Consider the following 70,185-nt stretch of genomic DNA (forward strand, 5'->3'; position numbering starts at 1 on the left):
AGGGTGGATTCAACGCACCAAACCTCAAATAAAAGCTAATACTTAGTCCACTGTTAATGTTAAAAACATGTCTTCAATGAATTCATGCACTCATATTCTGGACATTCTTCTCCAGAAGCAGGCAAATAAGTATTGGGTGTATTTGTTTTTATTTTTTAATTCAGAGAATCAAGGTCAGCGTCTAAAAATATATGTCTCTGATAAAAGGACATAAATCAACAGCACATTAGTCTAAATTGTTCTTCCCTTCTGATTTTTACCTCCCTTGTTTCTCCTTCCCTCCCCTCTCTCAGCCTCTCTCTTATCCTCCAGTCTCTTTCTCTCACCCTCTGATTCTCAAGTCTATTTCAGCACCACGTAGGTGTGCTGTTCTAAATTAGAAGAGGCTTCTTACCACTTTCTCTCGCTGGAGGAATGACTCACTGACTGCAACACTTCACACACAGCAACCCAGTCCCACTGACTGCCTTACTCTGTGTCCGAATAATGCACAGCTGGGACAGAGGGACCTGCTTGTGTTCACCGAATATGTGACTCATGGAAAACTGTTGGAATATAATGACAAATATTTAAGAAATAGTTTTTTGTTTTGATGCAGTTTGATAAACGGCATGTTTACTGTTGGTCTGATAAGACAAGTGAATGCAAGTTCCCGTCTCCAAACACTTAAACTGCTGGTCTGCAGCTGAAATAAGCTCATGTTATCGTTTCTGGAGCTTTCAGAGTCTACAAATTCATTTTTACACAAGCCGATGTTCAAGTTCATGTAAATAAAACCTTTATTAATATTGCTCCAAATGCTCCATCAATACTGGAGCATTTGAGGTGGACAGCTTGTATAAGCTCTCCTCTCTAAATGACTGCCAGCACATCCAGATATGATGTGATTAATTGTTGAATTTGAGTATTTAAGTGACCAAAGAAGACCTTTAAGGAAGCTTCACTAATGACCTAGGTGCCACCAAGTAACACGGTTAGCTCTTCTTTCTCTCGCTTCCTCCTCTTCCTCCTCCTTCATGTGTTTTCTTTTCGCTCCTCAGTCGTCTGCATTCACACTGTTAATCCTGTGGCTTGCAGGAAAACACCCACCTAGTTTGTTATGCAAGAAGCACGAGGATGAGGATCAGCAACAATAGGCACAGCAGATTAGTGGCAGAGCTGCTGGCCGAGAAGACGGTGACGATTGCGGTGTTGTGGAAGTGACTCAATCCCTGTGGAGTTTTCATGGTTGGTATTACAAGAAGCACAGTTTGGGGTAAACAACACAAGAGGCATCCATACCTTTTCAACCCCTCCTTGTGTGTGTGTGTGTGTGTGTGTGTGTGTGTGTGTGTGTGTGTGCCATGACTCTTTTGTTGGTAAGGGACCAAGGCATGAGAGAAATTCAGTTGTCAATAGCGACTCCATGTCTTTCCAATTGATATGCAGGACACACACACACACACACACACACACACAAACAGTGCTCTGAATGAGCGAACCATTCTCTATTTCCTCTCCCCCTCTCTCTCTCACTCACACACACACACACTTCCTTTCTTTCTGAATCATTGATCAGTCTGACTGACTGATAAAAGACATTATCTGCTAAGAATGTTATTTTAATTATTTATATATAATCAGTATATGATTGTTCTACTGGTCGTGCTCACCCAGGCAAACTCAAACCTCTGCAGTCTCGCACTTTCATAAAATGAGGTTTAGGGTTAATCTGTTATTTGCAAATGCTCCATGTTCTATATTAGACCAGCTCTGTTATCACCTGGTTACATAAACTGGATCCTGACGTTGGAAGAGTTGTGCTGCCCCCACATGGCTGAAAAGATTTACTGCCCTTATTTTTCTTCACTTATTCTAAGTCACTTTCATGATGAGCAGCAGCTGACACTTAAAACAACATAGACACATTTAATGGACTTTTCAGTTGTATGTTTAGGAATGCTTCAGTTTGATATTACTGTAGCTATTTGTACTCCCACAGCTGAAAGAACAATAAATATGTTCTTCTTCTTAAAAAAGCCACACATGCATCTCACCTGTAATAATAAATGTGACAAATAAAGCTTGTTTGTTTGTTGTTTGTAATTCAGTGATACAGATGGCTGGTTGTTTGTGGGTCTATTTGGACCAACAGAGTGAGTCACTGCAGCTACAGGAACACATTATGAGTTTTTGTCAGTTACAGCATCATAGACACCGTGCTGACAAACCAGTACTATAAAGTGTGGGCTGATGCCAGAGCTCGTGCTGATGTAATGTGTAATACTGCAAACTCAAAAAAGTTGATTCTGTTCATCTGGACATTTTCAGTGGGAGAAACGTTTCGTCACTCATCCAGGTGACTTCTTCAGTCTCAGCTGACTGCAGGTTTCAAACCTTATAAACAGTACATTTGCATAATGACTGAAACTAGCACCACTGAATGAACAATGGGCTGTGAGGTCACTTCCTTTATCATTAACATGCACATTGTCATGACCAATGATCAATGGCCATGAGTACCATTCACAGAGAGTTGGGGAATGGCTGCAATCACAGCATAGTAAGATGGTGACAGATGTACCCTTAGGCCCCCTCCTCGATTCAGAGATGGTCTTTCCCTTTTCACGTAAATGGCCTCCTTGACTCCGCGCTCAAACCAGCGTTCCTCCCTGTCCAGGATGTGTACATCCTCATCACTGAACGTGTCCACTGGCCTGTAGGTGTAAATAGGCTGCAGAGTCCTGGCTGACGAGGTAGCTCTTCTGTGTTGTGCTAGAATGGCATTGATCAATGGTCTTAGATCAGTGGTTGTTGATCAACAGTCATGACAATTTGCATAATTAAGATTAAGGAACTGACCTCACAGCCCATTGTTCATTCAGTGGGCTGGTTTCAGTCATTATGCAAATGTCCTGTTTATAAGGTTGGAAACCTGCAGTCAGCTGAGACTGAAGAAGTCACCTGGATGAGTGACGAAACGTTTCTCCCACTGAAAACTTCCAGATGAACAGAATCAACCTTTGGGATTTAGTTGGATGATTGAGCATGCATCAAGACAAATACTGCAAACTGTTCTCTGATTACCGAGGCTGCTTCAAGCGGTCAGTCCACAAATCCAAATAAAAGTTTGCATTTTGAGAAACAGCACTGACGGTCTGGAGCATGGAGGACATTTACAGGCTGACCCATGTTTGGGTCAATATCACCCAAACATCAAGCTTTCAAATAAATAAATCACACACATGTTGACAACATTTTTATTCAGAAGAGTTTATTTATGTATTTTTATTGGTACAGTTGTTTTAGTCACAGTGTGAATGAATTCACTTTAAAATCACTGAAGAGCTTCTATAGTCTGAGCCGGTCTCTACTCTACAGTATTTACAGAGCAGTTTGGGAATTCACAGTTTCAGTTTCTACTCAGCCTATTTCACACAAAGTTCCGCCCTGTGTCTGTGCGCTGCTTTCATTTTTATTGCGTCAGGTTTGTTTTTCCTACAAAGAGTTTCATTACGTCTGATCTGATTTATAAGCAAACGGTGATCGACGTGACAGCATGATTCATAGTGCGGTCAGTCTCATTCCAGTCCAACAAGCCTGTTTTCATTCATAACCACAAGATGGCGCCATTAGTCCGATGGTAGTTCGGCAGCTCGCGCCCACGTCGGTGCAAATCCACCTGAAGGTGTAAAAACAAACACTCAACTCAGGGAAAGGGCCGGGAGAGAGCGAGGGAGCCGAGGTCTGATAGGAAATGGATCTGATAGATGATTTATTATTTATACAACGTTTTTAAATATATGTACACTATTTTTTTGTTGTTTCAAAAACAACCCTCGTGTAAACTTTTATTTGGTTTCCGATTCCATCTCACTGATAGTGTCTTAAATAAGGACATTTCATATTTGGAATATTTATGGATCAAATTAAGCGCTCAGGTTCAAAGGACTGTGCGTAATCTGATCGTAATCGCTTTTCCACAAGAATTAAATTAAATTAAATTAAATTAAATTAAATTAAATTAAATTAAATATTTCTTGGTTTTCGTGTCTTACTTACATGCAAGAAGACTTCCGATGTCATTGGTCATAATTTTGAGTTTAAACACAACTTTGCGCCGCTTAAAAAATCCTCACATGACATTTTTAAAACACCTAATTTTGAACCACTTTGAGCCTAAATCATACTTTCCCCGCCAAACACCAAAGTCGGCGTGTTGGTGCTATTTGTCTGTCCTCCCTCACTGCAGTGTGTCGGTTTCCCGGTGTGTCTAAAACACGCATCGAGAGTCAGTTGTAGTGGTTGTTGATGTTGCTCAGACTGCTGATGTTGTTGACGCAGCCGATGTGGGACGGGGACACGGTGCCAAACGGGCCCGGAGGCTGGAGGTTGTGACTGTGGTACAGAGCCGCTGGTGTGGAGCCAGGCCAGTAGGAGAACCCCGAAGGCCCCACGCCAGGAGCCACGAGATTCAGTTTGGAAATCCCGGAGAAGGGGATCGGGGAGAAGTTGCCCTGAAATTTGTAGATGGCCTGCTCGGTGGTGGACGGCTGGCACACCTGCGCCAAGCCGTGGAAATCAAACTTGTAGGCGTATCTTTTGCCGTGAACTTTGGTCATGATGTTTTTGTCGTAGTAGTAGCGCAGCGCCCGGCTCAGCTTGTCATAGTTCATGTTGGGTTTGCTTTTGCGCTCCCCCCAGCGCCGGGCCACCTCGTCGGGGTCGATGAGCTTGAACTCTCCGTTGGTGCCCTCCCAGGCGATGCACGACATGTTGGTGCTGTCAGAGAGGAGCTCCAGCAGGAACTGCCAGAGCTGAATCTGCCCACTCCCTGAGTGTAGAAAGAAAAGAAAATCACAACTGGTCCGGAAATAATCTGAAATAAACCCCGAAAACAGCGAGGCAACAAACCAAAAACAGCAAATTTCTCTCCAATAAGTAAAAAATAAAATTTTAAAAAAAGAATATATATATATATAACTGGTCCCAAAATAACGGTTTACATAATTCAGCATTATCAGTTCATGAAAGATAATATTGTGAATATCAATCATATTGGAAAATTCAGGTATTGAATAATGTAAGACACGCAAAAGATACGCAGTTATTTTATTACATATAATTAAAGATAACTCCATCATGACATCATTTTAAAAATCTGTATTTACTCCTCTAAAGCAGCTTAAATGGGTCTGGTTATATTTAGCTTCTCCAATGTTATTTTCTATAACATATATTTAAAAAACACGCTGCTCATAATCATCAGAAATTTTAAAAAAAATTAAAATATCTTTGTAGGAAGTCCTGAGAGCAGTAAGACTGAATATTAGCATCCAACACAAGAAGTGACAAATTAATATATGCAGTTGTTTGTGTTTTTGTTTTTTTATCATAAAATGAACATGATTTTATTTTATTTCGAAATGATCCCGGAGATACTTTGATAATTATCTGTTTTTGAGGAGAAAAAACAATAATGTGATGGTATTAAAAAAATAAATAACTGAATACATTTCAGAACAGGCTGAATGATCTATTAAACCTAAAGACGCGACCAGGAAATACATGAAACGCAGAGTAAACGCATTTTAATCCTGATATTATTGTGATATATTTTGATTTATTAACATTTATTATGATATTGTGATCATTATTTTTTTATTTCATAAACTATTTTATGCATCCCACCCGTTTGCGATATAATTTGAGAGGTTTATGTGGCACTATTTGCTAACATTATTATTATTATTATTATTATATCATGTTTTATGTTTTCATATATGTTTGCGTTTGAAGACGCCCTCCATTAAAAATAAGTTAATTGCTAATTAGGAGCTGGACACTCCGCAGTGACGGTGTTTAGCGTCTCTGCGGACGAGGCTCTGAGTTTGTCCTCTTACCTTTTTGAACTCCTGTATTTATCGGAGCCCAGGATGTTCCTTTGCTTTCTTTCAACAGATTTTCTGTTGGATCTGTAATGAAAACAGACACATTTTCAGCATCTTCATTCAGAAATTATGACAAGAGGATTTCTTGAACAGAGGATTTTTATCACTTGTACTTCCAAATATTATGATTTAATATTTATTTAGAAGAACAAAAATCTCTTCATGGTCAGATTTTTATAGGCATGATCTAGCAAGAAGCGCAATATGTCAAGAAAGTAGAAAAATGCATTGAAATCAAACGGAGGACTGAGATTACAGCTGCTCAAAAATGCTCTGATTTTTCTAAAATGTTGCAAAACTAGAAAGCGCAAGGAAAAATACAAATAAAACAAAATAAGCTTTAAAAATTCCACAATCGAGCTTTAAAATCCTAATTGTATCCTGGTCCATTTGCAGTCTAATGCCTGGAGCATGTCGCCTTTGCGGTCTCCTCTGCTAGAAGCCAGGAAACGCGTCCAGGAAAAAGGATTTCCGATTTCCGACAAAAGAGCAGACGGGCTTTCAGATTGAAACGGCTGAACAATGCTCTGGCCTGGAAACGGAGCATCATCGCCGGCAGGACACCGACACCCGGAGAAAAATGTAAAAAATCTCGATAGATACATATATAACGGGCTGCTTCTCTCATTCTTAATGGGACCAAATGACGAACCTGAGAGATACATGTTGAACATGAGGTTTCCTCCGCAGTCCTGTCTCATTGTGTTCACTTGTTCAGAAAGGGTTGGATTTCATTTCGTTGGTGGCGGAGGAAAAGATTTTTATTAAACTTTATCTCATAACTGTGATCTGGAATAAATGCGGGTAGACAGATTGAAGTTTCCAGGCAACTGTCACTGGCCCCCATCTCTGAGACAATATTCAGACAGCAATTTCCCCTGGTGCATTGCTTTAATTAAAAGAGCAATTTACCTCTGTCAGCCCGCCTGGCGCCCACAATAAAAAGAGGCCAATAGAAATTCGGCCCTTATCAATCCACCATCACAGTTTAATAAAGTTTCCGCGTTAAGATCTGAGTTTCTATGGTGAATTGAAGTGTTTGACATGGAAACCAGTTCAGATCCTCCTCACTTTTCCGCCTCTTTACCTCTCGGCAAACAACAAAGACCTATTTCATGTTGGAAAGAGAATATTTACCTTGAAAAAATACGCTTCAGTGGCCACGAGAAAACAAGAACATTTCATCCCTCCTAACCTCCTCTGTGTGGGTTTAAGGTTATATGGCTTCAATCTGGGGGTAATGAGGTCGTAACTTTAAAACCATGGCTCCTGATGCTCGTTGACGTTATCGTGTCCACTCATAATTTTATACTTCTTCTGTTTTTTAGAAGCAGTGGAGTGAAAAGCCCATGGGCTTTATGGCCCTGTGCTAGAGTCTGCGCATTCTTTCAGGCGTAAATAAGGCATTATACGGGCAACACTGGCTGATGATAGAGCTTTATGCAACTAATAACACACATTACCTTTATTATGAAAATCCTCAGCTGGGGAACCTATTGTTTGAAAATTCAGCAGTCTTTAAATAGTGTGTCAAAAATGCATTAAAAATGTACCAAAATATATAAAATGCGGGGGGAGACTTAATGTCTTTAGATATGTTCAGTGTCCCTGGTTTGGTTCCAGCACATCTTGTAAAATATGGTTTATGTCATATTAAAGCCAATATAACCAAAGCAAAAAAGACCAACAAACCCATTTTATTAAAAACACCAAATGCAAAGACCCTGACACTTTTTTCTTCTTCTTTTTCCTTCCCCAACAACAGCATCAATGCATCATAACCTCACAGTACAGCATATGCCTGCTGTCTGTTAATAACATGGTCCTAAACACAAAAGCACTTTCACTTCTGTCACTTGGCACATTTGAGCCGTCTTCTTTGCCAGGCCTACCTCGAACAAAGATTTTAAAAGATACATTGCTTTAAAAAAGGCTGGGCTTAGCACTGCTGCCTCACAGCAACAAAGTCCTGGCTTCAAATTCACTCTTTGGCTTCCTCTCACATGCCTGTTAGAATAACTGGTGATTGAACATCGCAGGTTGCCAGTTTATGGCCGGTATGGCAAATTTACAAAGCCCCGCCCACCATGACCCTGAACTGGATATGGATAGATAAACTAGTTCCTTTAATTTACTGAAAATACACCTGGCCTTTGTAAAGATGACAAATTAGTTCATAACATATAATCAGTCCTCTGTGCTGACTGAACTGAAAGTGAATATCTGCTTATCATTAATCATCTTTATAATGAGTCACATGACTGAGGTCAGACACGCACAAATGCACACGTGTTTATTCTTTATTTTTTCAAAAGCACCAGAGCATCAAGTGTACAGCTGTTTATTTTTATATGGTGAGTTATCACAGTCAAAGCAGACAGCTTGAAATAAAGTATCAACAAAATTGAATAGTAACATGATTTCAACCAACACCAAACACACACACACACACACACACACATACACAGGAAAAGCTTTGTAACTGGCTGGTTCAGAGCTCATAATCATATATTTTACAGCATATTTTGTCCCCCTTCAGTTTGGAGATGTGCTGGTAGGTGTGTCTTTGGTGTTCAAGGCTTGCTTTAGCTGCCTGTGTAACAGATAAAATTCGCAGGCAACTTAAAACAAGCCTCGAAAGCCAGACTGAATCCGCTGGAGCAGTGAAAGGAAGAGAAATGGATACATAAACGTCCACCTGTGCTCAGTCTGAGGACAGAAATCCACTGGAGGAACATTCAAATTTAAAAGTAAAAATAAAAAAGAATTAAAAAAGTCATTGATCTGGGCTAGAGTCCGTAATTTATAATATAAAAAGCAAAGTTAGCGTCAGATGGTAGCCAGGTGGTGTAATTTCTCACTTTGTAAACCTAAAGAGTTAAAAGTGTCACTGTTAACAAACCCCACAATAACCACAGGACTCACTTTGTTACTTTACAAGTTTAAATGTTCAACTCAAATGAAGTAACTTCATATTTTAAGCTGTAATTCTAAACAACAGACTAATCAACCCTGCAAACATTAAGAAAAGCTGTAACAATGAAGTGTTCTCTGTAAAGTCTCTGGCTTACCTTGCTGCTCTGAGCTGTGTAGCTGTAACTTTCTTGTCTACTCAAGTGTCACTCCTCTGTAATCCGCGCTGCAGCGGCTTTAATCACTCTGCAGAGGAATGTATATTTGAGAAAGGTGTGTGCCGTGTGGTTACACATTTATATAAAGATCCTGTTTTTTGGGTGTGGGACTGTGTAAGCTTTTGGGGGGGGTGTAACACGGAATCCTATGTCCTGGACCAACAGGAGTAGTATAGGTGGAGGTAAACACACTCCAGGAACCCGGAGTGCGACTGTAAGATCAACATCACAGTGACACATCAGAGTGAGCAAACAAATGCTAAGCTACTAGACTTTCAAATGAAGTACTCACAGTATGCAAGGTTGAGGTGTGGACTTAAAGTGTAATGCTGTATATGCTGTTCACATTATTAAGAGCTTTTGGATATCTCTTGCTTTTATGCTGCAGGGGTTTCAGTTTTCATTTGGATCAAACTGATCGATTAAGTTGTGAAACCTAAAATGTATCTAAACTTTTATCTGAAACTAAAACATCACATTTATGATGTTTTGTCTCTCGGAGAACTTCTGCTGGATTTTTTATTAAGTTTGTTAGGTTTAATAGCACTTTAACACCATCATAGCAAAGGAAGTCAGTTAAAATTAAATAAAAAACCACTCATGTCCATATTTTTCTCTTATTTACATGTGTCTGTTAAGGAGTGTCAAGTGTCTAAAGGTGCTGGCTTTGAGTGGCCAACTGCCACATGCTGCTTTCACGGAGCGTTGCCTTATTGGTCAGTTTGCCAAACTGTGCCTCAAACAGTTGAAAAACAAATAATAGAAACAAAAGTGATCTTGTGCTCTTGTTTATTGGAAATAAGAATACAGTCTGACAAGAACAACATTATACATCCTAAAGCCTAACAGAATCAAATCTTTCCATGGATGTTCACTGAAAGGCCAAATATGCACTTTAAATAAACACAAAGCAAAACCTGCCTCTGCGAACAGCTTCTTCATAGAGCTACAAAGGTTTTGCAATGCTTGGACACCTGCAGTCTAACTGCAGGTCAGATTAATAGCTCAGTGGAAGTCTATTATTACAGCCAGTTTCTCTGAGCTCTTCATTTCCATTTATTCTAATTGGGTTGATAAACTTTCATGTAAAAAGAAAAAAAAAAAAGAATACCGACAAACAGTGTCTAGTTTTGAAGAAAAGCCTTTATTTCCTATTTCAAGAACATGCTTCAGCATGATAGTAGAAGTAGGTACTTAGATATCCATACATGCAGAGCCACAGAGTGATAGAAAGAGTTTGTCCATCTACTGTTCTGTGACAACGATCTGTCCAGGGTTCAAGTCGAGAGAGCGATTATGGGGAGGGGTTTTTTCTTTCTTTTTCAGGTGGGGTCAGGCCGGCAGTGTGGAGGCTTAGTGCTGGATCCTACGAATGGACTGCACCTGGTTGGTGTGAGCCTGGGTGCTGTACTCATTGTAGTTTCTGTATTCGCCTTGGTGTCTGTCTCTCTCCAGGATGTACTGGTAGCCACGGTAACCAGGGAACTGGTAGGCAACCCAGCTGTAAAGACGGAGGGAGGGTTAGAGTCGAGGTCACATCAAAGGATTCAGTGAAGCATCTTAGAGTTCAGCTAGTCTTTAAAGTTTAATGCACTTTGGTAAATTCAGTGCAAGGTTGAGCCTTTATATATTTTATCACACTGCGTGCAGCTTGTCAAGCTATATTTTGCAGCAGCGTGTTAAATTAAAAACTAACTTGAGTACAAAGCACAATATGTAAGTAAAAGCACGTGCACATGTTTTGGGGGTTTTTTTTTAAGAAAGACGATGAACGCAGAGAAAATTGTGTAACTTACGCTCCTGAGTTGACTTTGATAGAGGGCACCTCCTTGCTGCACCAGCCCATGGCCTGTAGGGATGGGTAGTCATCGCACAGCTCAAACTTACGGCCCTGGAAGTCCTCACACTCATACATGGTCACCTTGCTGTCACTGTGGTTCTGCAGAGAAACAAACAACTCATTTAGAAGCTGTTGTATTATTTTGTAATTGGTAAGTAATTAGAGAAATAAAGAGGATATTAATGCTAAGATTTATGAGGGTTTTATTCAGGGTTGATTAGAAAACTTATAGAACTTATGGCTTCATATTTATTTTAAAGGAACAACAGACAAGGAAAGAGATCTTTAAAAAGTAAATTTCTAAAGCTAACAGAGGATAGGAAGCGTCACAGGATGAGCAGCCTGGAAGTGATGCATTAAAATAAATATATGCAAACACATCTGCAGGATTCACAAGAAGGAGGGAGGTTAATGTCTCAGGAGGCGTGGAGAAGAGAGACCGCTGACAAAGGCTGATTGATAAAAAGAGAAAACAGATAAATAAAAAGGAGGAGGGACTCACAGCACACTTGATGGGTCTGAAGGAAAGCAGGTGCTCGGTTCTGTAGCTGCTATTTCCGCTCCAGGCCTCATAGCGAGGATAGTCTCCCTTCTCCAGGATGAACTGCTGTCCCTGGAACTCTGGGTACTCATAACCCACCCAGCTGAGAAAAGAGACAGAAACACTGAGGTTAAATGTGCTGGAAACGAGAGAATAATCCCCAAATAAAAAAAAGAACACTAAACAATATAAACTTTTAATGAACGACTAAATACACAGCACAATGATACTGACACTGTCATCCTTCTTAAACAATAGAGTCCAGCGCCCACAAAAAGCAGCATGCAGCTCCTTTTGTGAGTGCAGAGCACAAAGCAAACATTAGATACTGCTCCTGCCTCCACCGCCGCTGCTGGGCTGTACCCACCCCGGCCTTTTTATCTGATCACGAGTCACAGCCGGCAGCTGCACGCAGCCAACTCATATCACAACAGGGACACACTTGGATGCATGCACACACACAGACACACACACACATGCAAGCGATACATGCCAAGCAGCAAACTAATAACAGCGCAGGTTATAATTTAGAGTTTTTGTTGTTCTGTCTGCTCGACTTCTCGATTTTAGTCGCTTTTTGAGTCGTGTCTGCTTTAGTCCAACCTTTTCAGGTCAGTAAGATTCAAGTTTCAAGAGAAGAAATGTGAATGTACAAGATGCTGCTACTAAAAGAAAAAAAGAAAAAGTGCTGATCCATAATGAGTTTACAGTTATAAACAGCTTTAATGTATCTTTTACGGTCACTTACGGTCCATTCTCCACCTTGATGGAGCGGATCTTGTTGAAGCCCCTCTCCATGATGTTCTGGCACTCCAGCATGAACTCACAGCGCTTTCCCTGGAAGTTCTCTTCCTCCCAGACTGTGATCTTAAACTGGCCCATCTGCTCCATCTGTTGAGTGTTCATGGCTGCTGCTTCTCCCTCGGGGGTTACTCTCTGAACAACGTAGAGAGTTTAATAAAGACCCTCAGCATAAAACAGATTAGGAATAACACCAACATACAATCACAACTAAAGCCCCGGATAGCATGAGCAATCAGTGGGGTAGAGCTCTATAGAGAGCCAGCCACATCTCTAAATTATCCTAAAATTGCCATTTTTATCTGGAAGCTTGGAGAAAAATAAAACATTTGTTGTATCTATTTTTAGCTCACTCGCCAAAGGTGTCACAAGCGAAAAATTCCATTCATTCTTTACTTTTCCATTTCCTCAAAGCACAGATTCAATCAGCAACCACGTTTCCAGCTCATAAACTGCACCGTGAGACTCCAGCGTGGCAGATAGAACCACTTCCAGCCAGAATCAGAGTGAAAGCTTATGAGACTTCATCTCTTTCTAGTCTGGCTCATTTGATTTTGTTGTGGTGGAAAAGTACACGACACTGCATTCAAGAAAACGCCTGTATTGTATTTACAAGCCACACACAAGCACACCAGAAAGGCGTCATCTTGCCAGCTTATTATAGGAATACACAGCTGTCCCCAAAAGCAGAATAATAAAGTTTTTTAATGTTAACAAAGTGCGTCTGTAATAGACTAACTACCTAAGCCACAGTGTGGGGAGCGTCTCGCTGCCTGTCGCTTCCACCTAGTACACAAAGCTGTCACCGTCACTGTTTCTTACAGCTAAATCTGAGGCAGTGCTGAGATACTTACAGACGGTACTGAGGTGGGACAGATCCAGTATAATCAATGTCGGGGGAGAGACCCTCGCCTGTGTTTTTATAGGGCTGGGCCCCCTGGACCCGAGCCACTCCATTTGCCCAGCAGCCTTGCACACTCAGCAGCTGAGCGGGCCGGCTGAAAGGGGAGCATTAGCCTCGTGCTTTGTGGAGGCTCCAGAGCACCATTGTCCTCAGAGCCCCAAACTGACTTAGTCATCAATATGGCAGCCACGGTCAGTGGCAACCTGACCCAGGACTATACAATGGCAACACACTGACACAACAGTTTGATTGGTGTAATGGGATAATAGACACATTCTGGGAGCTGATCCCCTCCCCCTCACTCCCTCACTCTTTGCTGTAGGTAAACTGGATCCTAAACTAGAGGTGGCAAAGGGTCCAAGGAATGCCGCACACTGAGCCCAGGACATGTGTCACTTTCATCTAGGACACGTTTTTCTTTCTTTTCCTCTGGATCTGGAAAGAACTGGAGGATGAAGTGCTGCAGTAAAAACTGCAGTGCTTTTTTTCAGATTAGGATCAAACCAAATCACAGTTTTCATTATACAAATGAGTACACACATAGAGGTTGTATCATACACAGTTTTATTTTATTAAAGAAATTCTCTTTATGCTGATGAGTCCACCTACATGAAAAAGAAAATGTTTCCAATATGATCTAGATGGTTATGTTGTACGTTTTGTTGGAAAGAGCCAAGCTTATTCAGGTTTATTCTACTTTTAAATGTCATCTGTCTTTTAAACAATACTAATCAAAGCTGTATTACAGATGTAGTAATTATATTTGCATGTTTTGTCGTATTTTCCTATTTTTATTTTAATTCTCTTAAGCTCCAAAAATCTGTATGAATGGCCTTTGACATTTAATGTTATAAATAAAAACAAGTTCAACGTACTTTGTATACTTTTTTCACCCTTTATTAACAGAATAGGCTTTCTTGTTTTAGAGCACAATGTCTGTTTTTATTTGTCCAATGTGAGGAGAAAACATCTCCACTGCTGCCTGAAAACCGTTGAGCAGTTCATCACATCCGGACCACATTAAATCAGACATCACCTGTCCATGTGCATCTCTTACATTCACATTTTTGCAGGTTTTGAACACATGATCATAACAACAATGCGACATGATTAAAGAGGCAGTTGAGTTTTCCTTCATCATTGGTGACATCTAGTGGCTAAAATGGTTATTACACAGAAGCTGACAAACATGATAAAGTGAACATCATGAATCGAATTAAGGTTGACAGTTAGTTGAGTCCGTTTCTCCGGTTAATTCAGTCAAAACTTTCCAGTTTGTGTGGGAAGATAGGAGTAAATATTCCTCTTTTCTCACTAAACATACAGTAAAAAACTCATTTTGCTCTGACTGTGTATACGCTGTGTGTCTGTGCTGCTTACTTGTACAAACAGCTCTCTCATTGTCTGCTGATAGCCCATTCATTGTCCCTCACTCCACATGTGTGTGTGCATTAGCCTGTGTCACCCAGCCTGCCCTCAGAGCAGGTGATGGCAGGTGAAAGGAAAGGCTTATAAAGACACAGATGCTCTGTGTGTAGGTGCATATATTACATCATGAACTGTTTACACAGACATGTTGTGGGGACCTGCCTCCCTTTTGGGCACAAAATCTATATGAATTGTTCAGTTTTGAAGAGTAATGACACTGTGTACCCGAACACGCAAAAACCTAAGTAAAATAAATGATATATCCGTACCTTTGAACACAAACCTGACACTGACACACACCTTATTTCCCTGTTAAATGCAGCTGGTGGGGATTTGCATACATGAGGGGCAGTGTAGTCCAGCACAGAGCCAGTACAGTACAGTTCTACTTTGAATCCTTATCTGTCTGTATAACAAATCCATTCATTTCTTCCTGCTGGTCATACGATAGCTCTGCTCTGCTGACCGGCGGTAGGTCAAGTTTAATAATAGTTTGTCAAGTCGTAGCGCAAAAGCAAATTCACTCTCCTCTGTAGCTTCAGCGCTGCCTCTGCTAACTGAGAAATGGTTTGTCTAAGCAGCTACGAGTTGCACCAGCTACACAGCACACAGTGATGTTGTTTAACCGCTTTAACTCATCATTGCTGATATGATATTTTCACATGGGCAACACAGAAAGAAAGTTTAACATTAAGTTTAGGTTAGAGTGAAAGACAAACAAAATTATCATAAAATAACTGTCATGAAATTGGTTAACACGATGAGTCACGTTGTGCACAGTACTGTTGTACACATAGGATATATTTACTGTATTTTCTCCTCCTCTTTTATCAAAGGAAAGACTTTCTTCTCCATTTGTCTTTTACGTTTTCCTGATCCCACAATGACCCGTGTTTGGCAAAGGTCACAAGTTCACCCCTTCATTCATTCACCCAGTCAAATGCAAAATATTGGTGGCAAATACACTGAGAGCTATTATCTGATGACCGCTCTGCATTGCCAGCTAAAGGTCATGGAACATTTGATTATTTCACAGGACTCTGTGCTGGCTACCACCCCCACGTACGCTTTCCTGAGGCTTAAATTTGGTATTACACAATACACAATATTAACACACATCCATGTGTGTTTTTTATTTAACAATATATAATTAAAGTAGATTCTCATGGTAATTTTCATATTTTTATGCACCAACAAACTGCTTGGTATAACGGTCCTTATGGACTATTAAACAGAGGTACCGAGGGGTCTGATGGAGCAACGAGTAGTATTTACTGGGAAAGTGTAAATAAATGTTTCAGTGTTGTTTACCAGCCCTGACCCTGCAATGTACAACAACTACGAGATTCTGCATTGGGATAAAAGTGAAGGTTGTGAAACTAATGGAAACAGAGATAGAACTGAGATAGATAGAACTCATCTACCATGAGCTGTAATGCAAGTGTTATAAGCTATAATGGCTTCTTCCTTCCTAGGAACCATTAAAAGGGTCAACATTTTCTATTTAGCAACAATCCATTCCTTTCAAAAACATTTAATATTTAATATTTAACATTTAATATTTAAATGCAGCTTCTCAAACATATATACATTGAAATATATCAGTATCTATATTTTGGAGTATAATGTTATATTCCAGGTGTCTGTCCCTGAGTGTATTAACACTGCTTGTCTTCTGGGTCAATTTGAGTATGGACTATTTGAATAGTGAGTGAACGCACCTGCGCACACACGCACACACACACACTGCCCTGAATAAATGCCCTCCTTCAGGTGGAACGTTACCCTGGAGACTAATCCAGGTGAGGATGATGTGAGCAGGACATCTGCTGTACCGCCTCCTCTTGCCCCCGCTGCTCTGACAGGAGGGACATCCAAGTATTTGATTTACACGGTGAAAAAATAAAAAGAAACATGATAAAATATATAGATTGTAATTGTTTTCTGTAGACAATTACGATGAAATTGTGACGACAGGCTCACGCGCGCACGCTGCTGTTAGCATTCAGGTGTCTGAGCAGACAGATCAAACACAAAAGAAGCAAGTTTGCCTGAGGGAGTTAGACAAAGTGCTGAGATAAAACTCATTTGAGTTCATTTGAGTTCAAAATAGAAGCCCAGCAGCTTGTTCAGCCAACTCTTCAGAGACTGAGGACTTTAAAACATTAACACTCACCCCGCCACGAGAGAGCCGAGGCAAGGACTAGCCAAGGGAGCGAGAGAACAGGCCTTGGGCATTTGCATGAGTTTTCATTATCAGTAACTGTCAGAGGAAACAGCACACGGCCTACAGGCAGCACATACACACAGCCCCTCACTCCGCTCACCCATTTACAGATAGTACTGAGCAGTTTGGCAGACAGCACAAATGTAATCATGTTCCTGCTGAACAGACACAAACGCTTGTCTTAACAGCACTAATACAGTATAACCCTGCAGAGTCTGTAGGGTCACAGCAGAGGCTGCTAGAAAAAAGACAAGCCCAGTGAAGTTTAGACTATTTTATTCATAAAGTCGATATAATATGTTGTAGCTGCCCCTTTTTTCTATATGCAGAACTTACTGCCCTGTGGATCAGGACAAAACATCAGGAAGAGCAAAACAGGATGTAACTGTAAAAACAGGACGACACCATAACAGCCCATAAATAAACAATATGTTAATGCTACATGTGCCTATTCACACATTTCACTTGGGCATTTGCATGATCAATACTGGAAAAAATAACAGTGAACAAGTTAGTTACATTTACAGTGAATAACGCATGCACGTGTTTAAACACACTGCAAAGTAAATTGCAAGGGTATAAACAGCAGCTCCAGCAGACCTGTATCACTTGACTGACATGCTGAGTACCATTCAAATACTATGTTTGCTGTGCGCTAATGTTTGCCTTCCTCTCACACAGACTCTGCAGATGAGGTGGCCTGAAAATGGTGTATTTTAAAGGAAATTTTATGTTCAGATAAGAAAATATGACACACGTCTGGTACGCAGGGCTTTTTCTAGCAGGAAGGCCTGAAAGTTTCCACCATTAGCTGCGATTACAAGCAGCTTGGTCAGAGTTTCAGATTGCTTTGACTTTTGTTTGCTTGCATTAGTGTAAGCCACTTGAATTAAGTATGAAATATAGGAATGATGTCATACAGTGGAGGTGTTAGGTGTAGAGATCTACAGGTCGAGAAATAAGCTTGTTGCCAACATGGACGCAGACTTTCTCAGCAGGTAAAATACATTTCATTTATTAATTTCTAACAGTTTAAGTGAGATGTAGAGTGGCATAATGTAGATATTAATGTTAGCATATTAGCATGTTATCGGTGTTACTCTGAATGGGCAGACAACTTTGGGAAAAACTTACCCAGGTGGACGGTAACCAGTCAGTTTAACCAGCAATGATACAGCAAGCAGGTACAAGCAGAGGCCCAGAGTGAATCAAGGAAGTAATTTAGCAAGGTGTGCCAGGTTGGCACATGCACCAACTCTCCAAGATGCCCTGACATTCAGACCCAGCAGGCTGTATGCTGAGAAGATGATATGAAAGAAGGAGTGACTTTCAAAGATGACTTACAAAGATGCCACAGTGGGCTCGAGGTGAAAAAAACACCCAAACACACATTGCTTACACTTGCAGTTTGTGGGACAATGTGAGACACAGTTAGTAATGCTGACAGGTAGCCTAGCTCCACAGGTGTTTTAAACAATGACATTGTTTTTGTAACTTTGCTTCTGCACAGCACACCACATTTTATATCAGATAATCAAGCTGTGATTGAAGTGCAGCCTTTCAGGTTTAGCAAAAATCATTTCATCAAGTGTTCGAAAATAAAGCCTGTTTATGTGTAGAGGCTCAAAAGTAATTGGACAAACTTAATCCTTTGCATGAATTCATGAACGTTACTATATGCCTCGGTTGCTGCTTATGTGCGTGTGTCTCTGTCTTCGGATTTGTCTTCAGTTACTGTAAAGCACTGATGAACTCTTGGGTTTGTTGGATCATTGTCCAGCTGCACTATGAAGTGCTGTCCTATCATCAGGTTTCACAGCTTATGTGTTGTAATTCTGTTGATGAGCTATTTTTCTCCTCCTCCATCCTTTTCCAGTTATTCTGGTACCAGCAAATCTTCAATTTATTTAGGTTTTTCGATCAAATGAAAGCTTCCATTTGGATCAGCCTCTGTTGGAAACTCAGTGAACAGCTACCAAATTCCCTTTCTCTCCTACAGTAACTGCTAACTGTTCAGCAGGACAGCGTGTCAGTCCATGTCTGTTTGAGCCAGATGTTTCATTAGAGACTGGTGCTGACTTTTGGATCATTGCTCTGCTGCATAACCCAAGTGCTCTTGAGCTTCAGGGCACAAACTGATGGCCGGCTTTTCTGGTAGAGAGCAGAATCTTCCTACTCTCACCCCAACCAGATGGCCCCGCCCCTCCCTGAGCCTGGTTCTGCCGGAGGTTTCTTCCTGCTAAAAGGGAGTTTTTCATTCCCACTGTCGCCAAAGTACTTGCTCATAGGGGGTCTGTGGCGTGGGTGTGGTCTCTGGTCGGCTGCAGAGGAGGGATGGCGCAGCGAGCTCCCGGGGCAGTGCAGAGGCGGGGTGAACAGGTGTGCTGGGATGTGAATGTGATTGTGACTCTTTTTATGTTCACAGTGACAGTCGGAGAAAGAGGAGAGCGGACGTGACAGCGGAGCGGGAGTGTCTGTGTCCCATTGCAAACCACAGTAAAAAGAATGTTCAAATAAAGAAGTGCTGTCACCACGTCCGTGTCTTGTACGTGTGTAAAGGGTCCAACTTCACAGGGTCATTTGATTGTTGGGTTTTTCTCTGTATGTATTATTGTAGGGTCTACCTTACAATATAAAGCACCTTGAGGCCACTGTTGTTGTGATTTGCTGCTGTATAAATAAAATTGAATTGAATAGAATTCATGTCGTCCCAGTCCTGAAGCAGTAAAGCAGCCACAGACCGTCTCACGACCACCACCATGTTCTTGTTATGAAAGGCTGTTAATTTGATCCAGATGTAACTGGACTCGAACCTCCTAGAAAGTTCGGCCTTTCTCGTCAGTCCACAGAATATTTTCCCAGCAGTCTCTGGGATCATCCACATGTTTTTTGGGAGAAAAAACAGCAGTGCTTTTCTCCTTGGACTCTCCCACAGAGGCCATTTTTTCCCAGTCCCTTTCTGAGCCAAGTGAGGCCTGCAGTTCTTTAGATGTTGTTCTGGGCTCTTCTCTGACCTCCTGGGAAGCTTCAGCACTGGACACACAAAACCTTAGATTGGCTTTGTGACTCTTCCCAGACTGACAGGTGTCAGTGACTTTGTTTCTCAGCTGTTTCTTTAGATGGTGGCATAAAGGCTGCTTTTTGAATTCTTATGGCCTACTTCGCTTTGTTAGACAGCTTCTATTTAAGTGATTTCCAGATTTAATGGGGATTCATTAAGCTAATAACTAATATTTATATTACAAATTGTTTGATCCGAAACTCGTAAATGTAACAAATATCCAAAATTAAATGAACAGTGAGGGAAAGAGCAAATATTCTCTCACAGTACTGTTTCTAACTGCTAGCAACATGAGTGAGATGCTACATGATATTACATGATATTATTGCTTCTCACAATTCATTGTGAGAAGCAATAACAGGACTGAGCTACTGACTTACGTCGTCTTACACATTATGGATTTGTGATACAAATAACATTCTCCTTCGTCTTCTGTGGAGGAAATGTGTTAGTGAGTGAGCCGCTGGTGATGAAACCAACAGGTCCAAACTCATGACTGTGGCATTATGTTTATTTCAGCTAGTTCCAGCCAGGTGGCTCGGCCTCCACGGTGACTCCTAAACAAATTACCTGCAACTAACGCAGCTGCTGGAGCTGCTTGGAAGGGTGTAGCAGCAGCAGGACCAGTCGGGACAAGGTAACCAGGATACTGAGGAGTGTGAGCTTACCCTCCTCTGGTTTTAAACAAATATTGACTGGCGATTCGAGCAGAGGCAAATAGGCTCTCAGGTAAAGAATGACATGCAGGACAGGCTTTCTCATGATATTGCTCACAAGCACAAAAGATCTGAATTACAAAATTATACAGTCTCTAACATTTGAGCCACAAATGTTCTAGGATTTCCTAGAAATCCTAGAAAGAAAATACAAAGACTTATAATTGTATGTGTATGATTAAGGTTAAATGCATTTTTCTCTGATGTTAAACAAAAGCGTGCACATTCAAACATCAAGCGTTTGGTATATTTTGGGGGTTTTGGGTGGGGGTTAATATAATTTTACTAGATGTGTAAACATTTTTTCAATATCTAATAAAAACTTGTGTTATTAGCTCTTTATTTGTCACCCAGGGCTCAGCTTATAGCTCTGCCTTCAGGCTGGTGGATAAAAACAGCACTTTATGCTTAACTACAAAGGTGCAAACAATGTTCAGTGTAAGACAAAATAAAGAAAACATGAATATCAGGATTGGGGTGGCTTAATAATGCATCACAGTTTCTAAATAACAGATGGCTTCTATCAGATGTCTGCCACGTGTGGTTAATGTTTAGTCAATGGCTAACATAACGTCCCATTAAGCCCATCTCTCTGCTCTCTGGTGCTTGCCTGCGGTCTCTTTATGACGTAAGAGATGGATGGTGATATACAGGCCCCCAGTGGAAAACACGTTCTGTCATCATGAATGTGCCAATAGGAAAATGATTATCAAAGAAAGCACTAAAGGGAATTACGGATCCCTGACGCTGTAAATGTCAGCCTCCTCAATGCGTACTCGTGTCATTCTGGGGCAGCTTAGTCAAACACACAAAGACAGGTTCAACCACTGACTGCCCCCCCCCCACCCCCCCCCCACCCCCCCTCCAGCCCAAAAAAAAAAAAACAGTGAGTGATTAATACTTGGACCCAGTCCCAGTGTCAGTGACCCACGTTCGCAGTAGTGAGAGCGTGTGTCACTGACGCTGTTACTGCTGCTGTGAGCAGGTGGGTGCGTCTGTTTAAGGCGGCTGCTTTTGACAGGACATGTGGATTGAGTTGAGTCTGGGATACATAGTCTTACTTAGATATCTTTACTTTTTCAGTAAAAAAAGGAAGAAAAGACATATACAGTACATGTCAGATTTAAACTGCAACATCTATTATAGCATCAGAGCACCTTTGTTCCTTTCTAAACGGACACAGGGGCAACAAAAGAGTCTTTAGCCGTCAGACTTTGAATGATTGTTACTTGTTCAGTCAGGTAGTGAGCTGCTTCTATGTTGCCACTGCTTTCTTTAGAGCATTGCCTGCTGCCAGCTGTATGCAAATGAGACAATCTACCTGTTCAGTGAAATGTACAACACACCTGGAGTTACTAAAACAATGTTATCTCAGAGGGAGCAGACTTCCTGTCTTCATCACCGATGTTTTTTGCTCTTTTAGAAATGCTTGACACATTAATAAAGGCCACACTTTGACTCAGCTACCTGTCCTTACCCCTTTGGGACATTCAATGAAAACACCTTGAACTGGTTGCAGGAAACAACACTATCATTCGTCTCATTTAAAGGCTTCCCAGTGATCTTCTTCCCTAACTAAAAGTCATCCTTGTGCCTTTTCCAGTTGCCAACCCGTACCTGCGTAACGCGAGCCGAACGAACAAAACTTCATCTTCAGGTATTGTACGTGAGGCTCAACGTGAAGCAAATACGGATAAAAGGGGAAAGGTCACAGTGTAACTCGGTCCAGAGAGGGATGTGGCGGGCACAAAACAGCTGGCTTCTTCGTGTTCAACCTTTAGGAGAAGATTTTAAAAAGTTACAGCACCAAGCAAAAGTTGTCAGAATGGATTCTCTGAAACGGAACGAGTGAGGAGCTTCAAAGCTTACCTTTAGAAGAAGCAAAGCAATAATAGCAGGCGCAGCCTCAGACCTCACCTTTTATACCTCTACACGCTCTCTCTCTTCACTCGCTCGCTCTTTTCCTTTCTCCACCCCTCGAAGTGGATCCTCGGGGCAGGCACAGACACCTGTCGCATGGTGCGTTACTCTGATCCAATATTGACATAAAGGGGGGAGGGTTGTCTGTGTGTGTGTGTGTGTGTGTTGATGGGAGGTCACACCAAACACCCACACAAAATGAATTATTCTCACTAACGCCTATTCTCCATCCAAAGCCCCCCCCCCTTCTCCGTGCCGGGCAACGACCTTTGTGCCTGCACTGAACTGTAAAAGGGCTCATTGTAACGTAGCTACCTGCCAACCTGCTTGTTTTGTCTCATTCAGTGTCCGTGTGGGAATCATTTTCATATTATCTGCCTTGCAAATAACTCTCTGCTGCTGAGCGACACACCTTGCTCTGTAACTCTGAGGGGAAAAACGTTCACTGTGTAATCGTCTCAGAGTTAGTGGAGGAAAAGTTTGGTGTTTAAATTTGGTGGGAAATCCACCAGGAAACATATCTTCATACACATTTACCCAAAGAGTAAATTGGAATTGGATATTAGTGTTTAGATGTATTCATTCATTCATTCAGATATTTCAGTACGTCCAGTATATGTAAATCTGAAAACTCTGACGTCAGGAAAAAAATAGATACAAATGATTTTGGATTATTATACTAAAGCTGCAGCTCATGTATGTCGCTGAACTGTACCTACCAACCCACCAACCTGCCCACTGTTTATTCTCATGTTGTTCTCTCTCAGTGCTCTTCTATTCACACGGCTTTCTTCTCACTCCACTGGAAAGGCAGATGGCTACTCGTCAGAGGCTTCTTGTTCAAAGGGACCTTTTTCTACCCTCTGTAGCCAAGTTCTTCCTCATAGGTAATCATTCAGGTTCTCTAAATAATATTATAGGCTCTCACCTGTACAATACAAAGTGCCCTGATATAAATTTATGATATAAAAAGTGAGGAAGTGTGTAGTGAAGTGTGTGTTTGGGTGATTATTTCTTTGCTGTAACTATGCTTCTTGGCAGTAAATCTTATACTGTTGGAAGGTCTGTTTGTTTCCCCTTTAATGGTGCCACATTTGTGGGAAAATGCATTTGTGGGTTGAGCAGCAGAGCTGAGTATGTAGGTTGTGCCCATGAAAACCTCGTTAAATCTTCTCTGCCAATGCCAAACAGCTTATTCTGCTGTGGACTTTAGTTTTAACACCTCGTTATGATCTTGTGATAAAACTTTTTTCCTATTTTCATGTTTCTGGGCTAAAAGGAGAGATCCTTGGAAAGACTTTTGTCATTTGTGGCTGTTATAGAGAAAATTTGACACCACGGAGCTTTTCTTTTATAAGGCTGCTTCACACAAATAAGCAATTTGCTTTAGAAAGTTGGGTATTTAAAAGGTATAATTACCAAAACACATTAAGTTGCATTATGGGATTGTAAGATTCAGTGGTTGATGAGGACTGCTTATATACTTGCCACTAGAGGTCCAAGAAAAGACAACCGGTGAACCGGTGCCAGGTCATGGACACCCAAAGCTCATGAGTGTGCATGAACAGTACAATCCCACAGAATCAGCACCACACAGTGAAACCCTCAGTGCTGGTGTCACAGTGCATATAGTGCATATTAGCACACACTAAGTTTTTGATTACATGACAAAATGACCTACACTGGGCATGTGACTGTTTGACTGTTTCCATCAAGAGATTCTTTGACATCATGTGGGTGACCAGGTGACTGTGCATCACAGCAGGTTGCATTATGGGAAGAAGGAAAGCCAGTGAAGTGTAATGTTAGATGACACAACGTACACTTCCACATGGGAAAAAAAAAAACATTGTAGTTTCCAAAAACAGAAAAATTCAAAAAGACTTCAAGCTGTTAATGTCCCCACATTGTAATCTAAACGAACATCTGCAGGGTTTTTCCTGCCTCAAAATGGGCTTTTGCATACTGACGGTGAACGTAACCACAACCGGGTCACATACGATTAAGACAAGAGACGCTTTATTTAAATGCAAGTCTCTGCATTTGCCTGTTTTTCATAACCATGTTTCCATGCTTTTATTTGATGCTTCAGTAAAATAAACCTTTTTCTAACTTATTATTGTTGGTGAATTTACACTGGGGGAAGTTTAAAACCAGTGGGCACCATCTCTTTTGTATGCAGGAACTGTCACCTGTGAGAGGAGCTGGAAAAACCAGTCTGAGCCAAAGCAGCACCACTTTTGAGGACAACAGACGGGGTCTGCACATGAGTGTGGCTTTCATTGATGTGCCTTAAAGTAACCAAAGCTCTCTGATGGAGCTTGGAGTGTTTAATTCAGCTCAGATGCATTCCTCAGCTTTTCTTTATGCTTCAGCTCAGGTTCTAATGAAATGACCCTCGACCTTGTTTGTTGACTTTTGGAAGACATTTCTACAAACCTGAACTCTGTTTTGGACAACAACAAAAAAAAATAAAAATTGTGTCACGTGTTCAGATGCAAGTAGGGGTCACTCCTGCAGATGGATCTACAATTATCTGCTCCCATTTTATGATCCTGGGTTTGAACTAGGACTCATCTCTGTGCTCTAAACCAGCAGCATATTCATGAATAATTCCTCTTCCTGAAATGCATTTCTTTATCCTTCTTATTTACACAGTGACTCAGTTCTTACAGTTCATTGAAAAAGAATTTGCCTGTGGTGTGAAAACCAGCTGCACAGGTGAAATGCATCAAAAGAATAAAACCACTGACTCAAATATGAAGCTCCTTTATTGCATGTAGTGCCTGCCCTGCAACCGTCGTGGCTCCAGGGCACAACCTACCTAATGTCTTTTGAAAGAAGTGTCATAAATTTGTATAAACATCATTTATGTGCGTGAAACGATAAGGACGGCAGACAATAGATCTAATAGAGACAGGTATGAGCTCCATTCAGCTTTCCCTCATCCAAGTCACAGTAATCTGAGGTTACTAATCAACTAATAACCAAACAAGTGCAGGGATTAAAACACTTGAGCAGGTCCATAGTACCTGAAATTAAGTATTTCCCAAAATCAGGAGTTAAATCATCATTCAGTTTGTTCAGTACTGCGCTGACTAGCTGCAAAAATCCACCAACAGTTACACGCAGGTGCAGTTTAAAGGCTCCTTCATGGGATTTACGCTGTTTGTGAACATGTAAAGAGTAATGAATAACCTCTGTGTATTAAAAAGGCCGTGTACTTCAAGCTTGAAATATTACACAGTGTCCATCCTCTTCAATTCATCTTCTTCTTACACTCATCCAATTCAGGGTCACGCAGGGGTTGGAAGGGATCCCGAGTTTTTGGCGTGCAGGAGGAAGTCGGAGAGAACCCCTGGAAGCCCAGGGAGAACAGACAAACCCCAAACAGAGCCCCCTGCTGGCTGGTCAAACGCAGGAGACACCGCTAACAGTCACACCACCCCCCCAAAGAATATTCTATCATTTTTATCTACATGATGTAGTCTTATTCCTGCTGTAACAGACATCCTGCACTATTTTAAGTGAATCTCCATTTTGAAATCTTCGCTGCAGTACTCAGACATGAGGAATTACCTCAATTCATTATTTAAAACAAACTACTGAACCCTGATCAGAAAAACCACTGAGATTAGAAATCAGTTCAAGTTGTGCAACAAATTTAAAGGAATGAATCAAAAACATTTAAAGCAGCAGATCAACGGTAAAATGCACACATGGTATCACTGTTTACAGGTGTGGCAGTGATACCTGACGTGCACTTTCAAACTCGAGTCAGAGTTATTTAGATGCTGCTCTGGCTCACTCTCTTTCTGTAAGCATCCCAGCCCGACTTCCTGTACAAATCTGCAGCTTCCACCCTATCAGAAGCTCCCAAAATGCCTCGTCCCACAATGATGACATCAGAGCCTTTGCTGTAGATAACTTCCTCTGGAGTGGTGTACTGCTGACCCAGCAAATCTCCTGTAAGGGGGGAGGGAGACCAAGAAAAGGGAAAACAGATTTAAAGGAGGAGACTGCTACAGACTTTGGGAGATTAGCAACAGCAGGGGCGGCACTAGTTTCATGTACTACAGCCCCACCCTGTGTTAGAAATTAGTCATGGCACCGTGAAGAGGCAAAAAGCAGAGTGCAAGGCTGCCTGAGGTGCAGTTTGACCTGAACTTTATAAACAGGGGTGCACATAAGTGGTCCGCAGGTGCGCATTCGCTGTCAAAATAAAAGACGCACACCAGCTAAGAAGTTGCAACGTGCGTTTGCGTACATAAGATTTTCTGGAGGAGGACAGATATTTGTTTAGAACTCTTATGTCTGAAGGTTCTCAGTCATCCAGGTCATCGTAGACTAAGGAGCTTGGAAAGAAAAGCGTCTGGACTTCTATGAGTTGCTTGAAGACGTTTCACCTCTCATCCGAGAAGCTTCTTCAGTTCTAAGGGTCAATGGTGGAGAGGCCCAGATTTGAACCTAGTGGGAGTTTCCCCCCAAAGGGGGACAAAGGACCCCCTGATGATTCTCTACCTAATCCGGATGTCCACTGTGAGCGACCATGTTTGAACAGAGGCGGTGGTTTACGACACCAACTGTCTGCCATCTATAATCCAGTTTTGAGATCCCTTCCCAGACGCCTTAATGCCCACTCACATCCTGGGCCATCTGACCTCAGGAAATCACATGATAGGGTGGGGCCAGGTTTCACAATGAGCTCACCCGAAACCCTGGCTGATTAGGTCCCACACCCACTTTCACACCTTGGCGCATGTGATTAGAGGATCAACAGGGGGTCCTTTGTCCCCCTTTGGGGGGAAACTCCCACTAGGTTTAAATCTGGGACTCTCCACCACTGACCCTTAGAACTGAAGAAGCTTCTCGGATGAGAGGTGAAACGTCTTCAAGCAACTCAAAGAAGTCCAGACGCTTTTCTTTCCAAGCTCCTTAGACTTTAGAACTCTTAAAGATGTCGAAGAAGCAAGCTCCTTTAAGCAATTACTTTGGTGTTCCTAAACCTCCAAAGAAAGGTCAGAAGGAGTCCGAACCGCAAAAGAAGCGTGTATTCTCAGAAGTGGTTGCAGGAGGTGAGCTGGCTTCAAACAAATGATGAACGCACAGAGATGTGGTGCAGAATATGCTGTTAAAATCCCACTCTAGCGGACAAAAACAGCACCTTTTATATGTACGCAAACGCGCGTTGCAACTTATCTGGTACGCGTCTTTTATTTTGACAGCGAAAGCGCACCTGGGACCACTTATGTGCACCCCTGTTTGTAAAAACCTCGAACGAGTTAACACAACTCCATGAATCTCCTGATGGGACGTGTGATTCCTCGGGTTACAACAAATATGTAACATTGAGTGCAGCACTGTGTATCCATGTATCTTCAGTGGAGTGGATTTAATATAGACCCTGCATTCACACCTCACTTCGTAGTTCTTTTAGTATGATGAATATAAGTGGAAAAAAAATGATGATAAACAAAGAAAAGTCAGCTCGGAGTTCAGTAAAAGCTGACAGATTTACCTCCAGCCTGCATCTGCACCCCGGGGGTCATGTGGATGAACTCTGGCCTCTCTGTGAGCTTAGAGCCACAGATAAACCCAATCACAAAGTCCGAGTGCTCCTCTGCCATTTGCACCTATTAAAACACAAAACAGCTGTAAACTGAACACAAAGCATGTAAACAAATTTAGAAGAAGTCGCACACAGAAATGTGCTCACCACAGCCTTTGTGTATTCACCAGCAGCCAGTGATCCCTGCGAGCTCATCTGAGCTATGAGCAAACAGCCTCGGGCCAGAGGCTTCCCTACAGCGCTCAGACCTTTCACCACCCCCGGCCCCGGCACTGCATGGGCATTCACTATGTGGGACCATGATGAAATCTGGTACAAACCACCTGGAGAAAAGACATAAGGTCACAGCGTTCGACTACTTTGGAAACTATTTTTAAGTCACTTTGAGTTTACACGACCAAAAGAACGTGAAATCGTCTCACCCTCATACTGATGCTTGACTGTGTTCCCAATGTCAGCGAACTTGCGGTCTTCAAAGATAAGGAAGTTGTGCTTTTCTGCCAAGGCCTGCATTTTCTGAATAAAGGCTAATGTGTAGTCCTGTTAACACATATGGAAAAAACCCATCAGCTTTTTTGTTACATGTACAGATTTGAGGTTTTAGTTGATCCCGCTGTACCTCGAGGATGTCTACATGGGTCTTCAGCATGCAGATCTTTGGACCGAGCGACTCGGCCAGCTGGAGCAGCTCCTCGCTGCTGGTTACATCAGCAGAAACACAAAGATTGGACTGTTTCTCCTCCATAATCTTCAGCAGCTTTGATGCTAGAGGGTGAATGCCTGCAGACAAAAGGAGGAACAAATGAAGGAGGAAAAGAAAATGAGAAAAGAAAGAAAAGACCAAGAGCAGTCCACAGCATGTGTGTGGAGCTCAATGAAAACACCACCAGTCTCTGTTGTGACGTGAAATAACTGTAAATAATTTAACTTTTAAGACTACATACTTGGTAACTCGGCTCTTTCTGAATAACTGAGCTTCAGCTTCTGTTCCACACACAGCTTCTTGCTGGCAGGAGAGGTCGTGCCATTCTTGGGCCTGAGAGAGAGTCAAGGTCAAAGAGTTTTATGAATGTTTTGTTCCTGGATTGTAACGCGACACAAGCAAACACACCAGCTACAAAAACTCTGGAAAGTTGTACCTGAAAGTGTTGTTGTCCCGGATGAACTCATGGACACTCTGGGCGGTTTGTGCGTCGATGCGTTCGGCTGCCTGCAGCACACGGAGCAGATGAGATATGGAGATGATGGGATGGAGCTTGATTCCCTTTGATGCCAACATCTCCACGCCACCTTGCTCTCTGTCCATTAGTACAATTGCATCCGTCACCTTGAATAAAAACATGTCAGAGGTCATTCTTGTGTACTGCTGCTCTTGCTGACATCAGTACAGCGTAACTGTCACATTATTATCTTTACTGTAACGTTAGATTCTGGACCTTCAGTCCCTCTTTGTAGAGCACTTCAGCAGTCTCCAGGATGCTGGTGCCGCTGGTCACCGTGTCCTCAATGATCAGGCACGTATCCCCCTGACGGAACAACCCCTCCACCAGCCGTTTGGTTCCTGAAGCAGAGTAACAGAAGGCAAATTACGAGTCCATACTGAAGGACAAACTTCCACTTATTCTCAAACTGAAATATTAACCAACAATATAGCACGCAAGATGAAGGACGCACTTTCTTGCTTTGCATTTTGTTTTTTAGGTTTGATTTACATTAATTCTGTACCAGAGAACTGGGATTTCAGACACATTTTAATGTCTGCCTACACTGGATACCTGTGTATTCATCTGCACCTCAGTGGGGGTACTGGCTGAAGCTTCTGGTTTTGCAAATATCTGGACAGCAAGTTTAATCAGAGCCTGTAGTATTTATTTATTTATTTTTGGAAAATCCGATCAGTTGAGGGCGGCTCACCATAGTCCTTGGCCTCCTTCCGCCTGATGAGCATGGGCAGTTCATGTTGTGAGCAGATAATTGTGGCCAAAGGCAAGGCTGTGTAAGGAACCCCACACACAGAGTCGAACTGCAGACCCTCTTCTTGCACTCGCTCGTAGATGAGACTTGCCACCTGGAAGAAAAAAGGAAGTTTGGGTCAGAAAGAAAAAAGACCACAGTTAAGAGTGATGTGTTGCAGATGATGAACTTCTAATAAAATGTTAATTAAAAAGCTGATAAAATTAAATGACCGGCTGTTTAAGGCTGAATGGTTTGAAACCCTCATCCTTATCTTATCCTGAGTGACCTGAAGAAGAGCAGTATTGCTTCAGAAAGCTGCTGATTCCTGTAATGATTATTGAGGCTGGAGTGAGTGATTAGCTGATGAGAGGTCCAGGCTTATCTGTTTTAACTGCTATTTTCTGTGAAAGGAGGGGATCCCTGAAACTCAGTCATTGTATCTGCTACACTACTGTGAAACAAACCACGTGAGTATTAATATGACACAGGAACTGACGAGTGCCTACACAAACACATTTGCCTTTAGAAAGTGCATGCAGCAGACGTTTCATGTGTCCGGTATCGTTTTAAGCTGTTCTGTTGTGCAGCCATGAAGGCAACACGTGTCACCTGGTTCATGAGCGCGGGGTGGGACACGAGCACTCTCAGGTCGATATAAATGGGTGTCAGCAGGCCGCTCTTCAGCTTGTATTCCCCGAACTTCACTCCGTTCACGTCGTGGAGCTTCAGGATTAAACTGTCAATGGAAGGACCGTCCATTCTCTCCGTATTTACGAGCTTCGGCTGGACTTTAATTCGTCCTCAAAACTTGTTCGTCCCGTTCGCGCTACCTCAGTTCTAGTAACACAAACACTTCCGCTAAACCTTTCAGAATAAAAGCGTCAATGTACGTTTTAAGCGCATTTAATGTTTACAGATTAAATGTCGCGTAGCTCAGTGAGGAAACGCGAAGAAGCCTGGTGGAAAGACTCGTTGTTTGTGAAAGTTCAAATATGAAGACTCCAATAAATAACGTTGCGACAAGCCGATGTCCCGCCTCTCAGTTGTGATAGGTTCCAGCACATCCAGAAGAAGATGGCTGGACGAGAAATTACGCCCTAACCGGAAGTAAATTCCCGCGTCAGCGTTTTACCCTTCAACATAAAAGCACCGACCTCAGCCATTCTCATAAGCTATGTATTCAAAAAAATAACGTCAGATCGATTTTTCACACATGGTGAAAACATATTGTATGTTATATTTTTAGCTTTAAGAGTTTCGGTCATAAAAGGGCTTCCTGCAACCCCATGGTTCCAGGGGCGGATCGAGAAGGGTGGCATGGGGTGGCATGTGCCACCCTAAGCCAATTTTTCTTTCTGGATTTTATACTTATTCGGCTACATATTTATTTATTATACAGGCTATACAGTACATAAGATTAAAATGTAAATGTTTTATGTAACTAGTGTTACATGTAAAAGTTATGTAAAAGTGTTTAATTATGTGGGCTACAGAAAATAATTAAGTTATAGACTATATTTATATGAAACATGTGTATACTTACTGCATTTGAATCATTTTAACAATATGTAACCACCTACATATGTGTTTGGGAAAAAAAGGCTTTGATTTTGCCACCCCATTTGATTTCCTTGCCACCCTCATGCCGCCCTAAGAAAATTTCTCTAGATCCGCCCCTGCATGGTTCGCTGATTTAGGCTTTTTAAACGAGTCTTTGCCAAGGTTTTAATAGGTAACTTCACTGAAGTAAAAGTGACTTCAGGCACTGTATAAAACTGTCATAATTCTGTTTTGTAGAGCATGTCCCATTCTTTCCCAAGAGATAACTCGGAATGAATTCAGTCTCACCAACAGGCATGTGTTTTTATCAGTTTATTAAAAAGATTCAGTCCACAGTAGTTCAGAGTCTGGCACCAACAACATAAAAAACAAATGAATCAAAAATAAAGTGTACACCCTAAAGTAGCACTGAACAAAATGCCTGAATAACAAGGGATAAATAAAAGAATTGAAATAAAAAATAAAAACACTAAAATGTAATCCACTAGGAAATTATGGTGAATTCTCCGACTTATTTTTGCAACAACATTACATTTTTAGGTGAGCCAGTTCTGGGTTTACTTTTTAATTTTTTATAGATTCTATAATTTGTACTCATATTGCTGACGACCGTCTGCATGGTGAATTAAAGATTAATAGCAGACACAATAGCACATCAAAAGTAACAGTGCTCATCTTTTAAAAGAAAGGCTGTTTCAAATCTTTTTGTCATTTAAAAAGATCAGCTGCTCTTCAAACTAGCAGGACACTGACCACAGATATACACAGGATACTTACAGGAGTGCTTTCCTCGTAACAAAGGGAATTACACTTCACTACAAAGAATGTAGATTCACGCTAATAAAAACTGTCATAGCAGTTTCATTTTAATCTGATTGTGATGGTCATTTCTGTATATGTCACTAAAACTGACCCACAGGAGCAAAAAGTTATTTTGCACGGCTTTGAAACTGCCTTTGCAAAACAGCTCTTCATCTTTCTCCTGATATGGAAGGACCCACAAAATGCATTCCACCATTATCTAAATGCATTTGAAAAAACTGATATGGCAACAAAAGATGGCTACAGACATCAGGGAACATTTGGAGATTTGCATAAATGCATTCTGTGTTTGAAAGAGGAATGTTCTGAAAACAAAAGCACCAATACAACAGTCAAAACACACATAACAATACTGCTTGTGTGCGCGTGCGCGCGTGTGTGTGTGTGTGTGTGTGTGTGTGTGTGTGTGTGTGTGTGTGAGAGAGAGAACAGGACATTTGGGGAATGAACGTTGAAGGGGTGAAGCAGCAGGATTCGTGCTCTGACAGATTTTTGTGTCTAAAATTAATCTGATGGAAGAAATCCCTGCTTCTGTTAAAGAAAAGTGGCTCCAAACCCACAAAGAAAGCTGCTACAGGTCTTTGAAAGGCACAAGGATTGGAGTAGAAAAGTGTTGTTAAGGCACTACAATTTGGTGGGAAAAAAATTAAGGCACAAATCTGACGGAAATATTTCCTTTTCACAAAGGCGAGGGAGGGCTTCCTTCTTGAAGCGATGCTGATGCTGTTAGGGATCTCGTCACTTTATCCTCCTTTACTCGTACTCCTTTCGTCTCTAATCTTGTGGGCTGATAGCGTCTGCAAGCAGTTCCGGCCTCAAACATTCAATCGGACACTGGATGTTCTGGAGAACAGAGAAGGGCACATCAGAGGTAGAAGGGAAAGAGAAGAAAAATACATGCATGTTTTATGGCCTACAGCTACATTTAACTAATGAAAATCTTAATTGGAAAGATTACTATTAGAAAAAGACACTGACCAGTTTGCGAAGAGCATTTTCTCTGTACCGATCAAAGACGTCTGAGCGAACAGGCTGGAGGAGGTCAGCCTCCAGCTCAGTCTGTCCTCCTGGCCTCCTGCAGTTCTCACATCGCCAGCCCTGAAGAGAGGAGACCCAAATGTTACACACACAAAAAACCAGCCTGGCCTTGAGTGCACACAAACACCTTTTAAGAGCTTTAAAGCAACAGTACAGGTGGCGTTCTTACCTGTAGTCCTCCATAGCAAGTACAGGTACAGATGGCTCCCTGGTACTCCTTCTGCCACTGATTCCCAACCTGGTACAGTTTTCCATCGTCATAGCATGTCGACTCATCTGGAGAAGGATAGAAATGAAAGAAGCATGAGAGTAAACTCAACAAATGTAAACATTCTGACATAAACCTCATCACTTTATTCACACCAAACGTGTTCTTGTATCATTAACCTAACATCACACCCGGCTCTTCTGTGTGTCTACCAGTCAGCACTTACGAGGTTCACATTTGAATTCTCCCTTGCCGTTGCCCAGACAGGTGCAGCTCATCATGTGACCATTCTCGCCGCGGCGATCCCACTTTTCTCCAATAGGGTAGTTATTGCCGCCATCATGACACCACTCTGAAGAAGGGAGAGGCAGCAAAGAGAGGGACAGACACGAAAAAAGAAAGGGACGGGGAAATGATGTAGAGAGGGAGTGAATGCACAGATGTGCAAAAGATAAAGAAAGCAGTTCATCAGCCAAGCCCATTCACAGATACATATTTATGCAGCGTGTGCAGACACATAATAAATATGCAGAAAAAACAATGACTGAACCTGAAATGCTCTCAGTTTCTCGTATTGTCATGTTAGCTTTGCAGTTATGGACAATACAAATAACTGAGTGCGAGGCTCAGTCGGGCAGATCAGTTTGCTGTGAGGTTTTCACAGTTTGCAGAGAAGAATCAGAGGGATCCACATGGGCAGGCTACAGCTGACTCACACACAGTAAAAGAATTTTCTTGATGATTAACTTAAACAGCAAATACACTTAAACCTGAGGCAAAAAATGTTCTATGCAAAGGTCTATTTCTCATTGCTGTGGCTGCCCATGCTGACATTTTATTACTGCATGCTGCTGCACATAGAACATCTGCTGATTCTATGACTCAGGAATTTATAATGTGCATGAAGGCAAATGGCATCATTTTATGTGTTTAACTGAATTTCCATTTGCTTGTTTTATGTCTCCCTCTTATAAATTCCTCGTGTTTAAATCACATAGAATTATTACTGGACTTTAATTCCATGGCAGGGTTTTGCAAAGCATGCTGGGATAGGGTTAATAAGCCACTCACTGGATGAATCACACCTAAAATGCCCACTGCCCAGCCCCAGGCAGCGGCACCACAGCTTGAAGCCCGTCTCTGACATGCGCTCCCACTCTGAGCCCACTTCATGGTAGATGTGTGTGAACGTGTCGTAGCAGACATCCCGTTTGGGGGTGATGGGGATGCCACCTTTGAAGACAAAAAAACAAAATGTATTTTTATTGCTCATTAAGAAACTCTTCGGGCTACTGATTTAATATTTTCCCATTTTTCACTTCAGACTTTGAATCTTTTCTACTTATTAATTTTCTGTGATGAAAGAATAAAATTGCCAGTGTGAACTACTGTACCAGCATCGCCAGCGGTTACGACTTCCTCCAAAACCTTCTCTTTAGCCCCACCCTTCATGGCCTCCACAATGACATTATAGGAAGCTCCAGACGTCAGTCCAATCAGAGTGGCGCTGGTGGAGTTGCCAGGGAGACGCATCTGCGTGGAGAAAGATAAAGCAGCTGAATGAGGAATGTCCTCTCATATCAAACGAGCTCACACGTGAATGTGTGTGCATGCGCGTCTGTACCTGGAAGCCTCCTTCCTCCAGGTGTGTGATAGGATTACAGGACACCTCGTACTCTGTCGTGTGAGGGATGGGATTCCAGGAGATGGTTGTGATTGTCTGAGCTTCTTGGGGAATCTCTGTTTCACTGTCAGAAAAACCAAACGCGAGACCAGGCAGAGGGCCATCGCTGACCTAGAGGAGCCACATAGAACAAAGTGTGAGCACATGAATGTTAATTGGAGTAATGTATTCGTACCTGCTCTGACATCAAAAACAAGCATGCATAAGATGTAAGATTTGCTTTTACTTTGATTTCATCAAATAAAGCCGATGTAACGTGTTGTAGAATGCTTTCACTGCTTTACTGAAACAAGATTAAGCGCCACGTCAGGGTCTCACCCACCTTGACCAAAGGTACTCTGTTTCCATCAGGGCCTGCCACAGGAATATAAATTAAGGGCTCTTTGAGAGTGGGTCTCTGGCCTTCTTTGGGTCCACTGTAGGGGCCAAATCCATTATTGGGGCCCAGACCCTGATACTCTGTATAGATGTGCTGACCCTGCTGGCCTGGCTGGCTCTGGCCGCTGGTGCCAGCCAGGTGGACGTGGTTGGAGTCAAAACTGGAGAAACAAAAAGAAAAGGATGATAAAACAGCAAAAACCAGAGATGCAAAATCAAAAAGTACTTTTAGGATGTTAAAGAAATGTCCTTCCTTTCCATATGACTGTGGCAATGCTTACATTTTGTCGTCGAAGGACTCGGGAACATCCAGAATGTCAGTGGTGGGGCGATGAGGAACAGGAAGCTGAGGCAGCTCGGGGAACAACAGCTGAGGATCTGGAGCTGGTTCTGATTGGATCAAAGACAAACGTGTGCTGGCTGTTAGATTCTTAGATTCCAGTACTTAGTTTGGCTTGTTTTCATTGGATAATGGTTAAAAGAGCAATCTTTGGGCAGCTAAACTCAGACCCTCTGACAAGCATAATTTGCCCAACTTATCTACAGCTGTGCTGCATAGCCAGCAGAGGGCAGCACAGCTCAGCTCATGTAGCAGTCATTGCTGCTGGTTTTGTCTCTCTGAGAGAAGTTACTCTTAACAACAATCATGAAAAATAAGCAAAGTCAAAGCTCTCTCCATTACATCATCTAACTGCTGCAAGTGGGAAACTTAAAAAACAACAACCTTTAATGCTTTTATTTAATGGTGTAATCTGCAAAGTCTTTGTAGAAGTACTCATAAACTGAGTATATTATTCCATAACAACACTATTATGTCCCACCTTTAGCATATCACGTTTTAAAAAGGTGATGGGAATAGTTTTTTCTTTTCTTCCCTTTAATGCAAGAGAAATAACTTTGCAATGTTTCTCTTAAGTGATACCAGAAGTCAGAATAAAAGCTACTTTTTCACGTTTAATACATTCGACATACAGTGAAACGTAGAAACATCTGTAGCTGAACTGTAACAAAAAACGTCACAGATCTAAAGTCTGCTCTGGCCGATAAACGATTGCAGGTGGACGACGTCTGCACTTACGGGTTCTGGCTTTCCCCACCAGCGGTGTGCTTCTCAAAGCATTCTGCAGGGCTACGATCTTAATGACATACTCCGTTCCTGGTTTCAGACCTATTATCAAACGAAAAAGTCAAAAAGATTCATCACATTTTTAAAATAAATATTTACATGACATCTAGTAACACTCATGGACACTTACCATTGATGGTAACAAAGTCCTGGCCTGCATGGGGTCTAGGAAGGACCTCTCGAGGCAGACCACCCGCCTCCTCATAGGTGACGTAGTAGCCTGTAATACCTGGGCTGCGTGACGGCTCCCACATGAATGAAATGCTGTTCGGATTCAGGGAGGTGAAGCGAATATTTGTGGGTGGGATGACCAGAGGCTGAGCTACAAGACAGACAGAAAAGTCATTACTCAGAAAATATGGAGAAAGTCTTTCTTTCTAAAGTAAATACATAATACTGTGTGATGTGTACACTTACCTGTGCTCGCTGTGAGTGTGAAAGGTACACTGCGCCCATGTCCTTTCAGTGTATAGATGTTGATCTTATAAGTGGTGCCAGGCTCCAGACCTAGAGTGTTAATACAGACATGTTAGTGAGAGGTAGCACGTTTGTGTGTATGTGCAGAAACACGTTAAACTCTGCTGTCTCGTACCTGCAATAGTGTATAAGCGCAAATCAGGGCTAATGGTGTTTTGGATGGGTGTGTAGCCCGAAGAGGAGTGGGTGGGCGTGGCCTCAACCAGGAAACCTGTGATGGGGTCTGGCTTGGCCCGCCATGTCAGCGTGATGGTGGAATCATTAACATCAGCGATACGTACACGACGAGGCGGGCTGATATCTTCAAGCAAAGCAGCACCAGACAAAAAGTATTAATAAGGTGGAATAAAACCAGCTCTTCATTTTTATGCATCAAATTATCTGTTTTATAAACTCACTCTCCAGGGTGGTGACCTCTCCCTGGACGGGCCTGCTGGTTAGAGAGTTCTTCAGGGCATAAACATTGACTTCATAGGTGGTTGCAATCTAATGGGACCCAAAGAGATACGGTTACATTCTCCACAAGGCTGAGAGTCAAGTTAGCAACTGAAGCTGCGAGATTAAATGTGCATGTTTATGCACAGGTGTGGGTGTGCCTGTGAATGCCTCGTTAAACGGAGTCGTTATCAGCAAGTGTGCAGACCTCCGTGTGTGTGTGTGTGTGTGTTACTGCACATGTAAATGCACTAAAGCTCAAACTGGCTAAATGCTTACAATTACATCATGTACACAGCTTATCATTGAGCGCGGAACATTTTTCCTTCTTGTCTGGTATCGTTACTTAATAGAGACTGAAAAAGTGTCAGTATCTGTGATGGCTAAGTTATTGAAGTTTAAGGCACTGGAAGTTGATTTAATTTACTCACCATGAGCCCAGAAATGTGTGCCTGAGTGGTGTCTGGGGCCAGGTTGATCTCTTTGGTAGGCCCGCTCTTGTTCTTTGGGTTTACCACCACACGGTAGCCTGTGAGGCCCCTGAGGCCTGTTAGCTGATTGTCCTGACCCGGCATGTCCCAGCGCATAATGAAAGAAGTAGGGCTGACCTGGGAGAACTGGAGGTTAGTTGGAGAAGAGATTGCTGGAAGGACGGAAAAAAGAAAAGAAAAATAAGTGTTACTAGGAAACAGAAGAGGAAACCTGGGTTTTTCACTTGAACTGCTGTTTCACATTAATTAGAAAGCTTTGACGCTGGAGCATGTACTCAAACATGCAGTTATAAATGTTCCCTTCCCTACCTGTAGCTTGTGTCCCAACCACCGCTGTGCTCTCTGTGTCATCGTACAGAGCAATGACCTTCACAGTGTATTCGGTGCCGGGCTGGAGACCGTAGATGGCGGCTGACTCGGCGTCTCCTCTGGGAGCAGGAAGCAGCTCTCTCTCTCCCTCCTCAGAACTTGAATAGAGCACTCGGTAAGACGTGACCGTTCCCTCGGGACTGTCCCAGGTGATCCGCAGTGAGGTTGAATCAACATCTGAGAAGGTCAGGTCTTTGGGGCGGTCTACATCTAAAGGAAATGAGAGAGGATACGAAAGACAAGTATGAGAAGGTGATGTCGTTTAAGTAAACTTGCAGTTAAAAGTTTCCACAAGGCAAACCCTTACTTGTTGAAGCAGTCACCACCTGTGGAGAGCTCTCTCCGTCCTGTACTTGAGCAACCACACTAAATGTATACTCCGATGTCGGCATCAGGCCTGAGAAAGTAAATTCTGTCTGATCTGGAAACAACAAAAAAGGGAAAATCAACACGGCTCAAAGATTACAGCCAAATATCACAACACGCTGTGAATGTGGGAAACGTACCTGGAGCCACCACCTCGGTAAAAGATGGCCCCAGTCCATTTCTGGGAGCCCCAGTCACCCTGTAACCCTTGATGGGGCCCGTGGCGGGGCTCCACCTTACTGTGATGCTGTTGTCATTCACGTCTGTCACCTCCATCTCAGAGGGAGAGTCGACTCCTGCAAGAGAAGAAAACAGAGATGAAAAGGAAAGCGTAACGCTGTTATGTCTCAGAGACATTGTGCACTTTGTGTGTCCGTACCTGTCTTATGAGTGACATAGATTGGGATGCTGGATGCGGGGCTGTCTCCTCTGCCGGTCACAGCGTACACAGTAATAGTGTAGTCAGTTCCAGGCTTCAGGTTAGAGATTGTGGCGGTGGACTGAGAGCCAGGAACCGTGAACTCCTTAGGATTACCATGACCACCTGAGGCAAAAAGTAAGACCTTCCGTTTGCAAGTGTAACAATTTACTAAAAACTAACCAAAAAAACTGCAAAAAGGAATAATATAGTCAGAAAAATATACAGTTCTTAGTACAAATTAAATCTGTAAGTCTACCTGACTCTCCATGGGTGATCCTGTAGTAGCGCACAGTAACTGGGGGAGCGGCCCAGCGGACAGTGATGGATGTCGGGCTCGAGTCTAGCACCTCCAGGTCAGTGGGAGCATCAGAGACTGAACAAAGAAGCCAGAAAGAAAAATAAATACATAGCCGACGTGTTGGCGATAACGTCGTGAGTGGATAAAACATTAAAAGTGGCGTTCATACTTGTTTTCTGTGTCCCGCTGAGTGGCAGGCTCTCCTGTGTCCCGCTCACGGCGAAGATGTTGACCAAGTACTCTGTGTCAGGAGTGAGTCCAGTCAGAGTGAAGTGGTTCCTGGATGGGGGCAGCCTCTCGTCTTTGGACCTCCCACCCGTGACCATCTGGTAACGGATGCGGTAGCCGCTGATTTTGCTCTGGGGAGCTAACCAGTGGATGGTGAAGGAGTTGGTCATGATCTCAGAGAAGCGCAGGCTGACGGGTGAGTCCAGAGCTGCAGCAGGTCGGGACAAAGAAGGATAAAGATGATTTCACTTTATGACACCAGTGGCTGATTCTAGGCTGATGCAAAGTTGCTCCTGAGTTAGAATCACCTGTTTTCTGAGTGCCGACCACAGGTGAGCTCTCCCTCTCCTCATAAACACACATCACGCTCACCAGGTACTCGGTGTTGGGCAGCAAATCTGTGGACAGCAACAACACCACAGGTGTGAATGCAGCCCTTTCTTCTGTGACTGTACCTGGCTTTGTGTTAATCCTGACTACGGCTTACTTCTTAGCACCACACTGTTAGCCGTCCCTCCTACGTTGGTCTCTGTAATCTCATCTTCATCATCGATGGGATGATACCTGAATAACACAGAGACCGACATCAGCTATATTCACAAGCTACTGAATGAGGACATTTTTGTGTTTCTTCATGTACCTGATCAGGAAATTGTTAATGTCAGCAGTGTTTGGGACTTGGGGAGAGACCCAGGTGACCTCCATGGTGTCTGGCCCAACCTGCCCAAAGGCTAAATCAGTGGGAGCTGGCACAGCTGTAGGAAAGACAGAGCAGACTGTTAGATTTATGAGATTTCTTATTGGTTGTGAAACGGGATTCGGGAAATTTAATAACTCCATGAAAAGACGCAAGAGAAAAACCAAACATAAGGGAACAACTAAAAGAGAAAGTGAAATATTTACACGACCGTCTTTTAAAAGACGAGTCTGTGATGTGTTTGTGTGTCAGTGCAAATCCTCCTCTGAAGTTTTACAACATCTTCAAGCTGGGAGAACAAGCACTGTTTGTACTGGGGGGGAATAAGTATGATAAACCTCTCAACTAAAACCAGATGGTACACACACACACACACACACACACACACACACGGCTATTAAACTGACAACAAAACACGCACAGCAATTACATCAGCAACCTAAAGGTTTCTGTTGTTTAAAGAACCGTGTCAAAGGCTTAATAAGAGCTTTATTACATTATATAACCTAAACAATGAATTCACACTAAACGTGTGTATTTTTGTCAGTACAGCTTGGTAGAAAGCCGGCTCTTACAGGTCTGCTGAGTGAGCGTGGTGGGCTTGCTCTCGCCATTCTCCGTCAGAGTGGTAACGCTGATGTCATAGTCGATGCCCGGTTCCAGTCCGTAGACCGTGTACTGACCAGTTGTGGACAGCACCTGGTCTTCAAAGATGGGTACGCTCTCGCCAGCTGCAACCACAGTGATCCTGTAACCAGTGACGGCTTTGGTGTTGAACGGTGTCCAGCGAAGACTGATAGTGGTGTCGCTCACGTCCTCAAAGCTGAGGTCGGTCAGCTGTGGTACTTCTGGATGGATGGGAAGAGATTTGGGGGCAGAGAAAGAAAGAAAGAGAAAAAACCCAGAAACGCCAAACAAAGAAACAAAGAGCCAAATGTGAGGAAAAAGAAAAAGGAGACAAAGGACACAAACTGGTTAATCTGGGCCACAAAAACTGGATTTCCAGCAGGGTGACACTGATGGAAGCCCTAATGTTAAGTTTGCGTCTCCTATAATATAGATATATATATCACCAAATGGCAATATATCTATATTACCATCTGGTGATATATAAAGTTAACATTAAAAGCATTAGTGTTACCTATGAGTCACTTTAGTCTAGGCACTTAGCTGCTGATGCCTATGCAGAGAGCAACAGTATCAGTAAAAAGCTGGTAGGTGTTAAAAGTTGAAGGTTGATATTTTATTTGAAAACATCAACCTTCAACATTTCAGCAATGTTGCTTCTGCAGCTGATTAGAGAACGACTTTCCATTCTGCACACATGCACATCCTGTCTGCACGGACTGATGGACCGGGAAGAAAACCCACTCAAACCTCTGTGAGGCCTTCTTATGAAATTTAAAATCTCACCTGGTGTAATGACAGTCGATACCGGAGTGCTCTCCATCTCATCCTTAACAGCGACAACACTGATGTTGTACTCCACACCAGGGCTCAGGTTTTCCAGAGTGCAGGAGTTCTCACCAGCTTCCACAAACTCCTCCACACTGTTACCTTGTTGTCCGTCAGTGGGAGTGCATGTCACTCTGTACCCAGTGATGTCTTAGAGGGATAAGAGAGGCATTTAGTTTTTAGACTGGCTATTCATGATTTGTTTGTTGGGATTTTTCTTTTTATTGCACATGTATTCAAGTGTGTACCTGGAGTACTGGCTCCATTCCATTCCACTGTGACACCACTGGTGCCTGGGTTAGGCTTCAGATTGAGATCGGTAGGAGGAGACAGAGCTGGAGAGGAAGAAGGATGGAAGATCAGAGGAGGAGGTGTGGAAAAAGACTGCAAACCCGATATAAAAAGGTTTGGAAAGTGGAATGAAAAGAGTCCAGCTGTTCTGGTTTTCACTTACGTGTGACAACGCGGCGTGTGATCGGAGTTCCCTGCTCGTATCCATTAATGACCGGCTGGACGCTGTAGGTGTACTCAACTCCTGGAGTCAGACCGGAAATGTAGATACTTCCTGAGTCAGAGGTCACATCTCTCGGGGCTTCCCCACCCTGACTGGGCCGTACTGTCAGCTGAAAGATAAATGCACACAGTCAGACAGACTGAGCAGAGCGAGACATGGACTGGGGGTACAGGAGGTAAAGGTCAGAGGTCAGTGCTTTCCCAAGAACACTGAAGCCAGCAGAACATTCTCATCTCTGGTGCGACATCTTCTAACCAATCAGATTTATCTCCGAGGGTTCAAGTTCCCATGTTAGTAGCTAATTTTGAGAGGCGCACGCTCAAGTAAGAATTACTGGAATGTGCTTTCCACAGCAGACAGGAAAACGCATTTAACGATTAGGATAAAAAGAAAAACAGTCAGAATTACACACATAAAAAAAAAACGTGCACCCAAAAAGGCAAATGATGTAAAAATGTACTGTCAGTGAGCATACCTTGTATCCAACGCGAGGAACTGGAGTCCAGGTGATTATAATGGAGGAATCAGTCACATCAGTGTTGAAATGAGGAGCATTACCCATTGCTGGGGCTACAAACACAGAAGGTGAAAGTGTGTTCTTATCAATTTTGGTGTCATGGAATATAAATACAACAAAAACTTCAATATTCATGCTTTGGTGTTTGAAGGAGGCCACGCCTCATTGACTCGACTCATGCAGAAAAATCTTTTTTAATAGCAAAACGCACAAAAGTTTGAAGTATAACGTGACATTGTTAACTAACAGAGCATAGTGCAGGGTGGCCACAAAGCTTAATGCACTGGATACTCACTGGTTGTAAACAAAGCCGTCTCTCCCGCGCTCATGGTGTTGTCTTGCTCTGCGTGCAGAGTCACCGTGTATTCGGTATCTGGCTGCAGGTTGAGGAGGGTGTACTGGGTGAGGCGGGCAGGCAGGCGCAGCTGCTTGGGGTTGGAGCCCTCAACAGTGAGGAAGAGACGGTAGCCGGTAATTTTGGCACGGGGTGCAAACCATAGCACCACTGCGCTGCCCTCAGTCACATTGGCAAAATGGATGTCTGTGGGGGCATCTGGCTCTGAGAAGACAGATAATGAACACTGTTAGATACAGAGCAGTTTGATCTAAGACTGTCGGGAGCATATGAACAGTTTTAGTTCTTATAAACAAGTCATGCATGTTTCACGCTTCATCTCTTTCTGGTTTATCCCATATTCAAACAGCCAGTCGTATCTTCAACAAACCATCTTCAGAAACAAGGGTCCTATAACAGATGGAATGGCCCCCGCAGAGCCCCCACAATCATCAACTCATCACTGGATCAGAGCCCAAGCTGCTTGGAAGAACTAAATCCCCAGACGCCCTGACAAAATGCAAAAAACTCTACCACAGGAAATATGTGCTACTGGAAAAATAAGACCTTGTTTATTATAGTTTCTGATCAGTAATTATGATTTCATTTATTTATAGGATAACTAAAACGTGCACATTATATTGTCTGTTTCACAGTGTGGTTGTGTTGGGGTTAATGCCTCTTTACCCAGATTTTAGCTATGCACAGAAGAGAGGCTGTGTATATTCACATCCAGTTTTGGCATGTAAATGATTTCCCTGCAGCCTGGAGGCCATCTGTCATACTCACTGGTAGATTGCTCTCCAATAAGTGGCAAACTTTCGTGTCCATTATGAATGGCGTAGACACTGAAGCGGTACAGTGTTCCTGGCTGTAGATGCGTCACTTCAGTGTAGGCGTTCTGACTGACGGGCAGATTCATCTCTGGCTGAGAAGAACCAGACTCATCGACGGGCACCACGGTGACCCGGTAACCTGAGATTTCACCAGAGGGTCTGGACCAAGTCAGAACGATTTTTTTGTCAGACACCTCAAAGAACTGCAGGTCGATCGGGGAATCCACTTCATCTGTGGGCACGACACAAAAAAATGTCAGTATTTGTTTTTTAAAACTCAAGTTAGACTAAAAACATTGGGTTAAAATTATTTACAAAACGCTGAGCAAAAAAAAAAAATGCACGTATAATGCAATGTATGGAGTCCAGCTCCTGCTGGCTGTGATCACTCAGCACATGCAGATTAATGTGTATGACTGTCTTTCCCTCGCTAAAGGAAGCATGCAGAAGCATTTGAGGGAAGAACCCAGAAAGCCTGACTTCTGTACCACAAATGGAAGCTTTGATAAAAGTAATATGTTACTGAAGAGTCTAAAACAGCTTTACAATAGCAAAAGTATCACAGCAAGTCCCTCAATAATGAACACGACTCATTGGTTAGTTTTTAACAAATCTGCTAAACAAGCTAAGAAATGCGGAGACTAAACTCAGACACATAAATTTATAGGTAGGAGACAAAAGTCCTGGACAAAATTAGTAAGAGAAGAAATAAATCTGACCCGAGCAGCAGAAGAGCAGGAATAAGAGAAGGGAAATAACACATACCAGATCAAGTTAAGTAGGTGGCGATTTGTGTCATAGCAAACATTGAGTTATTGTACAAAGTTTCTTGGGTTGGGTCTTTGCAGAGCCCCGAATTTCACTCTGAAGCTAAATGACTGCAGCATTTCCAAAAACATCTGACCTTCATTGCTTGTTGCATAAATCCAGTCTAATGCAGCTGATGTGTTTAACATGTGTGTAAATAATTATAAATGATTACTGTTACAGGACGCTCACTGAGACGAGCACTTCCAACCCTGCAACCAACAAACAGCCTAAAACTGACTAATATGATCTGTAGTGTGAGGTGGAGTTTCACTTTTATGCCTTCTATTAAACTCAGTCAGCTAATTTACACATCTTCAGTTCATCACACAAACTGTACACACACTCTTCTAACATCTGTGTGACTGGGCCACCAACATGTTTGACCTGGCAGCGCAAGAGGTTTTACATAACTCCATCCCAACAGCTGTGAACTCAGTGACTTGACTTTCCTTGGAAAGTTCGCCTTGCTTCTACTGACGATTGGAAACAGGCATAAATCTCTAAATACGCCACAGGACAACTTGCAGGTTATAATGGGTGCCCTCATGGCAAGTGTATTAATTCAAAATGTATGGAGGCACAGGCGGAAGATCAAATTATGATATGCAAAGATTAGAGGTGCTGACAGGAACCATCGTGGATTATTGCTTACATCTTTTAGACCAATCAGCCAGCAGCACACCTACGCAGACAAACTCATTTACCTGGCAGTGGCTCTCCAGAGGTGCTGACTTGTACAAAGATGGGTTCACTCTCCAGGGTGTCCTCAATGGCGTAGATGCTGATGTTGTACAGGCTCCCGGGTAGAAGGTCACTCAGAGTCACCGACGTTGCCGTATCAGGGAGATTCAGTTCTGTGCTTTCACCTTCTACTGATGGAGTGTAGACCACACGATAGCCTGCACAGAGGGAGAGGACACAGTTACCCATCTGTAGGCAGATGAGTTCAGTAGCCAGCAACTGAAAATATTAGCGTAGCTTACCAGTGATGGGAGCCAGCGGTTTTTCCCAGCTGATCATGATGGATGTATCTCCTACTTCCTCCACTTCGTGCTCCTTGGGAGCATCCGGTGCTATGAAACAAATGAGGTGTAAAAACTGAGTTATAACCACTGTGGTGTGCAGTGTTGATGCATGACACAAACTGTATTCAGTCTGGCTGCATTTAGTTTTAAAATCAAGGTGATGATGACGAGAAATAACACGAGTGTTCGCACCAGTTGTTTGTGAAGTAGTAAGAATGAGGTTGTCCTCTCCTCCCTCAGTAACCTCATAGACGTTAACGGTGTACTTCCTCCCAGGAAGAAGCTCATTAATGTTCACCGAGGTAGCTGTGCGGGGCAGATCTGACAGAGAGAAATATTTTGTATCAACAAATCTGTGATGAACGAGGGAATTTCTGTGATTCTGAAATCAGGCAAAATGTCAGCACGCAATTTTTTTGATCTGAAAGCGTAAATATCTGTATCTGCGCCTACCGAGAACGATGGGTTGTCCAGTGCCTTGTCCCTGCTCGATGAGCTCGTACTCCACTCTGAAACCCGAAACTGTGTCCGAGGCAGAAACCCAGGAGATGACGAAGCTGCTGGAGGTAATTTCGGTTACAGACTCTGAGATGTCAACCACAGGTGGAGGAAGGGTGGCCTCGCCTTGTGTTGTAGCCACTACAAGGAAAGTCAGAGACCGGTTATTCAGGACGGTCCCATACACATTCCTCCAAAACCATCAGTGACTGTGTTAACTTACAGGATCCATAAGTGGTGGTGAAGTCAAAACGTGTGACCTCTTTGCGTCCAAAATGCAGCACGCTGATCAGCTGACCCTCGTAGGTGATGCCGGGTTTCAGACCAGAGATGGTGTACGAGTTTAGATGGCCAGGAATGGCCACCTCTCTCCACGGGCTGTGAGAGTTTTTCTGTAAAATCACATGAGATGTAAGATCTGAGGGACAGTTTACAGGCTGACATTGTTTTAAATGGTTAATTAAGTTTAAGCCAATCAGGGAGGAGGAGGAGGAAACAAATCTCCAAAAAAAGAAAAACCCTTACCACTCTCCATTTCAGGATGTACTGGGTGATGTGCGCAGACGGCTGGGCGTTCCACTGAATAGGGTGGGAGTCTGGCTGGTTTCCAGATTCTGCGATGATCACCTGGACGGGACGGTGACCACCTGAGACAGAGACAGAGCTGCTTTACCACCTGCTGTGCAGTGAGTGATCATTGTGCATTGCTGAGGAGAACAGGCACATCTGTGCTCCAGTGTGGGATATCATTTTGTAAAACCAATAGCTTTACATAACCCAGTTTAACAGCGAGTGGGTGTGTGGGAGGATTTTCCTGAACACCGCAGAGAAAAAGTGTGAAAAACTAGCAGGTCTGTGTGAGATTCCAGCACAGACTCTGCTTTCTCTCAACATTTTCTGCTTCCACCATAGTTTAAGATTTTTCCTGTTGTCTCAGAAACAAGCTAAAAAAGTGCAAAAACACTTTAAAAAGTGACGCTAGTATGAAGCTTGTAATTCTCTCACAGTGTTATTTGACATACAGAACTTATTCCTCCACTGTGTAGTCTGTGTAGTCTCTTTTCCATCCAAGAAACATGTTTCGCTGCTTAATTAACCAACAAATTTCACCATATTCACCCAAACAACAGTGACCACCTGACCCATCGCATTAGTGCTCGTCTGTGAGGGGACAACCACGCTGTGGCGAGATTCGGTGGTCATTACACCATCTGAGAGAAAACTGTAAGGGTTTGAGTCTGCACTATAAAAAGTTGCAGAAGTGTAGGAGTTCACCGAACAATGCACAAATTATACAAGATGACTCTGCAGGTTAGAAGACAAAAGAAGAGAAGTGGTATAAGCAGAGGCCGAAATCCAAAGGGGATATATCGAGTCATCCTGAATGTAAACAGAAGTCATGTGGTGCACAGACTCCTGACATAAGCTGGGCTCATAGAAACTGGTAGCTTCTATAAAGAACTGAGGTTTTCTAACTGCTTTTTCCAAATAGCAGACCTGTAATCACAGTTTCTGAGCAAGTGGCGTGGTTAACCATAAGTTTCTAGCAGATACGCAAACCTCAAAAACAATCTGGGACCTATTACTGCCTATTACAGCCCCACAGGCCACTGGCGAGGGTAAGGGTTATACAGAATCAGATGTGGGAGGTGCACGAACGGATGCACGCTCACTGCAGAGCGGCTATACAACAAGCCTCACAAATGCGCTCTCCCCAGCTTTACTTATGTCTCTTTAATGTACAAGCATGTGCATGCAGACTTGCACCTTTACTTTACACACTTAGACACAACATTCATTCCTGATACCGACAGACGCATCGCGAGGTGGTGATAAGGACAGCGGCAAAAGGAAGTCATTCTGGGAGTCATCCTAACAATAAGAAGTGCATCAAAAGATTCAATTACACCCCAGGCAAGAAGACGTAAACATAGATGGCAGACAAGAAAACATTTTTTTCTAGATCTTATCAACGCATGTGCCAAATCAGAAGCTTTAGAAAGTCCTTTAAGAGAAATCTGTTGCTTTTCCATTTTTACCTTTTATGGTTTTCACAACCGAGTTCAAGTCTGGATCTGGTTCCTGCTGCCCTTAAATCTTAGCACGCTGTATTTTGTATGCCAAAGAGCTTGCGTGCATGTGCACACACGCATACATGCACACACACGCGGAGCTAGTTCACAGCTGGTTGCGATTATGGCCACTTACGGTAGAACGGTGCCCTACATTTTGTATCTTCTGTCAACCTGCTTCAGATACAGAGCAAACCAGTAACAGTCCATTTAAACCTGGAACAGTCACCGCTTGCACAAAGTTACAGCCTCACTTGGAACTAACCTGATACATTTATCCAAGCTGCAGGAGATGGAAATGTTTCTGCTCCTCGAAACACTAAAGCCACCACACAAGCTCACACGTGTGCATGACTCTTTTCTTTTATAGAATTGGGGAAACGTTTGGAAAAGCACCTAAAAAACATTAAACGTGCACGACAGACACACCGGAGTCTGTTATGAAGGTAATAGTGATAGATTATAAAAGGGAACGCAAAGTGTACTAAGAGGGAACTTAAATCCAGCTCAAATCTGTGATTTTGAAAGGTGTGCGCTGAGATTACAACCCAGGTAACTGAATCGAGGATGTAAAGTAACGTCTTGTTCTGAGTGACGCTGGTTTAAACTTTATGAAATGAGATTTGAATTAACGTGACGCCAAAATCCACAAACTGAAACCTGCTGTTCAGGGAGCTCGGTGTGTAGTAGGTGTGTCTGGGCTGGATACACACTCTGCACTGTGGCGTTTGGTACAGCTGTGGCAACAACACAGGGGCTGTACCACATGCTGGCAAGAACAAAGGCTCAAAGTGGGGGGTGCACTTGTAAAAGAGGAAATCACACCCACTCCCGGCTCTGTCTATTTCACATCAAAGTCAAAGGCCTCTTTCCCAAAGGGACTTGAACAAACATTTTTCAAGAGTTGGAGCACAAAGTGATGCTGGAAAAGGTGCCCAGGTGAGGAAAAAACGAGTATGCTCGGGACCGTGACAGGCGAGAGTGTGATGGTCGTCATTTGACCTTTGGCCTTTACAGCTTCCTGTTATTCTTTGGACTTTTAATAAACTGAAAATGTATTTTAAGCTGAAGTAAATTAAATCCCACTCAAAAATATTTGTATCACAGTCCTGGTGATTTTCCTTTGCTCCTGCTGTTACAGCCGCACGTCGGGCCAAAATATACGAACAAAAGCACATTTAAAGTCTCACCAGGGTACGTCTGCTGGGGCTCGCAGCTCAGCTCTCCAACACCATTGCCATAGCAGTAGCACTTGTACATGATTCCATGGATGACTTTATCCCAGGAGTCTCCAATCTGATAAAAGGCTCTCGTCTCTGGCTCCTGGCACTGGTCTGAGGACACAAAGCAGAAGTGTAAGAGTATCCAAAAAACAAGGGTGCTGAAACTCACGCTGCTCCCTAAAACATCCATATTTACAGTTCAGAGCCTGCACTCACTGTGAGTTATTATATTTTTACTAGTAATAAAAATGAAGAGGATTCTCAGTCCAATGAACAAATACACAGCATAAGCTTAGTCAGTAAGACAAGTCATGTCTATTCTTTGACCCTACACTGAAACAAAGATTAGGATGATTGGAAAAAATGCGAACTGTGCGTGCAATGACAAACCCACCAATGGCGTCACACTTCCAGCGGCCACGGCCTTGGCCAAAGCAGGTGCAGTTCATCATGTATCCCTCATCGTGCCGCTTGGTGAAGGTCTGGTTAACCTCGTATGTCAAGCCATCCACGCTACACTGATCTGAAACAGACATTCAACAAAATGCTGAGCACCGTTTGTGTGCAGTGCAGGGTTTGTGTGTCTGTGTGCAGTGCAGGGTTTGTGTGTCTGTGTGCAGTGCAGGGTTTGTGTGTCTGTGTGCAGTGCAGGGTTTGTGTGTCTGTGTGCAGTGCAGGTGCAGCTAAGGGTCCATAAAGTGCAGCTGAGCAGTTGAGGGATTTTAATCTAATACGACCTTTCACCTTTACACTCAGGGAGATCTAATGCCAGTCTGTAGCCCCTTGCTTGTTGTCATGGTGTAGCCTACAGCTACGTGTGGACACCTACCGTTTAGCTGGGAGTAAGCAATGCAGCTCCATTCTCCTCTGCCATTGCCAACACAGGTACACCGCATCATGTGACCCAGAACCTCATGACGCTTGTCCCACTGGTCGCCTACACGGTACATGGCCCCTTCATTCGATGTGCACACCTCTTCATGAGCTGGGACACAAAAGCAACTGAATGTTACACCTGCTGGTCTTAATGAGGAGGAAATAGTAAGGAGGAAAAATACCCCACACAAATTAGATGCACGGATCCACACACACACAGCATACCTTCATCATGATAAAAACAAACACATTAAAGTGAACGATGCCCTTTGGACATCACTGACTCAACCCTGCTATTACTGCACAGGGTAGGAGAGGATGCAGACCCCACAGAACACCTGTCTTTGTCTCCATAGCAAAGAAAATTGGATTAAAAGCTAGAAACAGCTGTCATGTGCTCTCGTATGTATGAAATCTGCCATAATTAAAAAGAGTGAGTGATTTGGATTTTTTTCAGAGAGATACAAGTTTGAAAAAGTGTCTGATGCAAGTAAAGACCTGCTTTTATGTGTGAGCGTGCATGTGCAGAAAGAAAGCGTGTGGCCGTTTTTACTTTACTGCGGGGTTTTTGTGTGTGCAGTCAGAATGGACCAATCACTGCACATGAAGGCTGTAGCTAGGTGTTACGGTCGCTGACCTCTGGTGGCTCTCCCTCGGGGAGAGAGGTTTTTTTTCCTTTTCTTGTGTTGCAGGTGTGCCTCATGAGCCACAGCTGAGGGGTGTTTCAGCTCGTCAGCCACGGCATATAGTCTGCCATCCTAAACTGCCACACCCCTGCCATTTCCCCCATTTTGCCAGAACTCTGTGAAACTTTGTTTTTCTTTCTTTTATTGTAAGCATAGGTGTGCCCTGTGTTAATTAGTTGTTTTGGCCTTGGAGACCCCGACGAGGAGAGCTTCCCTGTGTTTTTTTTTTTACTGTAGTAGTTTTGGGCAATAAATCGTGTTTAATGACTTTAATTTTCCAGTAGTTCATGTTTTCTTTTTCTCTTTGTGTTACCCCCCACCCCGGTCAACACTTGGTTTTTAAGTGGGGGCGTAACACTAGGACATAAGTACAGGAATGATGAGAACGTGGTTAAAGATGGGCTAAAGGACTTAGGAAGGCTTTACGGGCCGCTGCAGTTTTAAATAAAATAAAAATATTATTTCTATTAAAAGTCTTCTAGCATGCTGTATGTCACTAACACTAAACTTCTGTGTATGCTTTTGTTAAAAACATGTAATAACTTTAATATGAATTCTGTTCAAAATAAATATGCATGAGCCTGAGTGATGACGAGAAGCTATTTTTAGTTGCTCCCTGATTCACAACAGGTCACCGCAGCGAGCAGCTCTGCATGTTTGATTTGGAAGATTGTTCATGTATTTATTAATTTTATTAAACTCCGGATACCCTTTCTGACACAAAGGGATCTGTGTCTCTTCCTGAGACTGAACCACAGATCTTTCGTTTCTTAAGTGTAAAGTTCAAAATTGAGCCACAAATCAACGGAAAACAACTGATACTAAATCTTCTTTTGTCCATTTGTCCAAATGTCTGTGTTTTTGTTTCTGGGTTCAGTGGTCCTGACCAGCTGAAATAATTCATTATATTGTTGAATTCATGCTGGATGCGTTTCTCCCCTCACAGTTAAAATGAGCCTTTCCTTCAGACCATGTAAAATGTGAATCTGTTCCAGTTACAAACCCATTAACAGCTGCCTAAATGTCAGTCTGCAGTCCATCAGCATTCATCTATTTAAAATTAATAAAACTAATGTTCTTTAGTGTAATTTAAACCCTGGTTTGATGACTTCAAAGTGGCTATTTAAAAAGCTGCTGGCTGTTAGAGTTGTGGGAACTAAATTAAATTCCTCCATGCCAAAGAGATTTATCAGCAGCTGAGAGGCTGATTACAGATTAGATTTAACCAGGCACGGGGGCCGAATTTGAGAAAGGGATTACTTTGTTTTGTTTAGTTGTTAGATTGTGGATCTAACCAAGTAAATGATGAAATTTGCATAATGGAGGTTAAATTCTGACTGTGGGTCACAGCTGGAGGCTGTCAGCGGGCACACGGCAGACAGTGCAGAAAGCTTTGAAGAAGATGACCACAGGTGGAGGCGAGGGGGCTCCAGACCTGATTAAACATGACCATTAACACCTCAACGACCGTGTTTGTTTTGACGATGCCTGTGAAGTCATTACTGTCAATATAAAGGAGCCCCTGCGCTCTGAATGTGTTCGCTGCGATGCCAAAAACACACATTTGTTGTAACAGCTCAGCTACTTTGTAAAAAGTGACTTTTATGCCTCCAAAGTTTAAATTGATCAGATTTTTCTCTTTATTTTACAGCGCGATGGCACCAACATCATCGCTGTCATTACTGCTTCAGACATTAGTGTGGTTTTAATGACCCCTCCCACAGTTTCACTGGCTTCAGTCTCCTTTGTTACCCACAGAGACTAATTGGCACCAAGCTGTAAACAAAAGGTGCAAGAACTGTAAACGAGACTTTGCCTGTGATATCAGCCCAGGCTGCTTTCTAGCATCACGCTGATAATCGTCTCTATGCTAATTTAATCAGCTTTAAAGGTCGGGTAAGCATTCAGACTGGGGCGGAGGTTAGACTTTGCAATTAGCAATTAGTTGCCATCATTGTTAGGAAACTGCTGAGCCATGAGCTGACAGCCCTCTCTCACTCTACACACACTTACCAGCCATGGGACAGAACCCGAAACGCCGCTCGTCATCATAGTTCGTTGTGGTGCCGCACCACTTCATGCCATCCCTTCGTCCATCTGCAGTACAGTCGGTATAGTTTCTGCCATTGTAGAGGAAGGGGAACTGGCAGAGAGCACCGTTAGAGTTACCGCCACGTGTTGCCACAATTGCTAAAGAAGAAGAAAAAAAAGAAATAATAAGTAATAAGTTTAATAAATATCCTCACAGAGACGTCTCCTTGACAGACTGTGCATCTTGCTTTGGACACAAGCTTGTGATGACTGGACAAATGTGAATGCGGCAGCTCATTGTTAACACGTTTCAGGGTTTTTGTTTAACACATTAGGAGAACAGCAGGTCTGAGTGCTACAGTGAAAACCATCTCACAGCTGGCCAGCCGCCTGTCATTACACCCGCACATGGTTAGCTGCTTCCTTCTCACTGCAGCCTCGCTGTTATTGCACATCAGAAAACCTGTATGAGGTCTTAAAGTTAAGAGATGGGAAAAGCCTCACATTTAAGGACAAATCCACATGTCGTGTAAACATGTCTGCGTGTCATTTCACGCCCCTTTGTTCCCATTGTGAGGGGATTACCTGCACTGACAAGGAAAAGCCATACTGTCGATAAAACGACAACTCTGGCCTTTTTCAACAGCCCACTCTCATTTTCTTCAAATATCAAAGAGATGACATTTCTATGTGAAGCACACAATCACCACCACAGAAGAAAAAACACGTCAACACGTCACAGCTCCAGCTTTTAGCTCACCGTTCTTCTCTGTGCAGAAAGAAAATTTCTGCTCTGTCTCAAAGTCAGACGAGGTGGAGCACCACAGCTGCCCGTCAGCACGTCCATCAGAGGTACAAGAGTGGTAGGTCTTTCCCTTGTAAACAAAAGGGAACACACAGGGCAGACCACCGGAGTTGCCACCGTATACTGGAGCAGGTCCATCTGAAGGAGGACGGGAAAACACACAGAGGCATAAAAACCACTTGACAGTCGTTTTTGTATGTCTGACTTTGCTGTCAGCCTAATTATGCTTAACTCTGCAGGTGAACTTTGTAATTTGCAAATTTGTAAAGAAATAATTTATTACCCCATGGGTTGCAGCTGGACCCGGTGCCAAGGCAGGTACAGATCATCTGCGTAGTTCCCTGTTTCTTAATCCAGCGCTGGCCGACAGAATACATCAGCCCCGTCTCCGTCTGGCAGGCTCCATTCTGGGCATGCTCGGGCACAGCGTCGGGCTGGTAGACCACAGGGTGGATGTTGGTGACAACACGGGAGCCGGTGCCTAAAACGCAACACGTTACACCAGTCAGATATCACAGCAACAGCTCAAGTTAGATAAAAAGCACGAATAAAGAACAAGTGAAATTATTAGTAGTTATAGAGACGTATTCCATGTGCATACTCGGAGTAGGAGTCAACTTAAGTATATGAGTAACGACTACACTACAATAAAAAGACTGTCTTACTGTCCTTAAGTCACAATGGGCGTGTTTCTGTCTCACACCCTGTCATCACTTTTCCCCTACATTTGCACATCTACTTTCCCGAGTTCCCTCATTCTGTCTCTGCGTCTCATGAGGTCATGATCACGAGTTCCAAGCTGCGTTTTTCTCACTTCATCACTTGGCCTCTTGGCACCTCTTATCTCTCTCGCCTCACAACATGTGTCTCTGGTACGCATTCCTCTCCTCGCACAGAGCCGGGGAGAATAGACACAGGGATATGATCAGTTCTCACCCAGGCCTGTGGTGTGAAGTGAGGCATGTCGTTCGCACTTCCACTCCCCTCGGCCGTTCCCCGTGCACAGACACTTGAGCAGGTGACCCCGGGCGTCGGTCTTGGTCCAGGTATCTCCAATACGGTAGGAGGACAGAGTATCCTGGTCATTACAGCGATCTAGGAGAGAAGGATATAGGAAGTAGAATATTAAATAAATGGAAACTCTGAGCAGTCTGGTGATTTGGGGGAAACTCTCTGCAGCGATTGAGCGGGGACTGAATCGCTGGCTAGCAGCTGGTTGCATGTTTGTGCACACATGGGGAAATTTATTGATCAACTCTACGAAGTGTCCAAGGCCACCCTGAGCATTTGGATAAAACAACAAACTAATTGGGAAAAGCATTCATTATTACCTGATGCACCAGCCAACATAATAAAGGACTGGAGTGACGGTTTAAACTGTCGACACAGCTGGAAAACATTTCCTCCCCAGCCTCTTAAAATTCTCCAAGAAATAACAAGCTCACTTTACCATTAGTCCTTCTCATAAGACTCCATACTACGTGGATGGCATTCACTGAGGGTTTAAAGGATGTGCAGACATGTGTGATTCAAAACAGCAGCAATAAATTCAGATTTTCTGCTTGTGTGACTTTCTGAGGGTCGGCACACAAGCTTACGTATCCATGGAGATCATGCAAAACAAGAAAAATCTAGAAAACAAATGACTAAAAGTAGGACGGCAGGAAATGAGATGACTGCCCCTCCGTGAGGCTGGTCCTTACAGAGGTTCTTCCTGTTGAAAGGGAGTTTTTCCTTCCCACTGTCTCCAAGTGCTTGCTCATAGCGGCTAGTCTGATTGCTGGGGTTTTCCCTGTATTATTGTGGGGTCTTTAACTTACAATATAAAGCACCTAGAGGCGACTGTTGGTGTAATTTGGTGCTATAAAAATAAAACTGAATTACATTTTTCTTAGCTAAAGCTGAAGCAGAAGTGTAGATGGGAGCAGACAAAGCAAAGCAAATAGGTTTTCTTACTTCTGGAGGTACATGTGATGCGTCCATTTCCCTCTCCGACACAGGTGCAGTCCATGACCATCCATCCCTGATACGGCTTCTCCCACGTCTCTCCAACAACATACGATGTTCCCGCCGAATTGTCGTAACAGCGCTCAGCTGCAGGGTACAAACTCATTAATTACTTGTTCAGCAGTGTCTATAAAACACACGTATGACTGATACAGAAGAATGCATCTGTTAGTCACTGCCTGTCTGAATGACTCACCGACAGGTTTGCAGGCCCACTCTCCTTTGCCGTTACCCAGACAGACACACTCCAGCATGTAGCCTCCTGTCTCGTGGGGTCTCCTCCAGGTGTCACCGATCTTATATGAAGCCCCGCCCTCGTGACAGCGATCTAGGTGCAGAGAAGGACAAGACATGATTTTAGAGATGATTTCAAGCTCATCAGCATAAGCAAACAAAGGGAACTGAAAAAATGTGATGCTTCATTATCTAACCACTAACTGCAAATAGCTGCATGGCACCAGGTTCTAATCAACTGTGGAGAGCGTGGGGGTAAAACAGTTTACTGTTTGGCAGTCCTAGACGTGTGGTCTGAGGTTAGAGCAGTTAAAACAGGCACACAGTATCACACACTTACTGGCAATGGTGCAGCTGATTTTGCCCTTCCCAGATCCAATACAGGTACAGTCCCAGATCATGCCGTCCTTGGGTCTCTCATAAGTTTCTCCCACAGTGTAGTACCGCTCGTTGACTTTATCGTAGCACCTTTCCTCTTTAAGAGCAACAGCAGAAAAGATGTTTGGTACATGTTTTGTTCTTTTCTCAGACAGAAGTGAAGAATAGATGTGATTTTTGTGAACGCAGCTAACAGCACACAAACTAACCTTGGGGTTTGCTTTTACACTTGATTCCTGCAACTCCATGGCAGGTACAGACCAGAGTGCTGTCCAAAAACTGCCGCTCCCACTGTTCATTGATTCCATAGAACTGACCATTCTCCATACAACCCTCTGACCAGTGAAAATGGAGACAAGACAGAGAGAAAAAACAGTTGAGTGATACAGATTAAAGCTGCTTGGTAAAGATTAAAGCAAGAGATCTTTTTAAAATTTGGAAAGACAAATGCCGCCACTGGAAACTTGTCCAGCCCTAACCACAGCTAAAAACAGACACAGGGCTTTTCTCCCACACGATAAGCAAACCCTAAATTGGAATCAGCACTCTGCTGGAGGACAAGGCTTCTCCCCTGCCTGTGAAAGTGCCTGGATGTGTTAACTTGACTTCAAAGGACCCTAATGCCGAGTGATAAATCATTTGCACAGAGCAGCGAATAATAACCTTCCACTTTTACACTCTCTCTCCATCTTCTTTGTTCACATCTGATGCCACATTTCTGATTCCCTTTCGGCTTTTTCCAGCCTTTAAACAGATGGCATTCTTTGTATTTTTATTCCCTTCTCATTCTTAGACCAGGTCTGGGGGGGACAGGAGGTTTTCTGGTGACTGAGGTTAATCCAGAGTTTTATGACTGCACAATCCAGCAAGGACCACCTGAAAGTGTGGATGCTAAGACGGAGTAACCCCCCAAAGAGTGCGCAAACTTTGCTTTTAAGCAGTTTAATTAAAATTTCCTCACCCCCACCCCCCACTCCTGCCTCAGATTGGAAGTTCACAGGATGCTACATTCATTTACTCGCTCACTCACTCACAAACGGCTTACCTTGAGAGACTGAGGGGACGTGATGCTGACGTGCCTGACGCCGATCCCTGTGCGTCCCTCTGGGCATACAGTTCACTGCGCTCCCGATACACAGGGCAACCAGCACCCTGGCGATGGTGCTGCCAGTCATACTGTCGACTCGATGAAAGCAGAATGAAGCTGCAGGTGTCCCGGTGTTATTATATGCGTATATGAAAGTGTTATTTCAAATACACGCAGAGAACTCGGCTCCAATCAGACTGTGCGCTTTCTGCCGCGTCCCAGCCTGCTCCCTCTGTCCTCCTCTGCAGTCTGCGGCCCCACTGTGCAGGTTACCACTTTGTGCTGGGAGTGATTTATCTGGGCATGGCTTACTTTCAGGCGGAGGAGGGGAGGTGCAACAATGAGAGGGACTACCCACGCAGACGTGGGGCAGGCAGGCTTTTTCGAAACAAAGATCATTCATATGTAATGTTGCCTTTGTCTCGTTTTTGTTTCGTTTATTTGTTTGTTTGTTTGTTTGTTTTTACGTTTGAAGAAGAATTGATCTAAAATCACCTTCCAGCGCGCAGATGACCAAACTTAACAAACTGTGTGTGGGGGGGGGTGAGAGGTGGGGACTGGTGGTTACAGGGGAGCAGCATTGCCTCTAGGTTCAAGACCAAACTTTGCCTCTTTTCTCCAGAGATAAAAAGCATCTCATGTGAAGCTTCCTCCTCTGCTTCATTTGCACCAACCAGACTTCACATTACTGCAGGACACTGATGCAGTGCAGTGTTTTGGCATATAGGTTTTATACAGTCTCAGCAGCGATCTGCAGGAATTAGGTCACATGGCGTCAGTGTCTGGAAAGTCTCCAGTAGCCTACAGTTTCAGTGTCTGGAAAGTGTTTATGTCCAGGTGTTTTATTGAAATGAGTCCACTGTGATACAAGCTAACTTCTGTAATGTGCAAATCCAGAGGTTTGCCATTCTGTCTCACCCACTGTCCATCCTCTTGATTCTTTTACATTTCATTGGTTTTTGATTGGATTCGATTTCGGTCGAACTCATAAAAAGCATGAGTAGTGGATTACATCTGACCTGGAGTTGCTTATTTCTTTTGGGGATTGCTAACGGGGAGTGAGAAAAGCCAGGCGGCTCTGCAAATGGATACCTGCCTTTAGAAGAAAAAAACTCTAAGTGAATCAGACATTTGTGGGGTTTTACAGTGAAATTAGAATCTGGAAACTTATTCAACGTCACCAAAGTTAATGGTTTAATAAAAGGAAAGCCCTTCATAGTTAACTGCACCCAGGTCTCCAGCTTAGGATATTAACCGCATTAACAGCTTTGATTCGAAAGTAGTTGTGCTGCGCAAAGTTAGCTTTTATGTGGACATGTCCTGAAATATAAATGCAGACACCTTTATGGTACAAAGACTGGAGTTACATGGGTGTACTTTACGCTCCAGGCCCTGCTAGAAATGAAAAACAGCTCACTGGGTGTCATTATTTCCTCTGCAATGTCATGAGCTCAACAGTTACAGCAGTAAAGCAGATTAATCGTCAGCCAGCTGGTAATTTAAGCCAATCAAGCCACGGTGAAATGTGAGCGAAGGCGCTCTGACTGCGATGTTATGTGCGTGAGGAAATCTGGGCACATTTTTGAGGCGTTAGAGAGATTTTATGTTGGCATCATTTGGCTCTGCTGTGACATCTGTCGTAACACTTCATTTTATTGAGCACTTGCTTCACACCAGGAGACAGTGATTAGTTACAGGGGAACTGATTATGATGCACCACAGTGTGCCCGTTTTGTCTCATGCAGGGGAAGTTTGTCGGAGTGTGCTGCATACCCGCAAACATTTTTTCTTTTCAAAAATTTAGAAATATGAAAAAGATTCAACAACTGTCAGCATAAAAGTCTGAGTCACTGTATGTCAGCAGACACATAGGTCATCCTATCCCATGTGCTGAATCCAGTGTTTCTGAAGAACTGAGGAAAGATCGCTCCTGGGCGCAGAAAGCCTCACATGTGTTTTTGGTTACTGACCGACAACACGATGCGCTGTGCTTCTTCATCTCTGCGTATGCCTTTGGGACGGCGAGCTGTTCGTTCTTTCTTCTTTAACGTACAACTCGTGACAACAGAAAACCATAAAAATGTTTAAAGCAGAGGAACAAACAACTTCAGGCGTGTAGCAAAGGACAGGAAAACAACATGCGTCATCTAATCATGCCAGCGTAATGAGCTAATCATCTTTAAACCAACCTTATGCAGTGAGATAATTATGTGACATTAAAATGCTGTTACACACCAAACTGAGGCTAACCATAGGAAACTGCCAACAATAAATGGAATGCTTCCGCTCTGTGGTTACTTTTTTCATCTAAAACACAACTTTTAATTTAATAATCCACTTTTGTTTTTTTGTTTTTTGTTTTTCATAAAACGTTCCCCCCCAAAATCAACTTATGTACTGCAGTAATTCAACCTGTGGGCCCCCTCACTTGAGTGACCCATCTCTGGTTAACCTAATCTCTTCCTGCTACTGCTCTGCTGTGATGAGTGACGATGATGAAGCTGGAAATCCAACCTAACATCATTATCTTGTTATTGTGCAAACCAAATGCCCAATGTGGCTTTGCATTTCAATGCATTTACATTGTTACGGTTAAAGTGACTGGTTTCAAAGGGTAATTTGCTATTAAAAGCAAATTAACAAGGATGACCAGAATTTCAGTAAATATTTCCATTATGTGACCTGTGGAATAAAGGAAAGCATGGATACAGACACCGAACCTCCTTTTATTTGTAAAAGTATACAGTTTGTATTATAAAGCATATGAAACACTGTAAGCTGTTTAATCTTTTCATCTTGGATTTAGCTGAAAGGTTGCAGAAACCAGAGCAGACTACATGAGATCTTGATGTTAGCAAACATCCTGCACTGAAGGAAAGTGGAAGCACTGTGAGAGCGCATAAAAAGTCAAGAAAAAGGTGAACGAAAGTTGGAAAGTGTAAAAGCGAAAGAAGGAAGGTTGGAATATTTTTCCAGAAGATTTCAGTCTTCTGCAGACGATATGAATAAGCTCAAGGCAGCGGGGGAGTTGTGAGAGCTGATAATAAAAGTGAATATAGAGTTGAGAAATTTGGGAAGTGCAAATAGAGGGTTAATGCTGACGTGTGGAAGGCATACTGTAACTCTATGAATGCATTACACAACACATGCACAATGATCATTTTGAGAAGGAGGACAAGTGTGAGGAAAGAGGTCACAGCTGCAAAGTCTCTGCAAAGCAACTGCACATTCCCATCCAGCTTTTCCTGTTTCCTTCTCCTTCGTTCTGTCGGCACGCTCGTCCGATAGCCTTTTGGTGCCGTCTGCTTGTGCAGGCAATCGTTCTTTCTTCTCTGCCTCCTTCTTTCTTATAATCATTAAGTGCGTTAGTGTGTCTTGAGCAACGGTCATTCCTTGCATACTACTGTAATGTCTCAGAGGAGTCTCCTTTGGCTCTAAACAAAGATTCTTGAGAGTTAGGAGCTCCTTTCTCTCCTCCTGCCTGGAGTTTTGTGTGTGTGTGATTATTTCTAAATGATTTTATTTTGTCCAGACTTTTTGGAGATCACCTTTCACAATAAAACGAACTCAAGCAAGAAAGTATCAATGTCTGTAACAATTTTTGTGCTCATCCATCCACAAACTTGGCAATGACACATCAGAAAGGAAAGTTTTTTCTTTTTGCACAGTCATTAGGAGAAAGGAGTGGCACGAAGGCACGATGACACAGAAATGAACCTATAATCGTCTGTGACAGCTACACATTTCTACACACATTCACCTTTTTACTCTCAGTAGGTCTTAAAGCGTTGTGTGCACTAAATGTACAATACTGTAGATTTTATGTAATTCATATATAACCTTGGACCTGACAACACGCCTTATTGAACATAAGCTTTGTGAATCGTTGCTGCTGTTCCCTGAACACGTTGTATAATATTGTACATGTATTAAGATCACTTATTTATATTTTAGTACTTGGTTTTTATATTTATTCTACTCGTTCTAGTTTTTAGTGCCATTTTACATATTGTTTAGTAGCATGCTGTATGTACACAGACCCAAGTACCTGTTTCATTTTAAAAATTTGAATTATACAAAAAAAATTCACTTAAAGTCTCTCTTGGCATTTTTTCTTTGTTTCCAGCCTCTTGCCTTCATCTCTTTTTCCTTCCTACTCCTCCGGCTTTCCTTCTCCTCCGGGGAGATGATTTCACAGTCTAAGGGAAGATGGAGTGATTAGACGCTCAGGCCCAACACGTTTCTCACTTCTGTTAGTTTTGGATATCTTCAGATCTCACGATTTGTACCTGTGCAGATCTGGGTTGAAATGTACCATGAATATCTGCAGCTGAGTAATTATTGTGCTGCGATCCTCCAGCAAAGGTTTTAAATTTGGATCTTACTTTCGCAATCTTAGTATTTTCAGTAGTGAACTGTCACAAATGTAAATACATCAACATCAAACATCATTTTATTTTTCCCACGGTGTGTTTGCTCATTTATTTGACTGTTCTTGGGTTTTAGACACATATAAGATGCCTGGTTCAAACAAGCAAATGAAAGTGGTTGTAATAATGTGGATTATATGTGGGTGGCACCCCCTGGAGAGGCTGATATCTACCCTTTCTGTGTAAACTCAAACGCAGCGGAGACGTGCAGGAAAACTGCATGACAACCCGAGAGAGCGTGAGAGCGAAATGGCCTCCACCATCTCCACCACCACGAGCTTCAGGGCACCGTAGATATGAATGATTCAGATCCACAACCACCGGATTAGCAGGAAACATGCTAATGTGTCATATACACCTCATGGACCACATCCACTGTTACAGTCATGGGGATACACACTGTTTTTGTCGTCCTACCCACTTGGAAAGTGTGACACACAGGGTCTGGTGAAAGTAGCAGACACAGATGGTCAAACATGAAGAAAAACAAACACATTTATTTGAACTGATACTCATCACAAAGGACGACTACGAGGTGTAGTCCATGGTGATCACTAAGGAGGAGCTAACAGGGCTCAGCCATGGCAGCTTAAAGGACGGTATAGAGGCTTCAACACTTCATCACAAAGACTGAAGTGATTCAAACGTCCGCCCATTTCCTGGTTTTTAAAGTCATTAATAATGATGTATGCTGTACAATCATAATTCAGTTGGTTAAACAGAATGAAAAAGTCAAAATGAACTGAACGAAAACAGGCTCAAGGTTTGCACAGATGTGCGTGATGTAGCTAAAGATCATATTAAATGTTTCAAGGTAAATACGATTGTAGTTAAAAAGCTAGACAGGTAACCATGTAGCCACGTTGTTTTAGTGTTTAGGGCAGTTTGTCCTCGACCTGTAACACGCTGAGAAGGGGTTAAAGGGTTTTCTCAGAAGTGCCATCACATGAAAAACCTGGAACACTTTAGAAGTGTAAAAGTAAAAGGGCACTAGCAGGTGAACATCCCCACCAGATGTTTTTGGACTTTACAGATGAGGTGGCTTTCGCACATGATACCTAATATTTCCTAGATTTTCTTTCTGTTCCTCTTCCAAGTGTTAGGGATCTTTCTTCATATGTTTTTAGGGTAATTCAATGAAAAATCATTCACTGCTTGTATTTTTGTGCAATAACTTAGTAAATAAAGTTTTATTACATATTAAGAAACATGAAGTTGAAGTACATAAGGAGATTTTATGCCTTTGAATGTATTTTTCCAGCATATTTGACCCCTCATGACTGATGATAGTCTAAAGCCAAAATCTTGTTTTTATTCAGCATGATTTTCTATAACCAACATTGAGCATTGATATTATGGACTGTATGAACAATGTTTCATAATCTGTAGTTCTGTATGTTTACAAATGTAAATTACATCTTTAGTGAAAACAGTGTTAAAACTCTGGTTAATTTCAAACAGAATGACCTCCTATTACCTTTAAAGCTGACAGATAACACAGTAATGTGATGCTTTCAAGGTCTCACTTTGATGTTTTGGTTCAGTGAAATTTCTGCATTATTTACTGTTTCTGAAGGCGAGTTAAGTTATGCATTAACTATCACATGACACTTAATAATATTTATCTGATTAACTGATTAGAAATACTTTTTTCTGTACATCTGAGTTTTCTTTTTCTTTTTTTTTCTTTGGATAAAACCATGAAAGCTTAGAAGATGCATTTGGATACATTTTTACTTTGTGAAATCCTGAGCACAACAGCTTTCAGAGGTTTAAGAGTCAAAATAATCCTGTTGGTAAGGACGTTACTGTTAACCTCTAAGAATAATACACAGATGTGAGCTGCAGTTAATTGAAAAGTCCATCCAGACTAAGCAGCTGTCCTCTGAAAGCAAACGACGAGGAAGTGCAAACTGTGAGTGTTTGATTATTCAGTGCACTTACTGAGGGCTAAACAAACTCAGAAGACAAAGTGAGTTAAAGCTGCTTATTCTGGAATTTTTTAATGTCTGCTGTTTTATTAAACTTCCTCTTTCTCCATGTTTCTCCTTCTTTTTCCAAAACTCCACTTTTCTCTTTGGCTTCCAATCCCTCCTCCTTCCTTTATCCCATCTTTTCAATTCCCCAGTGACAACCCAACAAACAAACAGACAGATGATGTCACCACTGCAGCATTCGGTTTATCTCTTGGTGACAGCCCATAATCCAGTGGGCTGTGGACCCCCACAGGGAACTGATGCTGGATGGGAGGAAGTTACAAGAGTCACAAGGGGGTCTGGTGTCTTTTGGTGTGTGTGTGTGTGTGTGTGTGTGTGTGTGTGTGTGTGTGTGTGTGTGTGTGTGTGTGTTGCAGCTGGAAGACCTCACAGACAGATGTGATTTGTGTCCTAACACCACCATAAAAGCCTGTTGTTTACAGCGCCGGTTTTCAAACTTAATCTCAAGATTGAAATATTTTTGCAGATCTTTGTCAAGCATTAACAGTGAGGAGTGAATTATGCTGTTTTCCAGTGGCTCTTTTCATTAAACCACTATAAATATTCATGAATAATGTGTTATTGACCCCACCAGTCAAGTAGGTACACTGAAAATGTTTAACGTTTCCAGATAAATACATTTAACCATAAAAAGCTACCTGTACATAGCTAACTATGTAGTTTTGGTGTTTTTGGTCACCCATGCAAAACATCAGCTTTATCCTGCAGCTGAGAAGGACTTAAAGGGATTTCTCAGAAGGACTGTTTCCCTGTAAAAAGGAACATTTATTTTCAGGAGCCTGAAAGTTGGACAGCAGCCAGTGAACGTAAAAGTAAAACCTTTCTGGACTTTCCAGATCAAGTTTTCCACATAATACATGATATTTCCTAGATGACGGTTCTTTTCTTTCTACGTCTCCTTGTGGTCACTGGGGTGGAAGGGGAAAGCTTATTCTGAGTTGTTAACTTCTTGGTAACTTGATAAATATTAGCATGTATCAGAGGCTGAATGGACAATGTGCTCATTGGATAGCTTAACCAAGACATATTACCCCACAGAGTGACCTGTCTCACCCTGCTGTCCCCTCTCCGACCTGCTCGTATTTAATCTGCACATTTGCATGTGTATGTACTAGTTTCTGACCAATGCTTTAATGACCTTTCCCTCACATAAAAAATGTTTTTTATGTTTCTTTTCGAAACTAAAACTTTGAAAAAAAAAAAACAGATAACAGGAGACTGTTTTCCAAATTTAACATTTAAAGGGAATAAAAAATAACTAATATTGTGAGACTTATATGAGGCATTAATCTAGTTACCATGGGATATTCAGACTGGGGTTGCCATGGTTACACCATAACAGTGGTGAGGAATTCCTAAGTCATAACTCGAATGCAGAACAGGGAACCAGAAAGGGGAACCAGAGAAATGAAGAAACGAGGGATAAGAAAAAGTGCAAAAACAAGACAAAGCAATGAAATCGAAGAAGGAAAAGTCTCCAACAGCCTTCCAGATATGTTTTGTTGAGTCACTGCAATGCTGTAGAGAAACAGTTACTAAGCACAGAGGGCATGGAAATTCAGGAGAGCTGGGAAATGATGACTTCTCTCTGATGTGTGAGTCATACACAGTCATGTTCTAATTAGAGGCACATAACTACAGATGGAGATGTTTTTGGAAGGGCTCTGTGTGTGTGTGTGTGTGTGTGTGTGTGTGTGCAAAGTATCACGACTACAATGTAGCCTACAAGGGACCCTCAAGGTTTGGGCCGGAGGCTAAAGACACCTCATCATTTTTCCATCTGTCATCCACAGCAGAGCAGAAACATTCACGACAACTTGTTGCATTACAAATTGCTGCTGGAAAGGCAGCTTTACGCAGGGATTACCCCATGCAGTCACTTTGCTCTGTACTTGAGATTAACATTAGTATGGATTACTGCAGACATGCTTGTCTCACAGGTCGATAGAAGAATTGTTACAGCAAACAGTGCTGTGTGTCTGATCAGCCATTCATGCTGAATTTATATCAAATGTCCTCTTTCAGAGCTGTAAATGCCACAATTTAAAAAGTGCATTCGCTCTGTTGTATTCACATCAAACAGAAATCGAAGAGACTGAAGCATTAACTGGAAGCAGGAAGTGTTTTTAATGACTGGGTGCCAGTTTACAGATCCAGCACATGGCTGAGTGCTACACAGGAAAACGGACACATCAAACTCTGTTTCTTCATCTTTGTAGTGTGTCTGTTCAGAGGATGGTGGGCTTTCTTCATTTCATTCATTCTTTCATTTTTTTCTAGTTTATAGCCGCTCGGCTTCATTTAACATTTAGTGATGTGGCTGTTAGTGTTAGTGCTGCATGTTTGTGACACAGTGGCAGCTACCTGTAAAAATTAAAGTTAAAGGGTTAATAAAAAGGGAAAGGAAACACCCGACACCAGCTCTTGATCCCACACCCATGAGTTCCACTAGCTTCTCAGTAAGCTGCTGAAAAGCATTAAGCGTGCTCCTGAGGTTTGCTGCCCACACTGAAGAAAAGTGTAGTGGATTATGAGGAACTGGACTCGTACTCAGAGCACTTTCTACTACAAGCTTCCTTCGCTTTGAATGGAAGAGAGGCTCTGTAAGATGTTATCAAGGCTTGCCACAGTCTGAGAACCCTGGATTTAAAGCATCTGTGAGGAAAACCCCTCTAGAAGCGAGTATCACAGGGTACGTCCTGTAATATGAGTGAGCTGGTCTTTTAATGATGTTAGAGTCGAGTTTTGGTCCTGCAGTCTGGCATTGTGGCACTGTTTCAGTACTCTCTGTCATACGTTTGGTTTTTGAGAGAAAGAAGTATAAAACGATACTGCAGCTCTGTTTCCTTTCCTCCTCTCTCTGAGTCGGTGTGTTATGTCATAACCTGCATGAGTCAGTCTGGCCTGAGTGGAAACCAGTGAATGGAAACACACTGGGAGATCCATATTCTCTACGCAGCTCCTGCAGTAGTATTGGAAAGACATCAGCTGTTTTGAGTGGAGCGAGCGAGGGATGGGATACAAAGAGAGATAGGTAGTGTGTGTTTCTGCTGACATCAGATCAGTGTGTTTGTTCGCATTTTACTTCTTAAGGAGACATCTGGAGACATCTGGATATGCCATAAACAGAACATAAAATCCTTGTTTGGTGAGAAAAAAGGAATGAATGACAACACATCATGAAAATAAGAGAGCTGATTCATGAACGGATGAATTATGTAATAACTGGGCAAACATTTGTGCAAATAAATATGAAAGTCTCCTTCTGAATTGTGTTTGGACTCCAAATGATCGTGTCTTAGCCCAGAAGGGGGATTCAAACCTACTACTCCATGAAAACAGAGAGCAATATGTGTGTGTGCAGTAAGTAGACGAGCCTGAGAGGAGGACTACGTTCCTTTTATGTCTCTAGACGAGCAGCGTTATTGGGACAGACTACCTGTCCACTGAACCGGGGCAGATATACCAGGTCGGCTCTTTGATGTTGTGCAGTGACCTGCCCCCAAATATCTAATCTCATATCAGAACAGAAGAGTGACTGTTAGCCTATGCAGCCCACTCTCCTTTGGGTCTTTATTAATCTGCCTAATAATGTGGCGTGTAGAGAGACGTGGAAATTAGAATGGACAAATGCCACATGACAGAAAACTCAGCTGAGATGTATTACAGCTCGCTAAGGTACAGCTGCAGTACTGCATGTTTGAGCTAGAAGTTAAAAGGAGAAAACAAAGAACGCTTTTTCTCACCAGGCACCAGCTCCTGGTCCAGCTGGCATCCATTCATCCATTTTCCAAACTGCTTACCCATCTCAGGGTTGTCATGGGGGTGGCTGTGGACAGGTCACTAGTAGTCACAGACGTTGGTTTTACACTGTACATACGACTCCTTTCCTTTTGTGATCGTAGCATTATAGAGTTTTATTCAACTCCCTCATAGAGGGATTAGCCATTCTGCTTTTATATTTCTGCTCAGTGCTAACTCAAACTGTTTGCCTGTGACAGTGAACCTGTGTGTACTTTAATCCAAGTGCTTCTTCCTTTGTATTATTGTGGGGTCTTCACTTTGCGATATCAAGGACCTCGAAACCGCAATGCAAGAATGATGAGCCCAGAAGTTGTTCTTTCACTTTGGCTTTCAATAGCTGTTTAAAATTTGATTTACTTTGTACCCCATTTGGCATTTGGCTCTAAGATCTGGTCATATTTCATTGAACAGAGTTTTTAAAGAGGGGGAAAAGGCTCTAAGCTGTACAGCCTACAAACTCATATCAGTTACAAACCAGTCTTGTTTAGTTAAGGACTTTTAATTTGGATAAATGAGGTTTAAAGTAGGGTACAACAGCACAGCACTAATTAACTACTTCCCCCATTCTAGACTCTGGCGCTTTTAAAATATTTACAGAATTAACCAGAAAAGCAGCAGTGCTGGTTTTTATAATGTTTACAGCTGTGTGAATACGTTCATGCAGCATCTCTGAGCTTTTCAAAAAGAGGTTGATCTTCTTCCAGTGAGGAGACTCGTCCCTGTGATCACCAAGAAAATAAAGGAGAAGCTTCTTCTTCTGCTTCTTGTTCAGGAAGACGTGTTGCATCTCCCGACTGCAGCATTCTAACTCCCCATGTTGCAGCATTTCTGTCAGCTCTTGCACCGTCCTTACGTTGGTAGTGTGTGGTCTGCCTCTTCTGTTTCACCCCTGGGTTGTAGTGTGTGGTGCACACAGATGGGTTATGATGTGCAGAGGTTTGCAAAGCCAGTGGCAAAGCTGTGCAAGTGCAAAGCTGTCTGGTGTCCGCCTGACTCAGCATGCAAAAAATACCGAGTGGCATCTTCATTTTTTCTGTTGAACAATTCCCCATTTTATCTTAATGACCTTGTAGTACCATATCACCCTATTAGAGCACTTCGCTCTCACACTGCAGGCCTACTTGCTGTTCCTAGAGTATTTAAAAGTAGAATGGGAGGCAGAGCCTTCAGTTTTCAGGCCCCTCTTCTGTGGAACCAGCTTCCAGTTTGGATTCAGGAGACAGACACTATCTCTACTTTCAAGATTAGGCTTCAAACTTTCCTTTTTGCTAAAGCATATAGTTAGGGCTGGACCAGGTGACCCTGAATCCTCCCTTAGTTATGCTGCAATAGGTGTAGGCTGCTGGGGAATTCCCATGATGCACTGGGTGTTTCTTCTTCACCCACTATGTGTTTATACACCTCTCTGCATTTAATCATTAGTTATTATTAATTCCTGTCTTCTTCATCCAACTTCAGCTCAATGACAGAAAGAGCAGAAACACCAGAAAACCTTACATGTTGTTTTGGGTTTATGGACTTGACTGAGTTTGCTGCTAACTGCACATATACTGTATATGCACATATACTGTATATGCACATATACTGTGTGCACTGTATACGTGCATACAAGTTCTAAATTTATTAATGAAAACACAGATAAAATCATCTCCTGCTTCAAATTGTTTGCGGGGTCTTTAAATCAAAGCAACAACTTTACGTTGAAACTTTGATGCTGTCATGAATATTTTGCACTTTCCAAAAGTCCCGTCTTGAGAAACAAGAACTGATTCATTCACACTGTCGCGCCACCTTTCCTGAATATTTGATGATTTCACTGGGTTTTAGTTTAGGTTAGCATTTTGAAATCCATATGTGACGCAGATTTGTAATGTGTATGTGACCCGAGTGCTAACAAACAGAGAAAACAACAAAACTGATGACTTGGGTTTGATTGTCTGGCTC

General features: G+C 42.7%; 4 protein-coding genes and 1 long non-coding RNA gene across 6 annotated transcripts; 1 reads left to right on the forward strand and 4 right to left on the reverse strand.

The window, feature by feature from the left end:
* Positions 1-3,236: 3,236 nt before the first annotated feature.
* On the reverse strand, positions 3,237-8,490 carry fev (FEV transcription factor, ETS family member). Its single transcript, XM_003443334.4, has 3 exons — positions 6,583-8,490; positions 5,883-5,954; positions 3,237-4,813 (listed from the first exon to the last, which is right to left on the reverse strand). Exons 1-3 carry the CDS (start codon positions 6,629-6,631, stop codon positions 4,272-4,274), a joined length of 663 nt encoding a protein of 220 aa, XP_003443382.1. The 5' UTR covers positions 6,632-8,490; the 3' UTR covers positions 3,237-4,271.
* Positions 8,491-10,184: 1,694 nt separating this feature from the next.
* Positions 10,185-13,239, reverse strand: cryba2b (crystallin, beta A2b). Of its 2 annotated transcripts, XM_003443335.5 has the most exons (5): positions 13,098-13,239; positions 12,191-12,378; positions 11,404-11,545; positions 10,858-11,000; positions 10,185-10,562 (listed from the first exon to the last, which is right to left on the reverse strand). In XM_003443335.5, the coding sequence occupies exons 2-5, from the start codon at positions 12,346-12,348 to the stop codon at positions 10,415-10,417; spliced, it is 591 nt and encodes a 196-aa protein (XP_003443383.1). In that variant the 5' UTR covers positions 12,349-12,378; positions 13,098-13,239; the 3' UTR covers positions 10,185-10,414. The 2 variants fall into 2 exon arrangements, with proteins under 2 accessions (XP_003443383.1, XP_025759309.1); XM_025903524.1 differs by lacking the exons at positions 12,191-12,378; positions 13,098-13,239 and adding an exon at positions 11,677-11,816.
* Positions 13,240-23,221: 9,982 nt separating this feature from the next.
* Positions 23,222-25,915, forward strand: LOC109197685 (uncharacterized). The gene is made up of 2 exons (XR_002058794.2): positions 23,222-23,386; positions 24,682-25,915. It is a non-coding gene; the product is annotated as an uncharacterized LOC109197685 (long non-coding RNA).
* Positions 25,353-31,023, reverse strand: umps (uridine monophosphate synthetase). Its single transcript, XM_005450407.4, has 10 exons — positions 30,634-31,023; positions 29,983-30,136; positions 29,505-29,629; positions 29,208-29,395; positions 29,013-29,104; positions 28,688-28,848; positions 28,491-28,608; positions 28,216-28,391; positions 28,018-28,132; positions 25,353-26,465 (listed from the first exon to the last, which is right to left on the reverse strand). The coding sequence occupies exons 1-10, from the start codon at positions 30,781-30,783 to the stop codon at positions 26,287-26,289; spliced, it is 1,458 nt and encodes a 485-aa protein (XP_005450464.1). The 5' UTR covers positions 30,784-31,023; the 3' UTR covers positions 25,353-26,286.
* Positions 31,024-31,881: 858 nt separating this feature from the next.
* Positions 31,882-58,283, reverse strand: fn1a (fibronectin 1a). The gene is made up of 49 exons (XM_005450408.4): positions 57,969-58,283; positions 57,133-57,258; positions 56,886-57,020; positions 56,508-56,639; positions 56,261-56,398; positions 55,241-55,399; positions 54,588-54,785; positions 54,260-54,442; positions 53,482-53,658; positions 50,736-50,891; positions 50,301-50,429; positions 49,874-50,017; positions 47,137-47,258; positions 46,835-47,003; positions 46,567-46,752; positions 46,306-46,434; positions 46,072-46,161; positions 45,793-45,987; positions 44,232-44,510; positions 43,404-43,667; positions 43,067-43,161; positions 42,532-42,700; positions 42,326-42,412; positions 42,036-42,227; positions 41,198-41,470; positions 40,566-40,680; positions 40,413-40,489; positions 40,234-40,323; positions 39,867-40,133; positions 39,656-39,772; positions 39,358-39,522; positions 39,119-39,274; positions 38,920-39,033; positions 38,553-38,822; positions 38,184-38,395; positions 37,716-37,803; positions 37,433-37,618; positions 37,258-37,347; positions 36,971-37,162; positions 36,793-36,882; positions 35,996-36,104; positions 35,659-35,875; positions 35,277-35,447; positions 35,047-35,185; positions 34,724-34,885; positions 33,879-34,004; positions 33,614-33,720; positions 33,385-33,504; positions 31,882-33,249 (listed from the first exon to the last, which is right to left on the reverse strand). The coding sequence occupies exons 1-49, from the start codon at positions 58,096-58,098 to the stop codon at positions 33,181-33,183; spliced, it is 7,506 nt and encodes a 2,501-aa protein (XP_005450465.1). The 5' UTR covers positions 58,099-58,283; the 3' UTR covers positions 31,882-33,180.
* Positions 58,284-70,185: the final 11,902 nt, after the last annotated feature.

Source organism: Oreochromis niloticus, linkage group LG16 (assembly GCF_001858045.2).
Source record: "Oreochromis niloticus isolate F11D_XX linkage group LG16, O_niloticus_UMD_NMBU, whole genome shotgun sequence".
In the NCBI taxonomy this organism is placed as follows: domain Eukaryota; kingdom Metazoa; phylum Chordata; class Actinopteri; order Cichliformes; family Cichlidae; genus Oreochromis; species Oreochromis niloticus.

What these genes read in the sequence shown, in the direction of transcription:
- fev (XM_003443334.4), bottom strand. Translation starts at nt 6,631, where the DNA reads ATGAGACAGGACTGCGGAGGAAACCTCATGTTCAACATGTATCTCTCA. An exon ending in GTTCAACATGTATCTCTCAG is followed by an intron (nt 5,955 to 6,582) that starts GTTCGTCATTTG and finishes TTTTCATTACAG; the next exon opens with ATCCAACAGAAAATCTGTTG. An exon ending in AAATACAGGAGTTCAAAAAG is followed by an intron (nt 4,814 to 5,882) that starts GTAAGAGGACAA and finishes TTCTACACTCAG; the next exon opens with GGAGTGGGCAGATTCAGCTC.
- cryba2b (XM_003443335.5), bottom strand. Translation starts at nt 12,348, where the DNA reads ATGAACACTCAACAGATGGAGCAGATGGGCCAGTTTAAGATCACAGTC. An exon ending in TCAGACCCATCAAGTGTGCT is followed by an intron (nt 11,001 to 11,403) that starts GTGAGTCCCTCC and finishes GTTTCTCTGCAG; the next exon opens with AACCACAGTGACAGCAAGGT. An exon ending in ATCAAAGTCAACTCAGGAGC is followed by an intron (nt 10,563 to 10,857) that starts GTAAGTTACACA and finishes CCGTCTTTACAG; the next exon opens with CTGGGTTGCCTACCAGTTCC.
- umps (XM_005450407.4), bottom strand. Translation starts at nt 30,783, where the DNA reads ATGGACGGTCCTTCCATTGACAGTTTAATCCTGAAGCTCCACGACGTG. An exon ending in AGAAAGAGCCGAGTTACCAA is followed by an intron (nt 28,849 to 29,012) that starts GTATGTAGTCTT and finishes TTTTGTCTGCAG; the next exon opens with GCATTCACCCTCTAGCATCA. An exon ending in GTGAATACACAAAGGCTGTG is followed by an intron (nt 28,133 to 28,215) that starts GTGAGCACATTT and finishes GTGTTTTAATAG; the next exon opens with GTGCAAATGGCAGAGGAGCA.
- fn1a (XM_005450408.4), bottom strand. Translation starts at nt 58,098, where the DNA reads ATGACTGGCAGCACCATCGCCAGGGTGCTGGTTGCCCTGTGTATCGGG. An exon ending in TGCTTACTCCCAGCTAAACG is followed by an intron (nt 50,430 to 50,735) that starts GTAGGTGTCCAC and finishes TGTCTGTTTCAG; the next exon opens with ATCAGTGTAGCGTGGATGGC. An exon ending in CGTAACCGCTGGCGATGCTG is followed by an intron (nt 34,886 to 35,046) that starts GTACAGTAGTTC and finishes TTGTCTTCAAAG; the next exon opens with GTGGCATCCCCATCACCCCC.